The 55521-nt window shown below is 38.8% G+C and overlaps 2 protein-coding genes across 2 annotated transcripts; one reads left to right on the top strand and one right to left on the bottom strand.

Annotated features, from left to right (window-relative positions):
- Nucleotides 1-3052: 3052 nt before the first annotated feature.
- On the top strand, nucleotides 3053-4809 carry LOC5576562. Its single transcript, XM_021856313.1, has 2 exons — nucleotides 3053-3347; nucleotides 4244-4809. Exons 1-2 carry the CDS (start codon nucleotides 3092-3094, stop codon nucleotides 4807-4809), a joined length of 822 nt encoding a protein of 273 aa, XP_021712005.1. The 5' UTR covers nucleotides 3053-3091.
- Nucleotides 4810-13650: 8841 nt separating this feature from the next.
- On the bottom strand, nucleotides 13651-24007 carry LOC5576561 (isocitrate dehydrogenase [NADP], mitochondrial). The gene is made up of 5 exons (XM_021856314.1): nucleotides 23655-24007; nucleotides 15051-15163; nucleotides 14409-14992; nucleotides 14098-14349; nucleotides 13651-14033 (listed from the first exon to the last, which is right to left on the bottom strand). Exons 1-5 carry the CDS (start codon nucleotides 23749-23751, stop codon nucleotides 13748-13750), a joined length of 1332 nt encoding a protein of 443 aa, XP_021712006.1. The 5' UTR covers nucleotides 23752-24007; the 3' UTR covers nucleotides 13651-13747.
- Nucleotides 24008-55521: the final 31514 nt, after the last annotated feature.

Below are 55521 nucleotides of genomic sequence, written 5' to 3' on the forward strand. Positions count from 1 at the left end.
TCGCGCGAGTTGAGGCGCGTCGCGAGTCTCACTGGCGCGATCCGGTTTGGTGGCGGTGCGACAATATGAAATTTGTGAACAAACCTTTTCCCAAGTTTTTATAATGACAGTTTACTGATCTAAGCAGTCAGTGGGTGCGCGGTGTCGTTGGCTGCGGGGAAGGTGGAAGTGACAGCTGGAGAGCTGGCCAGCTGGCGGGTTTGTGTAAACTGTTTTCACGTTACCGTTTCTATGGGGTTGTTAGGTAATGTTTACTCTAATAAACATAAATACAGTGAAGTAAAAATTTTTCTCCTGCATTCATAGAGCTTTTCGTCGCGACTGGAACTCTCGTCATTAATGTAATAAATATTTCAGTGTTGTGAATCGCAGACGATGTTCTGATTGAGAACCATATCTGTTGAAATTCGGAAAGACAAATCCTGGACTGTTCGGTCACAGACAAACAGACGTCACACTCTCATTATTGTCTATCGACCAACGGTCGATTTAAAATTATAGTAGGTGACCAATCCATCACCCGCAGCGCTCGCATCGTTTTTGTTTGTGTTTGACATTTACACACTACCGCCATCTGTTGGCCCGTCGGCCAAACACCCCGATTTTAGCATTGGGCGTGTAAGTCCTCGTGACTATGATTTTAATACAGATTTGTTTTAAGTGTTACGTCTGTTTGTCTGTGGTTCGGTGTTACAACAAATTTTAAAAGTTGGTGAGGAATTGCCTGTAATGTGTACCCTGTGAGAATTCGCAAAAAACGAGTTTAGTGAAATTAAACCAAAAACAATTCAAAGTATGTGCTTGATAAGGGGCTGTTCATTTATTACGTAAGACATTTTTCGGGTTTTTTCAAACCCCCCTCCCCCATAGTAAGATTTTTTGTATGAAAATTAAAAATAATTTGTATGGCGCGTAAGAAATCTCAGACCCCCCCTCCCCCCATAAACCCTTACGTAATTAATGGACCGCCCCTAAGGCCCAAGTAAAAATGGTGCAAAAGTCAAAACTGAAAAAAAGCAGTTTTCTCTTTTTAAATAGAAAAATCGAAGAAAATAAAAACACACAGCTCTTTTATTTTCCAAATATTGAGCTTCTCGAGAATTTTTAGCATTTCGATCACTTCCTCTTTGATTCGAATGTTACGCGCCATGATCTGGTACTAGTTGCACACTTTGCGAATCTTTTCTCAAAATCGCAGACCACCACATAAGTTGCGCGCCGATCGATTATGCGCCGAGTTGTAGGTCGGTCAAAACGATTTCAATCGCTTGCAACTTGAACACAAGAGGGTACGAACAATTTTTGTTCCATATGTTTTGTATTGCTAAAACAATTATGATTGCTCTCCATTTTAGGACTCGAGCCCTAAACTTGATTCACTTCCTCGGCAAGATATTTTGATATTTCTTTATTTACTTTTTGGCTGGCGCACAACTCGGCGCATGGGCCACCGGCGCGCAACTTGTTGGACAGTCTGTGGATTTAAGTAAAGATTCACAATAAAAGGCCGTGTGTTTTTTTCATCAATTTGTTGTTTTAAAAGGAGAAAACAGCTTTTTCAGTTCTGACTTTTGTGCCATTTTCTCTTGCGCCATAAGCGAACTTTGTCGAACAATATTTCTTATGATACGTTGTTTCAATGTAGTTCACAATCAAAACATACTTGCCAGCTGTCATTTAGTATTTCAAACTGGCGGAATGGAAAATCTGACACATTGGACTACCTCCTTCTAGATACCTTGCCCTTTCCAAATGTGGGTGAAGGTGAAGTGCACTGAACCAAGAAATATCATAAAAAGTATTAAAAACGTCACATACATTTAGAATTATGGTAATCATATCAATCTTATATGTATCCATTGCAATTCATTTAAAAGTACATAACACTTATTATAATACCTCATCCTATTTATGGGTTCATACTGTAAATTGTATATGAACCAAAGCCATGTAGGTTATCCGATAATGGTCATGTGATTCGCAGATGTGAAAATTATTAGGATTTCAAGATGGCGTATTCAGTTTATTGGTGCATTTAGCAAGTTTTAGAGTTCAGTTTTCAGTGGGAATATGAATCGGAAAGCCCCAAAGGCTCAAATTTTCAAGAGCACGGATCTGGAGAACCAAACACCCGTTTGAGCTGAAAACCTTATCGATTGGTCACCACCAGCTAGTGACCAATCGATTAAGTTTTCAGCTTAAACGAAGTTTTGGTTCTCCAGATCCGTGCTCTTGAAAATTTGAACTTTGGCTTCATTTCATCTTCACCTTCAATGTGTTTCTCCACAGTTATTGGACTGGGAACGACAACGGGTTGGGTAATTTGAATTGATTTATACACAAAACAATCAAGTATAAAGCGCTATTTCTATTTAAAAATTACAGAAAGATGAAGGAAATTCCCTAAGGATACCAACGGACTTAAGCCGCAGACGATGGTTTATGGCAGAAAACTGACTTGATGCGATTCAAATGATTCCAATTATTTTAAATCAATATATGTATAACATAATTTTGAATAATAATTGAATAAATAATTTAGAACGCAAATTATGTGTTTCGGACTAATTCAGTAGAATTAATCCCAAAAATAGGAAACAAAACTTTGAAAATGTGTTTAAACGATCATATAAGAATCACGAACAAACCAATAATTTTTCATCTTAATCATCCATTAAAATTATTAGAAGATCTATTAACTCATATATATCTTTCTGATCAAATGTATGTGTTTTATCTGATGAATGCAATCAGAATGAAATCGCAAACGTTCATGTTGTAAACCGATGAACCTTATGTGAAAAACTACATGGAAAAAAACTATATGTGTTTTCAGATAAATATGATATGATTACTTGGTTCAGTGTGGGTGCGCTATTAACTTCCCTCCATTTTGAGACACCTTGTCAATGTTTGTTTTTATTTGATTCTGTCAGTCAGTCTGGGGTTGTGTGTAAACACTCTTGTTTTTTAAAAAGTAGGTGATTTTTTCAATAGTAACATCTATGTCAATTAATTTCGTTTCTTTTGGTTAATAGGTGTTTGAATTTGGAGAACGGAACGTGCCTGAAAGAAAGAAAATTGCTACACCATGGATGCAGCGGTTTCTTCCAGCACCGATCGCAGCCTGCAGCAGAATCCGGCCGTTCGGCGTCGTCAAATGCGGCAGAAGGTTTTGAATCGCATCCGGAAGGTCAACATCAAGAACAAGGGAGCGAAAAGCTTCTATTACTTCACGTACGAAACTGTGGCGGCGGACGGCAAGAGCAAAACCTCCGGATCTACCGCTTCGACCTACTTTTTCAATGGGGAACCCTGCGAAGGAGACGAACAGTTCCTGAAGCAAAGTGAGTAGGGATGCCAGGTTCAGGGCTGGTAGCGAGTCACAGGGTTGTTACGACTAACACGGATTTAATTTTAATCACCGAAATCATACATGCTTCAAGCGTATTTTCCAAGATAACTAAAGCTATGGCATAATTTTCCAACTTTCTGGCATAAACAACAAGTTGTTGACACCTTCCGCTCTCTGATTATACTATTTTTTATATTATTATCTTTATTTAAGTTGGTTTTTGCTCTTGGCGAGTTTCGCCACTAAAGCACTTTTTATATATACGACGCAACACTATCCAGATTATCCAGCCATTCTCGATTACTTTTTCAAATCGACGTAAGTAACTTCCATACAGTTTTAAGAAAATTAATTCAGAAGAATCACAACCTGTCTTCTAAAACTGTTTTAAAATGAATCATCTTTTTCACATTTTTTCGCCGTGTACGTTGCTTAAATTTTGCATACAAATAAGCTCGCATTCAAAAACTAGGGAGTTCCTGTTATTTCCCACAAAAAAATTATTACAAAATGATAAGCCGATTTATTCAGTTACTTTCGACGTTTTTGTACCAGTGTAAAATCGGCTCAAGTAGTGTTTTGGTTTTGATTCGTGGTTTAAGTCACTTTGTCTCTCCATACAGCGGAGCGCCGAAAGTAGTGGTTAGGTAGCGAAAGTTGAAAATCTTACTTTCGTCGTTTTGTAATTCCGGAAAGTAAACGTTCTAAAAGTGAAAAATCGAGTTGGTTTAGAGCAAAATGTGTAGAATTTCGTCTGCGAAACACGTAGAATCGATAAAGTAAGTTTGTAAACTTTTTTGACTTGAGTCTGTTTGAATAATTTTTCGAGGCATTATTTCTTATTTCAAAGACATTCAATTCGATGATTTTGGCTTTCTATACCCTCAGTGAAACGCAGCGTGTTCGTAACTAATGTAGCCGCCGGAACAAGAAAATCGGAAATCAAGGAACTGTTTGACCGGTATGGTAAAATAGAGAGTATCCAACTGAAGGCCAGAAACGGCGAAACCATCGTTGGACAACAGCACATTTCTCCGTACAGTCCAATCGTTGCCATCGTGAAGTTCAGCAAAAAGGAAGAGGCTGAACACGCATGCGAGACGAAGGATGGGAAATATCAGGCAAAGTTGGTCGATTTGCGGTCCAATTATGGTAAGATTATTTGCTGCGACTTGTTTGAGTGCTTCTTTTCAGAATTGGAATCCCTTTTCAGAAAAGAGAACTGCATTCGCGTCGACAATGTAGATCCTAAGGCAACAAAAACGGAATTGCGAGAGTACTACAACCATTTTGGAACGATTCTCGGTGTTTCGCTGGAGACAAATGACGGCTCTTTGATACTGACCGACAAGGAATATCAAAAACTGAGTTACGTTTGCTGGCTACATTCGCTCAGTCGCAGAAGTGAGGCCAAGGCTGCGCGAGAGATGCATGAGTACATTTTTCGGGGATAGGAAGCTTAGGGTGGAACTGGGCCTATCAGAAACATTGCGATCCCAACAGTAAGGAGTCGAGGGGCAAGGTGTCGTATCTTCTAATGAAACTATTCTCGTTGTTTCCTTCTAGAATTGAGCAACAACGTTTTACGAATGTTTTTCCAAAACGTCGGCAATGTTGGTTGCCCTTGACAGATTCCCCACCAGCACATGGGCTATGTGTGCTACAAGCATCCTCTGGCACCGGAAACGATCAAAAGACTGAATCAGCGGGTTTACCGCAACAAGAAAATCCACTTCGAAAAGCTAGACATCGGCAACTTGGTCAAGAAGCAGACCAAGTCCGGTGGCGATGCCATGGACATTGGCACCAGCAGTATTCAGGACACATCTAGCGCTTCAGTCTCAAATCTGGCAGCGTCGATGGCGTCGTCGGGAGCAGGACCTACCGCCAAGAAACGAAAATGAAGAACCTGCAGAAGAAAATGGCCAACGCCAGCGGATCGGTGGCATCGCCTGCGGGAGCGCCGAAAAAGAAAATACCCAGGAAGAGTGTCGGAGCAGGGGCCAAGACCAAGGCAGCGATAAAGCCGCCAAGGCCACAAAAGACGAGATGGCGTAATGATAACAGTTTGAATCTTGTATGAATTTAATACGATTTAAGTTTTTTGAACAATAGAATTCCGTTTTACGTCAGTGTACAATAGCCGTAGATAGTTTCCTACTCAGTTATTGAGTAATGATGACACGATTCCGAGTGGAAATTTGGTTAAAAATCAGTCGATGCTTCTTAGATAGAATATTAAATATTTCAGACCAATTGACTAGATTCTTACTTCTAGATATTTCAAGAGAGTCCGACATCGAGCTCAACGAAATAGAGTTCTCATTTCTCGTGATAGTGGAGCCATGGATGGAAATCTAGGGATCATGACAAAATCAATGATGTATCGCGGTTGTTCTTCATCCTGCGATCTTTTTGTCGTTAAGTTATCACAACAAACTATTTCCGCGAATAATGCATCGTTCTGCATGTGGACTAGCGATTAATCGTTGGCCAGTCAAAATTTTATTATTTTGAAGATTTATTCGTGTTACTTGATGATTTACGTTTGAATAAGCTTTTATGATTCTAAAATCATTTTTGCATACACGGCGCAAAAATAACAACGAACGAATAACGCGAAGGTGATTCGAGTTGATCGCTACATGTAACAACATCCGATAAACTCTTTCTCCCACGACCAACAGTGCATCGGATGCTTCATATGAGGTGTTCAAATTATGTTGCTGCGAGAGCGACGGCCCTCTTAGACCGTTTGAATACCATGTCGCTAGAGACGATTTTTTTCCATCCTTGAGTGGGATCGATCTTCTTCTTTCTGGCGTTACGTCCCAACTGGGACCAAAGCCTGCTTCTCAGATTGGTGTTCTTATGAGCACTTTAGCTACATTAGCATAATAAACTACCGCTGCCCAAACCACGACGTCAAGACTATCATAGGACATTTAAACGATCAGGATAGCCAGGAGAAGGAGTTCAGACCGACTGTTCCGTACGAAAAAGGCGCAATCGACGATTCGTTCGCAAACCCAATCAAAATGTACTGAAACACTCACCGAATACAGCCCCCAGCGTGACCCAGTCTGCCTACGTCGCTAAGATCGCGAGTTACCTCGATTGACGTAAGTTCTACTCGTGAGTGCCTGTGAGAGATTCCCGCCATCATTGTCATCGTCATCAAGGTACTCCCCGGAACTCACCATTACAGCAGCGAAACGATGAGTGCAGACCGTGCAGACGCGTCGCGAATGTTTCACGCACGTCTGAAACACGTGTCCGCGCTAAGACGCGAACATTCTGGAACGCGTGAGTGAATATTGTCGCATCGCCACCAAACCGGATCGCGCCAGTGAGACTCGCGACGAGTCTCAACTCGACGCATTTTGAAATCAGTTTTTAGTGTGGCGCTCCATTCTTACGATTTTTAAGAACACAGCGCACTATTCACATATTAGCTGCGACGCACTGGGCCCGAGAAAACAATAATTATAAATAAATTTTGGTCTTGATTTCTACCGGATACATAATATAAATACGCGACCGTTCCGCCAGTGAGATCAGTATTGTTTAAACTTCCGCACCCGTCTAATCAAGTGATTCAAGTAAATAGTGAAGTGTAAATAGGAAGTGCAGAGTAATAAAGTAGTTAGTGTGTACTAATTGAAAAGTGTGGTGTATCCTTTCATCCGAAATCCGACCCACGATATACAGTCCACCCGACCCGACCGGAGTTGGCCACGGTGAGCAGCGCCGGCTGACGAACGAGAACGGCGACTGATAGATTTCGCCGCCTCCAAGAATATGGCCATCCATAACACCCAATTTCCAGCACAGCCTCCCGTATCAGTACACCTACCACCTCAGCAGACAAAATCACAAATTTAGGTTTAAAAAAAATAGACTCGGAAACGTTAATACTAGCTGTGGGAATTTTGCTTTTTGAAGGAAGCACCTCTTTAGACAACGGACTAGCATGCATTGCCAAGTGGCCCAGTTGGTAAACATTCCTGACGAATGTTGCACGATGCGGTTAAATGATGACATAAATCGCACGGATTTATGTATATCTATAGATATTCGTTTGATGATACATATTTATAGTCCTCAAGTCGTTGAGTGTTTTCCTCTAATGACGTACGTCGAGACCTTCATATTATTTTTAAATAAAAAAAAAGAAAAACCATTTAAAATAAAATTTAAAAACATATTTTATTGTAAAAATAAAAAAAAGTAAGGAAATTGGGAAGATAATGAGCGAACACGAAAAATATCAATGGACTCAAAGAAAAGATGGTGCCCTCAGGTCATCTGCCAACCACCAAGGAAGTACTGAACGATCAACATGTGAACGAAATAATCCAACTTTAAAGAACGTTGGGAATCAGCGAACCGATGGACCTATCAATAGCAAGAATACGCGAACCGTGTCCGTTTTGCGAATTCATTCGGTTTAAGGAAAATAAGGATAATTTAAAACGTTGATTTCTTTGCAATGATTAAAGACGAAAACACTAAGAATAACTCGAATGATGTGGGGGGTTTAGCGTTGGACAAATTTGACTGGAACAATGGGGCCTTCCTTAGCCGTGTGGTTAGAGTCCGCGGCTACAAAGCAAAGCCATGCTGAAGGTGTCTGGGTTCGATTCCCGGTCGGTCCAGGACCTTTTCGTAATGGAAATTTCCTTGACATCCCTGGGTATAGAGTATAATCGTACCTGCCACACGATATACGAATGCGAAAATGGCAACTTAGGCAAAGAAAGCTCTTAGTTAATAACTGTGGAAGTGCTCATAAGAACACTAAGCTGAGGAGCAGGCTCTGCCCCCAGTGAGGACGTTAATGCCAAGAAGAAGCAGAATGATGATACAGGTCGGACTCGATTATCCGGAGTATCGATTTTTATTTCACTCCGGATAATCAAATCCCCCGGATAATCGAATCACTAAGAAAAGCACTGAAATCTTTGATAAAAGATTTAAATATTATCTATTTTCGTTGTTTTATTTATATGATGCGGACGTGAAGCCAGAAATTATTTATAGGAACAGTAGGGGAAAAAATTGACCAGCATACACAAAATAACACTTTTTCAAACCCCCCTATTCTTAAATACGTTCAAAACTGCAAAACCATTCATATTGTATAGTGCAGTACCAAATTATCTCCGATTCATGCATAAAAATCAAAAAACAAATTCCGGATAATCGAGTCTAAAATTCCGGATAATCGAATCCCGGATAATCGAGTCCGACCTGTACTGAAGCTTTAAATTTGACCCGTCAAATCGATTAAATCAAACGGTCTGAATCGATTCGATTTTCGAGTTTGTTCAAAAACGGTTAGAGGTTTGCTTATATGCATATGCATTTCCCTTCCGATGTTTAATAAAATTGTTCTTTTAATAATTTTTGAACCAAATCATCTAAAATTTCAAATTAAATTGAAATTCGAATTGATTTTTTTTTTCAAATTCGGTGGAAATATTAATTAAATATTAATTTATGAAAAGAATGAATAAAAAAACGAATGCAGGAAATCTATTCTTTTTAGTTTTTTGTGCCTATAACATCGATTCAAAAAACCGATTAGTCTAAACAAAAACATCAGTATGAAACATCGACTCAAAATCGTCCATCGCTAGTTATAATACCTCTGTAGTTAATAACATCCCGTTTCTCACCGTCTTTATGATAAGAAACAAGATGTTTACTAGTACAAGGTTTAGGGGAGAAAGGGAACGAGTTAAAGTACACGGGTGGTATAGGGTGTTTTATGTATTTTGGACAGAGCGTTACGCGTATATAATTTGGCCACTTCCATTTGATTTTGCCGTAAATGGCCAAATTATATACGCGTAACGGTCTGTCCAAATTACTTTGATTACCCTATATAATAGAATTCAAATTTTCATGGCCTACTGCCATAGCCTATTTAAAATTGGTCTACTAATTTATTCTAGTTTTTAACACCTCCTCTTGAACCCAGTGTGGATCGATGTTTCAGGAGAGCAGCAGCAGACGGGATCTTCGTAAAGATATCCGCCAGTTGTTCTCCAGTTGGGAAACACTTCACATTGATGACGTTGTTCTGGACACATTCTCTGATGCAGTTGTAATGAATGTCCAGATGCTTTATCGGTTTCTGGTCGCGAGGCTCTTCGGCGATGTGTGGGCAGAACTGGTTGTCCTCGTGTCCACTACCCCAATCAGCGTCTGCATATCCAATGAATGGATCGGCACAAGCGTCACGTCGATAATCCAATGAAAGGTGGCTGGAGATACCGTAACACGCGTTTCACATTGCTCCAATGCACATTGGTTGCACAACTTTGGAACTGACTCATGGTGTTAACCGAAATGCTAATATGTATCGAGGCGAGTTGATAGCATCAAATAGATCAAACAACCCACTAGCTCCCGGCAAGGGTGATGGGTCGCTTCGTCGCCATCCTTTTTCCTCTTCAACTTCAAATTAGCGCCCAAAGGAGATGACGCCGGCTTACAGCCGTCCATGCTGAAACGCTTCAGCAGAGCAGAAAAAGTACTGAATCCGCAAGGCCCAGGAAATTTTTCATCTTCTGCATGTCGTCCATCTCGAACTTGCTTGCCTAACGTTGCTTAATGTTTCGAATTTCTTCCAGGGAACTTGAAGCCAAAACAATTTTGAAATCCGAGCTTCAGGATGAAGCTGTTGATTGTTGCTTGTTTCCCCATCATACACAGTTCGCAAACATCTGCATCCGGTTTCAAATTTCCGCCGACATTCAACCATGCTACTTCGGACGAGCTTCAGTATTCCCAATGTGGCCGTACCTGCGATGCCATAACATCAACTTACTCTCTGGATCAGCAGCCATGGCAGACTCAATCCTCGGTACATCCACGTCCAATTCGTACAGTCGGCCTTTCCGACTCGCAGTGCACACCACTTTCGTGCCACGTGTGATTCGCGCACCATCCTTGCTGAATGTCACTTCCATGTCACGGTCTGCAACTCGCTCCACGGAGAACAAATTTGCATACAATCCTGGCACGTAAAGCACGTCGTGAACCGTGCAAGTCATCTGCTTACCTTCCACGTTGGCAATCATTTACTTTTCGCCAGTAACACGGCTGGTTAGCGACACTCCAGACTTGGCGACGTTAATGACGATAGGCGTATCCGTATTTTGCAATAAACTTTTGTCGCTTAAGCTAGGTATGCTATTCCGCTCAAGAAAAGTAAAAATTTCTGCTCAAGAAATGGTCAAGAAATTTCCTACAGTGAGCTCCATTTGAAATGACATTTATTTTCAACTGCGTACTGCGATCAAAGAAAAATGCTTTTCTTGAGCATTTCTTGCAAGAAATTTCCCACGCATCGAGATAGGCGATTACTTTTCTGTTGAAGTGCATACTTCGCTTTACCATGTGCTCGGGCGCGCCACTGTTCAACATCCAGCAAAATTTCCTCTGGGTGGGTCGCCGTCAACCGTCATGAAGGCCACGTCACCACCAGATTCTGCCACGTGCGCTTTACTCTTCTTCTCTGTATTTTCCGGTTTCGATGCAGGGCGTTCATTTTTCACGTTTTTTGGGCTATTCACTCGCTTGTGTCCGGGCTTTCCACAAGCGTGGCACTTGAACACAAACTTACCGCTTCGTCCAGCGAGAGCTGTGAACGAGTCCGGTCTGTTCCCGTTGTGCTGCCGTTCTGTGTCCTCGCCGAGCAGGCTCGACTTTACAAATTCCACTACCACCGACTTGTCGAATTTAACTTCCGCCGATTCTAGCTCTCGAATCTTTTTTTCGAACGCTAGGATGTGCTCCTCCATTGTTCGTCTCTTGTCGTGCTTCATTCCGGCAAGTTGTTTCAGAAGGTATTGACTTCGCAGCACCAATCTGGAGTTCGCCGGTTGAACTTCCGAAGCGAAGTTTTGAACGAACTAACTGTCATTGCTCTGCCGGCTCGGCTTTTATCTCGACTGTTTTTGAAAACAGTCCAACATCACGTCGACGGAAGAAGTTTCACTACAACATAGAATTTGTCAGTTCGAGCGCGCCAAAATCCTTCCGATTGAAAATGTGTTGGCGGTGCTTAAGGTGCAACTGTTTGCTATCCATAAATGATTATCAATTTTGCAGTTTTCGGAGTGTGATATCGGTTCTACAAGACAGAAATGAACGGAGAGTGTATTATCATGCCTGTTGCTAGCAAGCATATGATCCGATAGATCACCGAATGACCGATATGATATAAAACAGAAATATTTTCTTTTCAACGATAGTTTGAACATAGATTGTTCATGGATGCCACGATGAGTCTATCGTATGTTACCTTAAGTTCGTTGATAAAGAAGAGGAAAATGAGCGAAGTTCTCTCTCTGAATTTTATCGGGATGCACAATAACGAAACTGATTTCCGTTCGAACGTTTGATGCAGCGTGGTCCAAATCGCTCTGGCGGCCGTTTTTTCCGTGAATGTAGTTGAAACTGGGATCGGTCTTTTGAGCGTTTGTACATGTTATATTTGGTGCAGGGGCGAATCTTTTTCGCCCGCAGCTTCTTGTGGAGGGTATCGTACGCTCGACTTCCCCTGATGATGCGCCTACCTTGGATCCTTGCTGACGGCTGATAATAACGTTAGCCGTGAAACATGGCTCACGTTATTATCAGCCGTCAGCAAGGATCCAAGGTAGACGAACTCGTCGACCACCTCGAAAGTATCCCCGTCTATCGTAACATAGCATCCTAGATGAGCCCTGTCGCGCTCAGCTCTACTTACTAGCATGTACTTTGTCTTGGACGCATTCACCAGTCCAATTAGCTTTTGCTGCCTTGTGTTTCGGTCCGTTTTAAATGTTCGTACACACCGTTCGGTAAACCGTTTCAAATGCTCGGCCGACAATGTCCACATCATCCGCGAAGCAAACAAATTAACAGGATCTCGTTAAAAACGTACCCCAGCTCTCCGCATAACACCAGTGCAATATTGAACAGCAGGCACGAAAGTCCATCATCTTGTCGTAGTCCCCGGCGGGATTCAAACGAACTGAAACCTTTTGCACACCTACCATCGTTGCTCTTATCAGTCTTGTGAGCTTCCCGGGAAAGCTGTTCTCGTCCATGATTTTCCATACCTCTACGCGGCCGATACTATCGAAAGCTTGCGAAACCATGGCGAGCATAATATGAAAAATATCCAAATCTAAACGGTCCCTAGAAACATGTGGAACAGCAGGATCCACCTTAGATGAGAATTGAGCGGAAAAGAAGTTCGTATTTCTCTAAAGGATTCTTGTCTAAGGTTCTTATTCAGGAAACCACTCATCGGGATGGTCGAGCTTTTCCTCTTAGAATTTATGTAGTTCTAATTCTAGTTCTAGTGTTTTTGAAATCGCTGAAGGTTGGATTGCACTCGTAGCACATACGACTTGTGAAGCGACGAATTAAGCTCATGATACTCATCACATGCGCGATGTAAGCTACGAATCTATGACAAAAGGTCGAAAGACAAAAGGTCGAAAGACAAAAGGTCGAAAGGACAAAAGGTCGAAGAACAAAAAAAAAAGGGACAAAAGGTCGAAAATCTTTTTTCAAAGAAGGAAAAATTTCCCACCATGCAAATTTCGACCTTTTGTCCTTTCGACCTTTTGTCTTTCGACCTTTTGTCCTTTCGACCTTTTGTCTTTCGACCTTTTGTCCATAAACCGTAAGCTACGTATGTTTTCAAGCGATGAGTGTCGACGGAGTCTACGGTGAAGAGCATTTCGACGTCGTTTCAAGATTCTCAAAAGCGAGGTGCCCACACGTATGTCAAGTCAATTTAAAAAAAATATCTGGAAGATTTTGAAAATTTGTCTGGAATAGTCTGGATTTCCTATTACGTATATGGAGAACCTTACAAATTAATTACAAAACCTTACAAATTAGTTACAAATTTTATCTGTATCTTCCAGATTTTTGTAAAATGGGGCCTCAAAAATCTGGAATATTCCAGACAAATCTGGAAGATTGGCAACGCTGGGTGCCCAAGCGGTGGAGACAATAGGATGACGGGTTGGAACATTAAATGTTAGATTTTGCGTTCAACCAAATCGCTATGACAGATGCTCAAATTCATCACCCAATTAGAAATCAGTGACTAATCGTCTATAAGATTAGCCTATGAAATGAGGTAGAAAGGGTAAGGATTCAGACTTCCGTTTCGTGAGGTAATTGGAGGACTCCAGACCATCGTACAGTGAACGAGAACAGATCAGCTTTATGCTGTAAGCGCAATCAGTTTAAACAGTGATCAAGAAAACTAGAACCAATATTGGCATTTTTTCACTTTATTTTATCACCGTTTCTTAAATTCTAACGCAAATCTTTCCGCACTTGTGTAAACCTAATGGCACTCACACATACATCCTACTTCTTCCACGAACGTTCCAGCTGCTCAGAGATCGCCTCCAAAAAGTCTTGGGTATTCAAGTACATGCCTTCCTTCGTGTTCTTGGCTCCATGGATACAGATGGCCAAATCCTTGGTCATCTTACCGGACTCGATACAATCGACGCAGGCTTTCTCCAGGGCGGTGGCGAAACGGCCCAGATCCGGGTTGTTGTCCAACTTGGCGCGGTGTTCCAGACCACGAGTCCATGCGAAGATCGATGCCACCGGGTTGGTCGACGTTGGGCGTCCCTTTTGATGTTCCCTGTTTGAGTAGTAAGTCGTCGACGGTTATTCATCTGCAATCATTGTAAAGCAGTTGTTGTTACCTGTAATGCCGAGTAACGGTTCCATGAGCAGCTTCCGATTCAATGGTCTTTCCGTCAGGGCAAATCAATACGGACGTCATGAGGCCTAGAGAACCGTAACCCTGTGCGACAATATCGGACTGCACATCTCCGTCGTAGTTCTTGCACGACCACACGAAGGCACCATCGGATTTGAGAGCCTGGGCAACCATATCATCGATCAAACGGTGTTCGTACCAAATCTTGGCATCTTCGAACTGCTTCTGGTAGTTCCTGTAAAAGGCGATTCAGTTAATTTAAGCGTGAGCATTGATTTGGATAAAATGACATACTTTTCATAAATTTCTTGGAAGATGTCCTTAAAGCGGCCATCATAACGCTTCAAGATTGTGTTCTTGGTCGACAGGTATAGCGGCCATTTCTTGCCGAGAGCGATCTGGAATGAAGAGTGGGCGAATGCGGCGATGGACTCATCGGTGTTGTACATTCCCATGGCAACACCTCCATCCTTGTACTTGTACAGTTGGAACTCCTGCGTAGTTCCATCGTCGGCAGTGTAAACCATTTTCACCGTACCCGGCTTGGGTATGACGAAGTCCTGGGCTTTGTACTGATCTCCGTGCGCGTGACGGCCAATGATGATGGGCCTGGTCCAACCCGGTACCAGCCGTGGAATGTTGGAGCACAGAATCGGCTCACGGAACACCGTTCCTCCGAGAATGTTACGGATGGTTCCATTCGGGCTGAGCCACATCTTTTTTAACTTGAATTCCTCCACGCGAGCCTCATCCGGGGTAATGGTAGCGCACTTGATGCCTACGTTGTGCTTCAGGATAGCATGCGCGGCATCGATCGTCACTTGATCGTTGGTCTGATCGCGATAGGGCAGTCCTAGATCGTAGTACAGGCATTCGACCTGTGGAAAAAACGTTTTGTCTATTGAATGGCAAGATGAAGATATGGACGGATCATACCTTAATGTAGGGGAAAATCAACTTTTCCTTGATGAATTGCCAGATGATTCGGGTCATCTCATCACCGTCCATCTCCACGACCGGCTTAGCCACTTGAATGCGAGCATCGGACGCTGTGGAAAAGAAAATTTATTTTAATTATGCCATACATAGCTGGAATGTGAGAACTTGGGCGATCACTGTTGGCATTTATGCCTACAACGTGTTATCTCAGATCATCGTTTGTCACCAATAGCAAACAACTTCGTGGGAAGTTATCATGCCGGCTCCGTGGACAGCCGCTCGATGACAGACCAGTTCTTTGATTTTAAAGCATCATACGGCAGTTTTGACCACATATGCTTGGAGGACAATCGTGGACGAGGGCAGCTTCCTGGGAAACTCTTAAGACTGACTATGGCGAGGATAGACGAAAAACAAAATTGCTCTTGGGTCTTGGGCGAACTCTCTAGTTTGTTCGAATTCTACCGGGAGGATGAGACAAGGTGAAGTGCCTGAATCGCAAAGCAACACAGGTGGGTTGGTGGTGAATGCGTCAAAAACAAACTACATACATGCTGGTGGGAGGAACTGAATGCGACACGACTCGTCTAGGAACCAGCGATTGACGAGAATATCTTTTGGAGAGTAGGTGTATGATGTACCCTACAGTGAAAATGTCTTTGGGTAAGAATTGTAGAGTTAGCGCTATGAGCGAAATAGATTGTAAATATAGGGGGGTCCCGCAGCCTCGAGGTTACACTTTCACTTTATTAGCGGAAGGTCATGGGTTCGATTTCCGGATAACCCACAAAAACCCTCATCTAGCCACTAGAAGACGCTCCACGGAGGATCGTACATTGGGGACCACATTCATCCTTCGTCAGCATCGGATGGCGAACGAGACACACTTACCCTCTCCGTCGGCAATAAGCCTCACAACGACATGGAAGCACGGCAAAAGACCCAAGCGATCTAGAGGTATCTTGGACGAGATACCCAAGCGTCGTGGTCCAAGATGCTTAGAACTAAGCTGAACAGGTGCGGACGCTGGCAGATTGGAGGACGAGCTCAGGGCTGGAGGAACTCGAAAGTCAGGTGGAGCTTCGAGGACGGCGCAGTTAACCAAGAGGAGGATGGTGTAGCTGACCAAGAGAAGCTCGAAGCTATGAGAAGCTCGTTGCTAGAAGGAATTTAGAGGACAGAAGGAGCTCGGTTGCAGATGTGTGGTTCGGAGGTTGTGTGATGAGGAGGAGTGTTGGAGAGCAGGTATTGTGCATCCGAGTAATCGCTGCAACGTCGCTCAATTGTCGCGTCGCTGGAATATTGAACGCTTTGCAGTTTAGTGCTCCAGCGACGCATTGAAATAGCCCGTTTCGCTCAAGCACTAACGTTAAAAGGTCGCCAGCGACGTTTTGGTCGCGCGAAGTAGTTGAGCGAAGTTTGTGTTCATTCTTAATTTTGTCTGCACTGAGAATACGTAACACACCCGGCAGTGGAGATGTTTATGGGTAAGAATTGTAGAGGTAGCGCTATGAGCGAAATACATTGTAAATATGTATACCCAGGCAGTAGCCTGCAGGGGTTCGTGTAGTTAGTTCATATCAACAATATCTTAGAGGTGATGCATGAGCTCGCACATATAAAATGTAGTCATTACAACGGTAGCCATGCTGAAGGTATCTGGGTTCGATCCCCGATCGGTCCAGGATCTTTTCGTAATGGAAATTTCCTTAACTTCCCTGGGCATAGAGTATCATCGTACCTGCCACACGATATGATAATGCAAAAATGGCAACTATGGCAAAGAAAGCTCTTAGCTAATAACTGTGAAAGTGCTCAATGAACACTAAGCTGAAAGGTAGACTCTGTCCCAGTGAAGACATAATGCCAAGAAGAAGCAGAGGAAGAACCATCTGAAGAAAACCATCTTCAGAGTCAACGTTGTTAAGTTTCGAAGTATTACAGACAATCACCATCACACAATGTTAATCGGCTAAGAGATTATTCTATGAATTGCTTCATATTTCAAATTACGCTGACGTTGAATGGGAGTCCCTCGTAGTATTTAAAAATAGAACTACACATTTTTTTTGCATGCCTGTAAACATTATCGTTATCGTCCAATTTTACACCATGAATAACGTCACCAGCAGAATGCAGAGCAAGTTCAATTGTTGAACTTCGACGGCCAAGTTCAAATGGCTGGGAAAGCTTATCAGCTGAGTGTCTAACGCACTGTGGTTTTCTGATGTGAGCCAACGAATTAGGACAAGAGTATTCTGAAGATGATGGGTACCTCCCATTGTGTTTCATGATAACACGTGTCATTGTAGTTAACACAGGCAAACTCATTTCTCCATGTAGTATAAGTTCATGTCGTGAAGTGATCGTATGTGTTTTTTATTTTCTATGTTATTGAAATTAGTCAAAACACGGTTTGAAAATTGCAGGATGTAGGTCATGCAAATATTCCCCGTTATCAGCAACTTTGAAGCTCATAATATTTATGATCCGCTGGAAGTGTACTTTGATTCACCTCAAATTTAATATAGAAATCAAGTCACTTCCAGATCATCCGGTAGTAATTACGAAAAGAACACTTCAGATGGACTTCGCATTTGGGTTTCTTTCTATCATCAATTGAATCTGCCATACCTGGATAGACAACAGGATGTCTAGCTCAATAGACGAATTAGAAAACCTATTTCGAAATTTGTGAACCTTAAACTGTTTCAATGGTGAGTATAATTACATGATTCTTTACGGAGATGAACCAGCCAAGGGCTGAAAATCTCCCTAATAAAGATAAATAATAATAATACATGATTCTTTAATGCTTGGATTGGAGTTTATAAAGCAGTTTAGACCGACGATGTGAAAGTGTCTGATGAATGAACTGACAGTACGATCGACTTATTTCTGTCTAGAACATGTTTAAATGCAATACAGTCAACTCTCCCTAACTAGATATTGAAGGGACCATTAAGTTAGAGAACACATATTTTTTTCTAGTTCACTCGGATGTTTCATTTTGTTATGCGTTAAAACATAAATCTAAATCATGACTAACTACATGGAGTCCCCGCTTATACAAGAAATAATATCACTTAATTTTAACTTATCTCGCTAATATCACTAGAGGTGTCTTGCCCCTACTCTCTATTTTAACCAAAATGACCGCTAAAGTCACCTTTTCTCTTATTCTGCTTGCAATGAATCTTGCTGTGAAATTTGATAGGTACTCGAGAGACCTTAAGAGACTATTACGCGACTTTTTTCACAGGTACTATTATTAAAAGAATTCTCAAAAGAACTTGTCCACATATACTCCCAGGAATTGCTCTTGAAATTCCTCCAAAATTCGTTGAAATTTATTAAATACTCTTTACGGAATCCCTCAATATTTTCGACTTGGTGTTCTTCCAGAAATTAAAATCTTCATGAACTCTTCAAGTTTACTTAAGATTTCGCACCAGCTAATACATACTACAGCAGCCATTCCAGTAGTTCCTACATTTTTTTAAACGAATTCCTGCAGGATATTATCCAGAGATTTTGTTGAGTTTTTTTTTATTATTTTAGCATTTTGTCTAGGAAATCTTCCAAGATTTCCTCAAAAATTCAGGATTTCTTTCAGAGAGCCTTGTGGGATTTAATCAAGGGTTACCTTAAAACATAACCACGTTTCATAAAATGCTACTATAGTATTTTCTTCTAAAATATCTCCTGAATTACAAATTTTTTTTTAAATACTTTGTAATGAAAATCTTGACATTTTTATAAACCTATTGATATTTTTGACATATTTTGACAAACATCTGTGGAAACATTACTGCAAAAACTATTTGAAGATTTTCCTGGGAACTTTCTCGAAGAATTCATAGAAGAAATGCAGCATAAATTTTTGTAAGAGTTTTCGAAGAAATTTCTAAAGGTACCGTAAATCCGAGGACAAATTGATCACTTTTTCACAACTTTTTGTTATTTTATCTTTTGGAACTCAAATTCATTTCCACAAAACTAGTACTTCATTGAACAACATTTTATTGCAAAATTAAATTTTGAAAATCTGTATAATACGCCTTAATGTAGGCAATTTACATTGAAATAAGCAGGTTTTTCGAGAATAAACAGTTTTATGAGCAAAAGACTACGCTTGTAGTGCTGTACGATTTCAAAAATGAGTTCAGTAGTTTACACTCAAGCTTACACAACATTTTTAACACTCAACGTTTGCATGTAGGCTTAGCACCAGCGGATTGTTCAGTACCGACATTTCTAACAGTATTGCTTATACCTTAAAAACTGTGAATATATCTGTACAAAAATGTCCTTAATAAAAATGAAATAGTTCAAAACCATCATAAGACATCTATAAACAAGAAAACATCCAATGTCTATGATTCTAAAGAAGTATTAGGTATCCTTGAAAGAAAATCCTATTTGGTATCTGATCAAATTCACCCCAGTGATCAATTTGCCCCCGGACTACGGTATTCTTAGAGAAATTTGTGATTAAAATGTTGAAGAAATCCTGAACTACAATTTTGAATAAAATCTTTGACGAAAATATTGGCATATTAGTTACAAATTTGAAGATGTTTTAAACGAGCATTTTGAAGGAAATCATAGAGCAAGCGATGGTAGAATTATTGGATAAAATCCTGCAGCACTTGGGAATTTCTTGATATTTTTGTGAAACAATCTTTGGAGGAATTCCTTAAAAGGATTTCTTAGAAAGTATGAATTGTGGGCTTCGTAGCCGTGCGGTTAGCGGCGCCAGTCGTTTAGGCGTATTGTGCTACGTAGTGTGGGTTCGATTCCCGCCCCAGTCGGAGAAAACTTTTTGTCAAACGAAAAATTCTTCACTGGTCCAATGGTCATTCCGTGTGTCCGTTGTCTAATGTTAGTTATGTTCAGTCTGTGCAGCCTATGGCTGAAGACGGTGTAAATTGTCTATAACAAAATTAAACTTGAAGAATTCCAGAAAAAAATCTTTTGAGTAATATCTGAAGGATAGTTTTGAACAAACCTGCAAGTAACACGAGCACTAATATGTGCCGTACTGTTTTACGAGAAATTAAGAACACCTGATACAGTAATACATGATAGAATCTATTCTTTTTGTACCAAACAATCTTTTGAATCAAAACGCTACTTGAGATGTTAAGTCCTTTTGATTGATTTTTTTTCATTCAGCATAAAGCATGTTTAGACAAGGAAGCAAACAATAAAGATTGCCAAATTGGTAAGTATAGTCCCCAGTTCCAGTTGAGTGTCGATCATGAGCATGTGAATCATAGGTAAAAACATTCCCATTTTTTTACAAAAATGTTTTTCGCCCATTTTACAAAAATAAAAACTTTAAAAAAGAGCAAAACGTACAACAGATACGAAAAATAGTATTGTAAATTTTGCACCCTATCGGACGCGACGATTTGTAATGAAACAAACCGTGAAACCGTCGCCAAAATCGTCGCCAGTCAAGCAACCGCTGTGAATTTGAAGTTTCACCAGTCTTACCACTACAATGGCGAATCACCTCCTTTGATTTATTTTCTAGCATTTGACATTTCACCAGTCTTGCCAACATAAAGGCAAATAACCTCCTTTGATTGGATTGCTGGCGACAATTTTTTCAGTCTGTTCAAAAGTTGGCGGCGCGTTTTGTTCCGAATGAAACAGACAATACATTTCCCAGGTAAGCAGGTCTCTTTTTAGAGTCTTGGGCACTATTAAGACATGTTCCAAAAATATCTCTATACAGTAATGACCCGATTTTGTCAGCCCCCGATTTGATCAATTTCACCCGAATTTACGGTACCGTCGAATAAAGACACGGTTTCCACTTTGGACGGAAAAAGACAATTAATTCTGGATTAAAATAATCAGTTTTTCATTTAGCACATTAATGTAACCCAGCACTTGTCAAACCTAGCACCACAATTAAGAACGTATTCTTTTCAACAGGCGAAAGCGCTAAATGGCACAATGAAATGAAACAATAATATATAACTGTTGGAATTTCTCGTCAGAATCGCACTTGTCATAAATTAAATAAAAACTATCCTGATGGCGTAGCACCGGTCAAACCACCAGCGAAATCTCGTAAAAATCACACAGAACCCGAAAAAAACGTGACAGGCAGTTGAAAACATAACCGTTCGCGGCGCCACCTACTGCGTTTTTTTCTATTCAAAAACTATCCATCTCAGGCTGTTAACCGTTTCACCGATTCGTTTATTTTTTGATTAAAATTTGACACTTCGATAGGTTAAAATATGGTTAAAATAAACTTCGCGGTCGCTCCATTTGAGTTTTGACAGTCGAATAGTATTTCAGAACAAATTTGACAGATGGATAGTTATTCTCAAATTACCGGGAGCAGAAAATAACTTTTGAACTGTCAAGTTTAACCATGCTCCAGAGCAGGGTTATTATCAACCGGAGGGGAAATAACTATCGAACTGTCAATTTTTAACTAAAAGTTAAACGATTCGGTGAAACGGTGAAACGGTTCACAGCCTCCATCCATCTTCTTTTGGTCCCAAAGTTTGTCCGAGTTGGGAAATCTGTGTTATCGTATACAGGCAGGACCGGATTTACAAATTGATGTAGAAAAGATTATAGCAATTTTTCTAACTATGTACCACAAATCAGTTCCAACTTTTTGGGCCATGAAGTAAAATAAGACTTAAAGAATGTATTGAGTAATAACATTTGAAAATGTTGGGGCCTGGACTATGCCCCCCTCTACTTCCCTATGATTGCGGCCCTATATACAGCTCTAAAATGTTTGCCTAAAGCGTGTTTATTTTTGCAGTACATAATACTAATCCCGTACCTATGTATAATTTTCGCCAGATACCAATCTTAGAATGTAATTTTCGACATTGTTCGATTGTTGAGCCGCTATTACCTGTGACCCATTTTGCAACTCAAGGAGTTCAATGAATTCGCATTTTACTCTTATTGCTTATTTTCAGAATTTACACGGAACACATGCAGCGAAGGTTCAGCTGCAGACAGCATCTGCAACCTGAAGAAGCAGGTAAGTGCCGTAAATCTCTTCTGCATTTCTTTATGACCTTGTTTCGTGCGAGCCTAATTGAAAAAGGCAATGCACTTTTGCTCGGTTCCTCTTGCATTTTGCTTTACAATGTGTCGCTCTAGAGTTTGGGCTTGTTAATGCTCGTTTTTTGCCGGAAAGTATGGCGTTTTAAACTTAACGAAGGACAAATTCAAAACGTATTTTCCAACTGGAGGCTCGGCATTAGGGCGTCCCAGTAAAGAAAAACATCAATGTATGAAATGTCGTGGTGCTTAACCTTTTCATGCTAAGATCTAACTATTTCGTTCCAGGTTTACAATCACAAAGCCAGGTCAAAAACTTCAAAGTACTCTAGTTATGTTTTCTTACGATAAAGTAATATCAAACTAACTCTGAAGATGCTTGCATACTACAGTCAACTCGCCATAACTCTATATTGAAGGGACCATCTAGTTAAGTATGATCGATTTACAAAACAAGGGACCATCGTGTTAGATGGAGATACGGAATATCGAATAAAGGAGAGTTGACTGTATATCGTTTGAATGCCGAGTGCCAATCCTTTGGACATTTTTATTTGTAAATAATGTTCATTAATATGACAAAGGCATATAGATGAGCTCTGATCTAAACTTTATAGAAATAATGGTATGCATACAAATTACTGTAATTTCCTATTTTCTCGACGAAATGATTTCATAATCAAAGAAAATATACAATGGTATCACATTTTTTGAACGCTTATTGCAAATCTAAGCATAATTTGTGATATCTCCCTAAAAGCCACTGGTACCCGAGTGTGTAGCTTGCTCTTTACGAGCAAACGAATGGATTTACACGTTATTGAACAATGTTACGATAAAGAGGAGATCCTCCTCTATCTCCCAGTTGTGATAGTTTTTATCCTGGTCCATTCATTTGCTTAAAAACGAGGAGCTACACACTCGGTTACCAATGGCTTTTAGGGCGAGATCACAAGTTATGCGAGAAATGTGATATGTTGAAGCATGTGAATAACCTAGCTATTTAAACTGAAAACCTTCAAATCACGATAATTTTCGATTCCTTCGTTAGAATATTTTCAAATTCACGGAGAAGCTGCTTGAATACTATATATTACGAATGGTAGGTGTCAAATTCTTTCGTTAATAATGGTTTTAGGCACACCGTACTCCAAAAATAATTTAAAACGTTGCAATTTGCAAATTTGTATCTATTTTCTAAAAGGGAATTGTTACAAAATTTAAAGTGAACTGCACCTACCATTCAGACATTAAATGCTTATTGATTTGATAAATTAATATAATTTTGAAGACTCATTAAATCGAAAAAAATAAATGTTCTGAAATTATTTCAAAACAAGCTTTGAAAATGTTACTATCTCAATACTTTTGAACTACAGTGCCGTCAAAACATCGTCGCGGTGCTACGTCTTAGAAGTATAACCGGAGCAACACAAGTGTGGACAAGTAGGCTGAGGGTACAACGTGACAAAAAACCTACGACGGCGGGATTGAGAATTCTCCGAGACATACTTTGATAAATAAAACTTCGCAAATAAAAATACTTACACCTGTTCCGGACGGATGTCACCGAAAGGGAGGGCGCTGCGGTGGCAGTGTAATTTTGGCCGAGATATTTGCCGAAGCGCATCAACGAACGAGCCATTTTCGACACGATAAACTTTGAATTGAACACAGGACAATATCAAACTTCACACTTTTGAATAGACAAAATCAGCTGGCCGTGGAACAATGGATGGACCGCGATATTTTTTAGAAGAAGTAAAAGTAGCAGTGACTTAGAGCAGCTGATAACGGGTTGAAAGAAACGATGTACGCGTCGCCTCAAAGGCAAGCGACCAGAGCTAACAAGTATGTGCGGCAATGGACACCGGCAAGCCGAGACTGAACTCCTAGGGTTCCGAAATGCTTACTGGTCGCGAAAAAGCAACGGATGTAGTGGTGCTTTGGACGGTCGTGTACGTATACGCTTCGACGACGCGCCGGATTCTCTGAAGAGAGATAGGCAGCAAGTTAGGGAACGGAGAGTGTAAACAAGAATGCCGGCTTTTTTATGAATATTTTGCACATACACGACCCATAGAGTTGTATATATATCACACAGTGTTGTTGTTTATGAAAAATATGCCAACTCGGTGCTTGTAGTGGGTGGAATTTGCACTAGAATTAAGTCGCGAAATGATAGCAAAATAATCTGCATGTTAAAAATACTATAATTAAGTTCGGAAAGATTAATCGGTTACCCGGTCAAATTAACATGCCTCATAGAGGGCTGGGTTTGGGTTACGCGTGAAAATGTGTTCACAAAGCAGGCGCTGCGAAACGCAAGACGCAACAGGAAGCCATGCATGCGAGCGCGGGATGCAAGATTAATTAAAACCACTCCAAGCGAGACATGTAAAGTAGATAGGTACCTATTCTCGAGCCATGAACAATGAGAGTGTCTGGTGGGTTTTTGCATTGTAAGACACTTATACGTTGGACGCTGTATGATTAGGCATAGCGTTTTATGCACATGGCCGCGCATTTCCTGTGGGAGCGTCGCGTCAGTTTATTGATAGTGCGCTGTATTCACATTGCTGTGGCCTGCTGTGGCTAATGACTGATACGATAATTTGTTCGGTCATCGTCGCAAAGCAGTTTATCTTTTTATCTCTTAAGTTCAACAATTTAGAATCTGTTATCGCGATGCAAGCGAAAAAGCACCAAGCAAGTTTTTTTTAAATACTACTAGCACGCTCTGACTGATCTTTGCTCGCCATCGTGAAATGGAAATGTTTGTATTTAAAGCAAGATTCCGAACCGATACAGAATATTACTTCAAAGGCTTCCGTCTGGTATTGGTTATGGAAGGGTAATATAGTCCTCAATAGTTCGAACGGTTTACAATTTCACTTAATGATGATCAGTATGTGCTTTGAGCATGAGCATAGATAACCGCCATTGGCATAGCTAGGATTTTTTTTCTGGAGGGAGCCTAGGTGGGACAGCAAATTCTTATTTTAAAGAAGTAATATTGGTCGCAATAATCACGATTTTCAAATAATTTCGTAGTTAACATTTTGCCACGGAAAACACGGAAAAAATCCTTCAAGAGATTATTCCAAAGAAATCACGATCAATATCATTTGTGATTCTTTAAAGAACTTTCCAGGTAGGTACTCAACCATGTGTTTTTAAGAGTTTTCTCTAAGAACTTCCACGCGGAATTTTTCGTAAATTATTTTCGTACTTTTTCAGTGCTTGCTTCAAGCACTACTTTACCACTTTTCACTGAGTTGCTCCTGGGAATCCGACAGAAAATTATTTTCGAGATAAGTAGTTATTATTCAAAAGATTTTTTTCTGAAAATTATTCAGGCTTTCTGAGCTTAACAAAAAAAAATCTGGAAGAATCTCCTCCGAGAATGCTTTAGAAACTCCTTTAAACACTTCTATAGGAAGGTTTTCAATTGTTAGTTTAAAATATCATTCAGTTGTTCAATAATAATTTGTTAGGGGTTCTCAGGAATTTCTTAGGATTTCTCCAAGAAATTCTTAGAATTTCACCACAATTATCTTAAAAACTACCAAGCAAGGGTTCTTTCCTCAAATTCTTCAAAGAGTTCTTCTAATGTTTCTCTTCAGATTCTGAAACAAAAGTTTCAGAAAATCTCTCTGAAATTCTTAATTGATTGCTTGAAAAATGCTGAAAACCAAGACTTCTGCAAAGAAGCATTAAATTATTCTTTCAGGTGTTATTTTTGGGATTTCTTCCAATATTCTACAAGATTTTCAAAAAAAAAAAAAAAAATCATTTAATTGGGGAAAAGTCCATAGAGATTTTTCAGAGATGTTCTGCGTTTCTTTTCGCAGAGAATTCTTCAAGTGTTTGTTTAGATTTCTCCAAAAATCAATTTCATGTTGCTTCCCGCATCCATTCAAGACTCCCTCGAAAATAATATTTTTAATTTCTTCTAAATTGTCTAAATTGAAACATTCCTGTACAGTTTCTAGCGAAACACGTTAAAAAGATCTTTCAACAATTCTTCCGTGAAAATACTCATGAGTTATCCAAGATGATCAGGATTTCTGCATAAACTTATATTTGTTTCCTTTGAGATTTTCCCTTCACCAGAGATTCAACCAATTATTTTCCAAAGAATTCTTTCTTTAAACAGCAATAGTGATTCTCTTGGGGATTTTCCTAAGGAAATTTTTCAATAGATTTACTTAAGTATTTTGTAATTCATTTTTGTACTTCTCAAAAAATCTTCAGGAATTCCATCAGTATTCTTTCAGGTTCTAGAAACTACCCTGTAATTTTTCCTGAATGTTTATCCCACGATTCTTCTATGAATAACATCTAGAAATCTATCCACTTTCCATACATTCCAGGAATACCACAGTTTAATTTTTAGAGATGTCTTTACAAATTGCTTCACGAATCTCTCAATATCTTATTTATATCAGATTTCTAGAGTGACACACACAGAAAAAATATTGAATAATAATTGAAAATACAATTACAATTGTTTTTGATTAAATCCTGTTGGAAATTTTAGGGTTTTTTTTTTAAGAATTTACTACAACAATTCTTGTTTCTTTTCCATAGTTTTTAAAATCAATTTTCACTGAAGGTATTTGTATTGAACATCTTAGAAAATGTTTTGCATGATCTTCGAAGTTTAGTGATACTTTGGCGAACAGGTTGAAGTAGAAATAATTTTTTTCCTACTTGCAGAAATTCTCAACATTTTTTTTTTTCGGGAACTATTTTAAATTATTGTGGTAGAACTGTAGAAGTTTATCCCGAAAAAAATGGTGGTATTTTTTTACCAACAATCCTTTATGGAAAAATTCATAATGTAAGATTTCACTGAATTTAAGGTGAAGATGAATCAAAGCCAAACCTCAAATTTTCAAGAGCACAAATCTGGAGAACCGAACACTCGTTTGAGCTGAAAACTTAATCGATTGGTGACCACCAGCGAGTGACCACTCTATTAAGTTTTCAGCTCAAATGGATGCTTGGTTCTCCAGATCAGTGCTCTTGAAAATTTGAGGTTTGGCTTTGATTTATCTTCACCTTAAATATTGGAAGGAAATTTGCATTACTTGAAATTTGTTGAGGAATTTCTGATGGACCTTCTCCAGGGCTTAGTAGACTTTCTGGAACCATAAGTATTCGAATAGTGCAAATTTTTAAAACTTCTAGAATAAACCTTTTATACTTAGATTCTTAAAAGTGTTGCTTTATTGGAATATGAAAAGATTTTTAAACTAATCTCCTCAAGGAAGCGTCATGCGAAGCAAACAGAAAAAAAATTGAAACTGGAAGAAACAATAGATGGACAAGGAAACCACGAAAAATAAGTGATTATCGTGCACCCCCGCTAATTTTAACGGTACCTTATGCAAACCATCGGGGTTCATTTTTAATTTGAACATCTAGTCACCCTAGAACCGTATTTCTGGTTACCTCTTTCACTTTTTTGTTTTGATTCTGCGGTTCGTTCCACAGCGTTCCATTTAACTTTACTCCGTTCCATGAGCTAAATGATGTTTGAACCATTTTTAATCTGAACGATGGGCAAATTAGCGGGGTACAAATAAAAAAGTGTTCAGAATAAATGAGGTCAAACCAACGGGGGTACCCGGTATTTATAATCTTTTCAGTAGAGGTGAATGATTACAGGATAAATGTACCCACTCTAACGAATTGAAAAAAAAAACAAATTTCTCAAGAAGTTACATTAAAATCTTCTTTAGAAATTATCCTTGGAATCTAACAGAATTCCTTCCTTAAGGTGAAGATGAATCGAAGCCAAACCTCAAATTTTCAAGACCACAAATCTGGAGAACCGAACATCCGTTAGAGCTGAAAACTTAATCGATTGGTCACTAGTTGTTGGTGACTAATCGATTAAGTTTTCAGCTCAAACGGATGTTCGGTTCTCAAGATTTGTGCTCTTGAAAATTTGAGGTTTGGCTTCGATGTATCTTAACCTTAACCTCTATGACAGCGATGAACTCTGCCAGAAACCTCTAGGAACTCCGCTCTGGAATTACACAATAATTGATAAAACTATTTCTAAAGAAAAGTTCTAAGGAAGCTTCTTACAAATTTCTTAAGGTATATCTTAATAAACTCTTTTGCCCTTGCCAGTCATTACTTTTTTTGTACGGTACGCATCCCCCGTGCAAAAACAGAATCTGGTGTAATCCGGGGATTTAAGGCGGAATTAAAAAAATAGAAGAATTGCTGACGCAATTTTTTATGCATTTTGGAAATATTGCTTTTAATAAACTTTGCGAAAGAATGTGTACATATTTTTGGAAAACTTTTTGACGGAATTCACAGAGAAACTTATAGTAGAGCTTTCAGTGAAATATCTCAGTTAAAGATTTGACGAAGTTAATGAATTTTTGGAAGAAACGGGAGGGAAAAGTTTGAAATTTTGAGAGGCTAATTATTTTCAAGTCGAACCTGAAACATATTTCAGAATCAATTTAATGGAATAGAAAGAAATTGTGATCAAATCTCGTAATATATTTCGCCTAATTTTCATGAGAATTGTAGCAAAAGCTTTGAAGCCACCGTTCGGTATTCCTTGAGGAATTTAATTATACTAAAGTCTAGCCAGGAAACTCGAATAGTGGCTTTAAACATATTGCTGCAAACCTGTAGGAAATTAGTCAAATAGTTTTTGGAATTTGTTATGAATTTAAAACATAATAAGTGTTCTTGTTAAAATGAAGTTAAGAGTTCAAAATCATTCATGAGAAATGACTCCAAAGAATGGAGAAAAACCTGCTACTCCGTTATTGTAAGACCAGCTGTACTTACACAGAGAATCAACTGACACTACTCGGAATCACGAGCATCCTCAATGTGTAAGTACTTGTGCTCTCATTATTATAACAAACAATAACGGCCCTGGCTGCGTCCGAATGCAGGTCAATTTAGGGATGGGAGGGAAATGTTGACGTGTTACATGCTTTATGGAAGCCGAGGAGTCCTCTGTCCTTCCACAAGTAGTTTGGATGTTTGGATATGGGAAAGGTTTGGATAACGGATTCGCTTTGGTAAACGATAAATATATAATTTCTAATGAATGCACCTAACTGGACTCGCGGTATTACTCGATAAAAGCATTGAACTCCGAACAAGTGTTCGTCACTCGCCCTACAGGAGCAAGCGATAAGATCAAAGGATCAAACACTACTAACGCGAGCCGATACTATTCCACCGTGCTACGCGAACGACGTGCGACATGTTTGATCCTGCCCTCATCGCCCGCCCCCACAGGAACAAGCGTCCAGGTGGAAGGATCAAACAAAACTCACACCGAGAATCTGCTACATCTGAAAAAAGTCCTTTTAGAGACCCTTACTTTGACAACCTGTAGTTTCGTATCTAAACAAGTAGTCTGAACCGTCCTCATATTGTTGAATAGGTATTCAAGTGGACTTTGAATAGATATTCTGAAAAGGCTAATTGTGATCACCCAAGAATGATCCCGAAGAGCCAAAGTGCCCATTCAGCTATAATTGAACTAGAATAGTGTCAGGTATTCAAAATCATAAAGAATGAACTGTCGCATGCCTAGTTTTGGTACAAAACTGAAATGTCGCACAATACAGATATCTCCGGTGGCATGAATGACCAATGCACAGTGGCGGTCATTCATACAAAGGTCGGACAAAACCTCAAATACGTCTTAAAATGCTTGATAATGGTAATCTAATAATTATCTTGCATACCTGATATCATCCCGTTGGAAATAACAGTCAAATTGAAAATTCGATTTTATTGTGAAATTGGTCCAAATAAAGTTTTTTCATCTAATCGTATAAAAAGGCTATTACTATTAAACCCAAACTAAAGATACAAATTTAACTTCCTTTTAGTAATTCCACTAAAGTTTCAAACGAATTATGACAAATAATATAGATTTGAATGATGAAATCGATAAATTATAATATAAAATGAAAATGGAATTTTCACCTCTAGGGGCAAAGAGGGGCAAGAAAAACTATTGCACGTTTGAAAGTATGGATGATTAGCTGCTTCATAGTGAGTGACTCATTTTTCCGAAACACTTCACATAATACGTACGAAGTTTTGAAAATTTAACAAAATTTTGGAAAAACAACTTGATATGTTAAAATTTATATTATTAAAGCTAAAACTAAGGCTTATAACTACGCTTTCAAATGAAACCTATTGAGCCTCAATCGGTTATGATTTCGTTGAGATACAGCTGTTTGAAGTTTGCTAGGTGAATCATAGTTGATGAATTTCGAGCAGTCCAACTTAGCTGACTTTCCCACACTAACGATGCTGCCAAAATCGAAAACAGAACAGATCAATCTCAAATTTTGAGAAATTGTCGCTCAATAGTATAGAAGTCTATAAAAAATATTGACGAGTGATTTTGAGAACATGAATTTTTGAGGTTTTGTCCGGCCATGCGCCACTGTGTAATGGTTTATCGGTAGTCCAGAAGAACCGAAGGGGTCATTTATCTATAATTGAACTAGCAGAGTCACAGGGGCTCAAAATCATGAAGATTGAGCCTTCGCATGCTTACTTTTGGTGCTAAAACGTTATGGTCCCATATTACAGGTTTCCCGGTGGCCATTCCGGTTATAATATGTTGTTAATTATAATAATATAGTAGCATATTCCAATAATACTAGACTATGACTTAGGATAATCATTGACATTCTACTGACCAGACATCATTCCCGAATAAACTCTGAAACTGATAATAAGTGTTTTACTACAGATATCAGAAGTGGGATGCGAAAAATGTTCCTGCGAAGCCGTTTGAGGTCGGAAAATGAAGCACCAGAGGATCTCGGAAGTGGTCTTCCCTCTCAAGATGCCATCAATAAATGCGATACGATGATCGTTGAGTACAGCTTTCCCGGGTAGCTCTTAAGACTAATAAGAGCAACGATGAACGATGTGCAGAATAGCGTGAAGATTTCGGGCGAACATTCCAGTTCGTTCGAATCTCGCCGGGGACTTCGACAGGGTGATGGACTTTCGTGCCTGCTGTTCAACATCGCGCTAGAAGGTGTCATGCGGAGAGTCGGGTTCAATAACCGAGGTACGATTTTCACAAGATCTAGTCAATTTGTTTGCTTCGTGGATGATATGGATATTGTCGGCAGAACATTTGGAACGGTGGCAGACCTGTACACCCGCCTGTAACGTGAAGCGACAAAAGTAGGCCTGGTGGTGAATGCGTCAAAAACAAAGTACATGCTGTTAGGCGGAACCGAGCGCAACGGAGCCCGCATGGGAAGCAGTGTTACGATAGACGGGAATACTTTTGAGGTGGTTGATGAGTTTGTCTACCTTAAATCCTTGTCAATGGCTGATAACAACGTTAGCCGTGAAATACGGAGACGCATCATCAGTGGAAGTCGCGCCTACTATGGGCTCCAGAAGAAACTGCGGTCGAGAAAGATTCACCTCCGCACCAAATGTACCATGTACAAAACGCTAATAAGACCAGTGGTCCTCTATGGGCAGGAAGCATGGACGTGAATTCTTTCATCAATACCGTAGAGCAGATATCACAAATTAGAGGTTCATGCAACCTACCTTAACCTCAGGGGCTGCCTACTCTGCCACTCGTGAGCGATTTACGTACGCCGCTCCGCTCGTAGCGATGTCACCGCCGCCGTTGGATGAATAGGCGTCGGGTACGGGCACCGGGACGCGGTCTCAGCGACCAACACACACTAAGGGCACTCGCGGAAATTCAAGGCGCGAATCGTGGGTCACTCGCGTCACAGTTGAAGGGGCGGAGTTATGGCTGTTTTAACACACCACTTCGTATCTCAGTTTCGGAGGTAGTTTTAAATTAACGACTCCTCTGAAGGATTATTGCACTCGGGGGACACAGTCTGCTCCCGATTATCGACCGCACACCCGATACTTTGTCACGAACACGATTTATAACACTTTGACTGATTTTATGTGATCCGACTTCAATAGGACATTGACAAATGTTACACAGACTAGAAAAACGTTCAAGGTTGAAGAAGAAGTTATGAAACTTATAATTGTCAAACACCTGCAGAAAAACGCAAAGCTTTGGCTATCGCCACAAACAAATTTGTTCAACAAGACCTACTCAGAAGTACTCAATCTTATTCAAACGACCTTCACTGTTACAGTTAGTACATTTGAAGTAAACAGAAAACTTGAACTGCAAAAATGGAGAATGGAGGAGACATTTCTGGAATATTTTGTTGAAAAAAGAAGTCTAGCCATGCCGTTGAAAATGGATGAAGATGAGCTCATTGACTATGTGATTGAAGGTATTCCTGATCGTCGTTTGAAGAACCAAGCCAAAATGGGTGGATTTTCATCAATTTCAAGTCTTCTGAAACCTTTTCAAACGATTCATCTGTCCAAAAAACTCTTGTCAAATGCTCCTGTTTGCTTCAATTGTAATTTACCTGGCCATATATCTGCGAAATGTATTATGGATCTGACAGAAATAAGGACACACATTTTTTTAAATATATTTTTTCTCAATCTCCAAGCGTTGCGACTTATATTTGAATAGTGCGCTGTGTTCATAAACATCGTAAGAATGCAGCGCCACATGGCATTATGACAGTTATGTCGGGAATATGTCACATGTCGCGTGTCCCACACGCGGGTTCCGATTTAGTGGGCGCGTGACAATACGAGGCCGCGAAACCATTACTGCAGATCAACATTCAGTGGAACTGCTGGAGTCCTAATGACAGGAGGAAACTTGGATATGACAAACCGTCAAGGATTGCAGTTGTCCAGAACCAAGACATTGAATACACGACAGATGACTTAGAGCACGACGGATTGGTAGATATTACGTTGACTGAATTTAAAATTGGTTTAAAAACATTGTTTGATACAGGAAGTCCAGTTTGTTTAATACGTCTTGGTTTAGCGAAACGTGGAAAAATTTTACCTTATATTAGTAAAAACTTTTACAAGGGTATTGGAGGAGCTGGACTAAAGATTGTGGGTAGATTAGTTACTAATGTAAGCATTCAAAATTTATTTTTCAGAACTTCCTTCCTGACTCGGTTATACATTCCTATGACGTAATAATTGGAAGAGATGTTATTCTTGATCCCATAATGAACACTATTATTGAACAGAGCAAAATTCACGTATTTAAAAAAGAAATGAAATATGCTACAAACGAAGCTGAAACAAAGGCAAAAACACAAACATCGTTCGCAATATTGAATCTGTCGAGCATGTAGGTGATATAGGTAAAGATTATTTGGCAAGATAATCATGTTTTAAAATATATTATTTTAATTTTCAACGTTCTGTTTCTCCTGAAGTAGATTATGAAATGAAAACAGTGCTTAAATCTGCTGCAGCATTTCATTTTAAGCCAGGAAGACTTTCTCAAAATGATGAAGTAATAAAAAGTTGATGAACTACTCAATATGGGAATCGTTTAGGAAAGTGATCTTTTATTTGCTAGTCCAATTGTGGTTATTCCTAAGAACAGTGATGCATTTGAACGAGTTCAGTTCGCGTTCCAGTTCAGTTTATTGAACGGGGGATCAAGTAGGCTTGCTCATTGTTCAGTTCAAAAATTTGAACCCTCGAGAGCAGAAAAGTGAACGCAGATTGTTTTGATACATTTCACGCCATCTCACCATGCTAATGTTGATTTTAAGGTGCTCAAAGTAAGAAAAAACACATTGATTTATGATAAAATTGAATGTATCATCAATTCAAGAAATGTTTCCCAGGTAAAACATTAAATTCATGCTTCAATTACAATTGTAATGATTTGGGATCAGAACGGGCCGTTCGAGAGCAGCAGCATGCTCTGGCTCGAGAGTTCAAAGTTTACTGCGTTCTCGTGCAAAAATTGAACTTGCTCCGTTCATTTTTGGCTCGCGTTCAGTTCAAAATGCATCACTGCCTAAGAAAGATGATGAAAAACGATTGTGCGTAGATTATAGAAAATTAAATAAAGATACATATAGCGATAATTACCCTGTACTATTGATAGAAGATATTTTTGTCAAGCTTAAATGTAAATCAGATTATACAATTTTGAATCTAAAATCAGGTTTCATTTTTCATTTATATAGTTAACATCTAAACAGATAACACTGAATCAACAATTTCACGCCACAATACTCGGTTCGTGGCCGCATCTCTCCATCCTCGGTTCCGCCCCACGCTCGCCAAATCGATACGCACTTGATCCGCCCACCTAGCTCGCTGCGCTCCACGCCTTCTTGTACCAACCGGATGCGACGCGAACACCATCTTTGCAGGGTTGCTGTCCGGCATTCTGGCAACATGCCCTGCCCATCGTATCCTTCCAGCTTTGGCCACCTTCTGGATACTGGGTTCGCCGTAGAGTTGGTTGAGCTCGTGGTTCATCCTTCGCCGTCACACACCGTTTTCTTGCACACCGCCAAAGATTGTCCTAAGCACCCGACGTTCGAAGACTCCAAGTGCTTGCAAGTCCTCCTCGAGCATCTTCCACGTTTCATGCCCGTAGAGGACTACCGGCCTTATGGGAATTTTGTACAAATCAGGTTTCAATCACATTAAATACACCTCTCTTGTTACTTCGAATGAACATTATGAATATTTGAAAGTTCGTTTTGGCCTATGTAAAGCACCTGCTGTATTTTAAAGATTTATAAACAACATTTTTAAACCACTCATTAATGAAGGGAAAATAGTTGTATATATTGATGAAGTATTGATTGCTTCCGAAACAATAGAAGAGCACTTTGAAACATTAAGAATGGGTTTAGGGCCCTATTTTATAAGTCGAGTCGATCAAAAACGACTCGACTGGAGTCACTGTCGACCAAAAATTTCGCTCGACTCGGCTTTGTCACTCGAGTTTATCAACAGTTGTCACTCTATGTGACTAGATTACTATGGAAGTCGACAGGTGACATCTGAAATATGCATGCTTACTTTGATCGACAATGACTCCAGATGAGTCACATAAAACCGCTCGATGTACAAAATAGACCCCTTAAAAATTTTAAGTTGAAATTTATTAGAACTAAATCTTGGAAATGTAAGTTTTGTTTCAATGAAATTGATTATTTAGGCTTTACTATAAATAAATATGAAAAAAAAACAAGTAAATCTCACATTGAATATATTTCCAATTTTCTTTTACTAGTTGTGCCTAAAACAATGATTGACAGCATTATACGAATGTGTCATGATCAGTTAAGGCATAGGTTGGCATAGAGAAAACATTGATAGAGATTAAAAACATTTATTGGTTTTCAAGCATATTGTATATTTTATAGTCCATCAGATACGAAAAAGAAGGATTTCTCAAAATTATTGATAAAGGACAGATTTCATTTCACACTTTTCATTTAGACCATTATGGTCCAATTAACCTACGATCATCTAAACATTTTAAATACATTCTTGTATTAGTAGATGCATTCACAAAATATGTTAAATTTTATCCTACTAAAATGACTAACACCAAAAATGTTATTGATAATTTACAATTATACATCAACCATGTTTTCAAATATCAAATTTACCATTCAGCTCAGTTTGTTCACCTAATAATATGCGAAAATAGCTCTCAGATACCAATTTAAATTCTAATTATGACGTCGTCATTCAGGATGACCGAATATAGTATGTTCTATTGTTAGTTATAATAATTAGATACTAAGCTACTCCCAATCATAGTAGACTATGACTTAGGATAATCATTGACATTCTACTGACCAGACATCATTCCCGAATAAACTCTGAAACTGATAAGAAGTGTTTTACTACACCGGTGCTCCGAAAGGACTAGAATAACCATCCATTCAACCATTTGGTAAAATACATCCAAACATAAAATTTCGTAATAGTAGTTTACAGAAAAAAAAAATGCAGAATGATGATTTTTACAGCACGAGTAGTAAATTTATCATATGAGGCTTGCCGAGTAGGATAATTACGACGAGTGCTGTAAAAATCGAGTTCTGCAACTACATGTTTTGCAATTTCGTAGAAGACCACTTGAGGGTATCAGAAATTGTATCAGAATGCATTCACCATCATTTTACAATTTCTGAAAAATTGTTGCGTAATGATTCATTACGCAACTCAAAACAGTTGCTTAATGAGATAGCGTTGCGTAATGAATCATTACAGCACTGTTTTCAGTTGCGTAATAACTATTCCCGCAATGCATACACTGTGCAGGAAAGTATGCCGTTACATGACAGATTGGCGTGATGAAAGACAGCCTATTACGATGGAAAATTGCAAAAAGAATTGGACACAATTCATTTGGTTTTGGGGCTTAAATCCGAGTAATTTAATCGAATTGTTACAAAATTTTCAGGGGATGTTCACCGGTAATTGGATCCTTATTACACAAAATTGTTGTGCAAAAATATCCATCAATCGAATAATACCGGTGTGAATTACATATACAAAACTGCGATGGAAACTTACTTTTCGGATGTTCCGGGTTTCCGGTACCGGGTATGAATAACTAAGTGCACGTGAATACCTATTCAACAATATGAGGACGGTTCAGATTACTTGTTTAGTTACGAAACATCAGGCTGTCAAAGTAAGGGTCTCTAAAAGGGCTTTTTTTAGATGTAGCAGGTCATAGTGTTTGCCCATGTGCTCTTGGGGATTAGAGCGACTTGATACTGTGAGATACATTCATCAGCTACAACTTTGCCGAAGACCGTTTTCAAATCGGACGCCTTAGTAATTAGTTATTGATTTATATCCAGTCACCAATTCTTCAGCAGTGCTCAAGAATTACTAGCAATTCCGTCCTAGAATTCCACAAGAATTGTCAAAAATTTTGCTGTATATTTCTCCACAGATTTCTTTACCGCTATGCTAGTTTCAAGCATATTTTTCAACAATTTCCCTCATGATTTTCTACTGAATATTAGTAGGAAAATATTTTGGAGGAGAGTCGAAACGTGTTTCGTTGGAATTCCTTGTATGATTCGGGATTTTAAGCAGAATTTGCAGAGAAAACCATAGATGAATTTATTTAGATTTCTAAAGCCACCTTTCGATATTCTTTGAGAGATATTAGTAGACGTTGTTTTTTTCAATTCATAAGAATTTAAAACATAATAAGGTTTCTCGGAAATATGTAGGTTAAAATTCAAACAATTCATTAATTCATGCGGAATTACTTGAAAACATTTAAGTGAGGAAAGTATGAATTGATCGCTGGAATAAAAAATAAGTTGATCGATTTTGTTGGACTTTTTCACACCAGGATAAATTTTTGCCATCTGTCTGAAGAAAACTCAGCGAGGTTGAAATTCCTTGAAAAGATCGGTTATGAATTAAGTATAAATTTTAGCTTCAAATCACAGCTATCTAATGTGCTGGATGATTCTGGAGGGGATCTGAAAGCCCCTCTCAGTGCAAAAGCAGGAGAGCGGACTCTGTTTCAGTTAGGACATAGCACCAGAGCAAATAAGAATTAGAAGTATAAGAAAAACGATAAATCCAGATCTCTTGTAGAGTGTACGAACCGTATAAAAATCATGGTCATACACCAACTTTCCAGAGGCAATCGAATTCATCATAGATTTGGGTCCTAAAAGCAATGTGGAATGAAGAAAATCGCACCAATCTGTTTCGTCCATTAGTCCATCCTAGATCAAAGCAAGAGCATCACATAGTGCGTTAGTTTCGTCGAAATAGCGAAAGTATTAATTGTTCATTCAACACACGATTTGTATTTCGAATATTTCATATGACTGTCAGTAGTATTGGTTAGTCGAAAATAAAAATCTAAAATTTTCTACATGTTTGCCAAACACATGAGACACAATCGATGTGAAGATAACATTGTATGCGAACATTTTTATTTCCTCTGACTGCAGTTACTAATGTGGTCTTTCTTTACGAAAAAAAAACGGTCAGTGGCCACGAACGCACGTGTTGTGTCGAATACATGGCTGCTTCTCATCGAGATCCTACAACTACAGGATCATTCCAGGCCACAGTCTTGGTGATTCGGGGTTCAAAAATAAAGAAAAATAAAAGTGATACGAATATTGATGTCCTATGTTTTTGAGTTTTGCCTCCCAATGCATTAAGCCGGTTCGCAGGATAAAAATAACCCATTAGCTGAAAGACCCGGCAGCACATTCTGCGTCACGACGGGAACAAGCTCAACGACCTAAACCACAAAATGCAGACGTAAGACGACGATATTAAAGCCAAAGCGCATAAGAAAGGAAAGCGAATAAAATTCTGCGGGCGTTGATTTGTTCCGTTGGTTGGGTTGATCGGATGGATGTCTGGTGGCATTGAGAATATGTATTAACATCATGCATCTCAACTCTTATCTGGCATTGTTTCGTCACATTGGAAGCTGCACTGCCTACCCGCGATAACCGGTATTACCGGGACAACTTTTTGATGCATTACATTGCAAGGATCACGGTCAGATTCGCTGACCATGAAAGCGAGCTGTGTTGATTGTGGCGTTTTGTGAAATTACTACAATCATGATGGGTATATCGATCAATGTATCCACAAGCTGTTAATTATCGTTTACTGGCATCTACAGGCATGATTTAATGCAATGTAGTCTTAAGGTGGGTCCAATTCTAGCCAGATTAAAAGTTCGATTTAGCTGCATGGTCTATTCCTGTGTTTCACATGCCAAGAAACATTTTCCTTTTTGATCTTCAATGCGAAGTACATATTTTTTTTATCTTTTTGTGAAAACTATTCAAGGATACCTGCAAATCATTACAACTCGATAAACTTTGCTGACACCGTTTAATGTGTGAAAAATCCAGAAACGTTGATTACCACAATGTGTGGCAGTGAGGGATTTCAACAATGTGAACCTGAACTGAAACCAATCGTAATTGAACAAGGATATCTGTGAAAGCTTCATTTGAAGCCATATAAGTTTGATCCAATTGTTTAAGGACTAATCAATGCAGATGAAAAACGGCGTGACCATCAATAATTTGGATTTTACCAACCCGCACCAGCTCAAAGTCAGAGTCCTTTCGTTGATAAGGAAAACATTCAAATGCTCAAATATTCTGCCTGCATCATGGGTAACGGGTCATGTGGTGTGGTCGATTGTGTCCGTTTGTTATCTGACCACGTCAAGTTGACACAGTTGGTCTGTATATGGTATGCATTATATCACTTCACACCCATCAACGAACTCGGGCGGTAGAGTTTGAACTGTTGCGTAACATTCTGCGCAGCTAGGAAATGTCGTTCTATTTTGCGCTTTTCACCCCATATTTTCCTCTCACCTTTTGGCTTGTTATCACATCTGGCTCGCTTGATAAGTTTGTCAAAAATAATATTACCTAACAAACAGGTCATTAGCACTTGCTTATCAGAGAACTCGAGCTTCCACAGCGAAAGCAAAATATTATCGTTAACGGCTGCATTGCCCTGTTGTGAGACGATATCTTTATTTAATAGAGGTGAATTAACTCAGGTTGATTGACTGATCACCCTGCAGTTAGTACTACTTGATTGACATGAAGCAATCAAAGCGCCACAGTAAAACTGCCATTAGTTGATATTCAAGAGATCATCGACTCATGGAAATATCGGGTTAGCGTTTTCCTATGAAATGTAGTAATGCATATTCATGGGAAAATATCGAATTCTCATTTATCATGCTTGCGATTCTTAATGTCTTATCATTTTAATAATTTTTATTGCAATATTTTCCTAGGCACTTTAAATGTAGTGTACACAATTATCATGATATAACAACCACGTTTGGCACGGTAAATGGCTGGGCATGGCGTACCATTGGTGCCTCGCGTACCTGCAGGAATAAAATAGACCCCTTTGTATGGTCCTTAGCCTCTTGCCCAGCAACTCCTATCCCTACCTCCTCGTGGTACTGCCCGGGGTACGAGTAACCTTAGGGAAGACCGGGTAACCAACCCCGGTGGGAACTCTGGTCGAATGCTGACAGGGAAGGGGGAAGGGGTTTGCTTTTGCTTTTGCTTCTGCTAAAACCGGAAGCCTCTGTAATCCATGTTAGCAGCGGCTCACAACAGCGTCCGTTCTCCATGTCCGAGTGCCAGAGAAGGACTATAAGCTAAACTGCGCACTACCCAGACAACCAGTGGCGTAGCTAGAGTTTTGGGGGCTCGGTGCGGAGGTAGATTTGGGGGCCCCTCGAAAAGAAGTTTGCAAGATATTTCTTTTATTAGCGAGTTCACACGTACCTTAATTAACCCCTCTATCGGCAGCCTAATTTTTTACCGCTAAAAAATATTCAAATCGCGATACCTTTTTTGTTTCTTGGTATTTTTGCACCATTTTTCACAAGATCTCAAAAAAAAACTCTTCTAATTTAAGAATCCGTATCGATAATAATCATTGGTGATCTGGTTTTGAAGATATTCCGTGTTCCTTGGAGGACCGACATGCTCCATATAAAATGTCGTTGGTGGCCGTTTTGTTTCAGGTCAATTTATCAAACAAAAAAATGTGTACTATAAAAAGCCAGGGCATAGGGATCTACTCTGAAAAAAATCATACAAATCGGTTCAATATTCTTGGAAAAATCTGGGAATTACGGTATGAGGTTTTTTGAGTTTTCAAGATCTTTATTTATCCAGCGTTGTACCAGAAACAGAAATGCTTATTACTCAAAGACAGCTGCACCAAATTGCTTCATTTTTTCACAACATACTCGCATTAATGTATCATTCCGTGGAATGACTATCCAAATACTATATAAATTCTGTATCCTGTGTTATTCACGTGGGTTATGGCTACTCGTTGGTTCTCAAGGAATTTTAATCTTAATTTAAAAGATTTTTTGAGATCTTGTGAAAAAATAGTGCAAAAATTTGAGAATCAAATAGTTATCATAATTTGAATATTTTCAGCGGTAAAAAAATGAAGCTGCCGGTAGAGGGGTTAAAGGTTCAAAAAATAATCTGCCGGTAAAAATTACGTTTTCGTTTCAACTTCTTGTGGAACCTAAAAAAATATATATACACACTTCCAACAGCTGATATGTCGGATTTTTTTTTACCGAGATCTCGACAAACGTATACCGAATGTCGATAGCGATTGCCGAAATCTCGATAAAAAACTTGGATTGCGGAAATCTCGGTAAACTAATAACCGATATTCGGTATTGAAAAGTACCGAATTCTCAGCTGTTGGATTCTTGGCTATTCGTTTTGCTGAGGTCGACGAAATAATATAAGTGTATATAAAGATTCTATCTATTTTTATTTAAAAAGATCTTTAAAGATACTCTTGGATACATTACTGTATGTTGTACGGTATTTAGTAGTATGCTTACAGTTATTTATATTTGATATCTTTGAAAACTCGTGAAAAACATTTGGAACAGTTCATCGGTAAATATCTGGTGCAATCATTGGACAAATTCGTTGTTGTGTTTTTTTGTGCAGATCTAGGAGAAAATCAAGATAATATCCTTGATTTTTTATGTTTTTTTTTATGAGGAACTCCCAGCAAAATTCATAGAGGTACCCTAAGAAACAAAACATGAACAGATTCTTCTGAAGTAAAATTTTGGAACTACTAGAACTCTATCGAAACTTCTTGTAATAGAAGTCTTGGAAAACATTTTGCAGGAATATTTGAAAGAATTCTTGATAAAAAAACTGGTAGGAGTTCCTGGGGGAATTTCTGCTTTTATCGCCTGAAGAACTTCTCGTAAAGGGTATCCGCATATTATCCGTAATAAATTTGAAGACATGCCTCTATGCAACCGAAATAGATACATTGAGCATTCTTACATGGTTTAATATTATATTCTCAAGCAACAAATTTGACCCATTTCTGATGTCAAATATTTGTAAAATCCTACCCAATCGTGTTGGGCTGTTTAACGAACGCTGTTTTTCGTGCTTTATGATGGAAGAGAAAAGCCCTTCGATCTCAATAGATTTAAACTGAAAAATTTTCTGTTTCCAGTCTATCCTACAGCCAAGATTCTGTAGAAAATTTCAATCATAAAAATAATATTTGAACTCATCTTATAGAAATTATATCTAATATGGCTAGCACCCCTCAAAAAAATGTCTCCAATAAATTTCAATTTGATTATCTCAGTAAAAAGCAATAATTTTGAAATTACCCATCATTGTATTTTTCGATATCTCATAGATGTATCACCCTCTGAAACCCAAATTTTTATTTTCGATCTAAATATCTAAAATCGGTTTTGGGCAATAATTTATTTTTTTTTTCGCAAATTTATGAATTTTGGTTTTTGATTTTAATAATTTTTATTCTTGAACATCTTTATCCTTTTTCATTTTTATTAAAATCTCTTCTAGTTACTTATTTTTGGCAATTATAAAATTCTAATTTTTATGGTAAAATAATAAATTTTAAATATTTTTCTGATTTTTTTTATTTTCCGTGTAATTAACGGAAAAACAGATTGGAAATTATTTTAATACCACCAAGCTCTTCTTCTGTTATAGGATAATAGTATAAAAATATAAAAGATAATATTTTTTATATTTCACGTTAAATACACCCAGGCATTTGTAGGTTACATAAGAATACAATTTTTCAAACAATTTTCAAATATACAAAAAAGTTTCAAAAGTCATAAAAAACTTTCCTCATATGCGTGTTATGAGTCAAGGTTTAAGCCAAAAATAAAATCATTTTGATTTCCGAGCTACGAAAAAATACACAAAATTCCAAAGTGTACCCCGTCTAAAGGCGGGGTTGGGTATTAGAGGGTTAACATACATACATCGACATAGATGGGGTAACTTTGATAGTGCGTAACCCACCACAAACTAAACGAAATATCATAATTTCTGTTAATCAGTTAAGCAAAACGAATGCAAAACTAAAGAATATTAGTATGACACTTCATGAAAGAGCTATTTTCATTTGAATCAAGAACATATTAGCCTTTTTATGCGAATTTTAAAAATTACACAATTTTAGCATTTTCGAAACGCTTACAAACAATCTGTTCTACGATCACTATTTGATGTAGTTTTGAATAGTTGGCCACTTATTTTTGACAGCCTAGTTATCATAGAACTTGCAATCGGTCTCAAATCTCTTAGTGAAAAGCATTTTCACAAACTGGGACCATTTTTGTAATCTAAGTCACAAATTTCCATATAACGTTAAACGCCTAGAGGTATGCAATGCCCTACAAATGTTCGTTATCCATTCAATTTTGTTCGAATCTTACTCCATTATCAAAGTTACCCCAAAACAGAAATCCGACTTTCGATTTTATGAAAAATTATATATCCATTCATAATAAATCTTTTGCCAATCTATCGACTGTAATCGATAGCTAGGATGCCAGTACTTGTTTTAAAAATATAAATTGTACATCTTTGAAACAGCATGCATAAATATTCAAGTTTTCTTCGAAAAATCTATCAAAGTTACCCCGTTTTACGCATAGCATAGCATAGCATAGCATAGACTGTCTGTACATGTCAATGGTTGCTACTCCGTGATTGATCGGAACTGGTAAGAATTGCACTACGATCCAAATGAATAAGGGATGGGAGTTTCCGCTTACTCTCGAAGTGCAATTTTAGCAGATCTAATATTATTGATCAATAACGGCGCTGGCCAAGTCCTTACAGTCAGTTGGGATGGGGAAGGAATGTTAGGGTGTAATGATTGTTGCTTCTAGAGACCGAGAATACCTCTGCATCTCCACAATCACCACGGGAAGGGTGTTTATTAGTGAGGGAGGAAAAGATCTGGGAGTCACCTCTGGTCGGTGATGCGATCCATGGACAAGGGGGAAATATACGACTTATATTTAAAGCTAGTTTTGTATTTTTGTCTCGAGAAGTTTTTGGTAGAAGCTTTTAAAAATAGGTCAACATCTATAATGTCGAACAATTCAAAAGACGTTTTTATTAATGTCGAAAACTGAAAATTACATGTATATATTTTAAATTATATGAAACAGGAATAATGCCGACACTTGTAGTGACGAACCATACATAGTTTGTTTGAAAATGACATATGAGTATTACTGTGCATTTTGTCTCGATATGGTAGAAGTTTTAAAAAATACGTCAACATTCACAATGTCGAACAATTCAAAAGATAATTTTTAATAATGTCAAAAAGAAAAAAATATATGTATATTGGAATTGTATAAGAAAATAGCATAATGCCGACACTTATAGTGACGAACCATACAAAGTTTGTTTTAATATTACATAAAAGTTACGCTTTCAAGAAAAAATGTGTTATCATAAGCATGAAATGAACTCACCAGTTGGTAATCCATTCTCGACTGAACACAAAACTGACACTGACAGCAAAACTTCTTGGCGTTCCGAAAACAAACCGTCTTGCTTGGGCCTTCCCAAATACCTACCCAGCAAGACGCTCCAGAACAGGGAAAAAAAATTCTCAGGCGACGAAAACACGCGCGAAACCGTGAGCAAAATCTATCGGACGACGCAAAACCGAACTGTCCTGCTTGGGCTTCACGAAGCACTACCCAGCAAGACGCTCCAAACAGGAAAAAAAAAATCTCCGGCGACGAAAACGCGCGAAATTGTGAGCAAAATCTAACGGACGACGCAAAACCGAACTGTCCTGCTTGGGCCTCACGCAGCACTACCCAGCAAGACGCTCCAAAACAGGGAAAAAAAAAAATTCTCCGGCGACGAAAACGCGCGAAATCGTGAGCAAAATATATCGGACGACACAAAACCGAACCGTCCTGCTTGGGCCTTACGAAGCACTCCTCTATCAAAGTTACCCCGTTTTACGGTACATTTAATTTAAAATCAAAATTCATGAAGTAAATATTTATAAATCCAAAGTCGTAATTAGACTCGACATTTAAAAAAGGTATCTGAGTGCTTTCATGCGCCCAATCGATTTAACAACAACAAATATTTGTGGAGGCCCCTAGAATGGGGGGCCCGAAGCGACGATCCCTCTGGGCCCCTCTGCTGGTTCTAAATCTAGCCATTAAGTATTTAAAATAAGGGATAATGAAGGCGCCCCTGTACACAGCTAATCCAAATCTCCTTCAAAACCTATGCTTATTATACTAATTTTTAGTTTGAGAACGTACAAATTGTCAAGCTAGGTCGAACTTCCAATGCTATGAGAAATCCGCACTGCAATTTTGGGGCCCCTATGATCTCGGGGCCCGGTGCGGACCGCACCCACCGCACCCCCCTAGCTACGCTACTGCAGACAACCAAAATGTACGTAAAACGAAATCACCTGGAGGCTTTGAACGTGCAACGTTTCACTTATAAAATGTCGTGAAAAGGCCTTCTACGTATAAAAGTGGAAGCAATATACGTGCATATATTATGTGATGAGTAATAGCATACAATGCGAGTGTATAAATTTCCTACCGAACTAACCTGGGATCTTATGCGACTTAACTTATGATAATAAATGTTGATTTGACAGCTGCTGCGAATTGATTCGACTTACTTTTTACGAATGTACGGGACAAATCAAAATGTACAAATGAACTCAGAAAAAAGCGTTTTATGCGAGGAAACTCATCAATCTGGCGATTATATCCACCGTGTTTTGCGGGTTTGATATTATTTGTATGAATAAACGAGTTATTACATGTACTTTGATGCAACTTCTGGTTGTCTGGGTATGGTCCTCCGAACATTTAGGGGGATTGGTCCTCCGGAAATCTAAGCGGTTGGTGCAAGCCAGCCGTAAAAAAATCAAGCAACGAATAATCAATGAGAGAATCCGTGACAATCGGCGAAGGCCACAGTGACGTAGAGCGACTAGCGATTGGAAGCTTGGTACGTGGAACTGTGAATCTCTCAATTTCATCGGGAGCACACGCATACTAGCCGATGTACTGAAGGACCGTGGATTCAGCAACGTAGCGTTGCAGGAAGTGTGTTGGAAGTTTAGAGGCAACCATACCATCTACCAGCGCTGCGGCAACACACACGAGCTGGGAACAGCTTTTATAGTGATGGGTGATATGCAAAGGCGCGTAATCGGATGGTGGCCGATCAATGAGAGAATGTTCAAGTTGAGGCTCTAAAGCAGGTTCTTCAACTTCAGCATAATCAACGTGCTGCACAGCCCTCAATCCGGAAGCACTGATGATGATAAAGATGCTATTTTGCGCAGCTTGAACGCGAGTACGACAGCTGCCCAAGCCACGACGTCAAAATCGTCATAGGAGATTTAAACGCTCAGGTTGGCTAGGAGGAGGAATTTAGACCGACTATTGGATAGCTCAGCGCCCACCGGCTGACGAACGAAAACAGGTACGACTAATTGATTTCGCTGCCTCCAAAAATATGGCCATTCGCCACCTACTTCCAGCATAACCTTCCATACCGATACACCTGGAGATCACCACAGCAGACAGAATCACAAATCGACCACGTTTTGATTGATGGACGGCACTTCTCCGACATTGTCGACGTCAGGACCTATCGTGGCGCTAACATCGACTCTAACCACTATCTGGTGATGGTGAAACTGCGCCCAAAACTCTCCGTCGTTAACAACGTACGGTACCGACGGCCTAGAGCGGCTCAAGCAACCGGATTTCGCAACTGTGTCGGCGCAGCACCTGGAGGCTGCATTACCGTAAGAGGATGAGCTGGATGAAGCCCCTGTTGAGAACTGCTGGAGAACAGTAAAGCAGCCTAAAACAATGCAGCTGAGAGCAACGTCGGGTACGTGGACCGTAGTCGACGGAACGATTGGTTCGACGAGGAATGTAAGCAGTTTCTGGAGGAGAAGAATGTAACGCAGGCGGTCATGCTGCAGCAAGGGACCCGACAGAACGTGGAACGTTATAGACGGAGACGGCAACAACAGACCCGCCTCTTTCGGGAGAAAAAACGACGCCTGGAGGAGACGGATTGCGAGGAAATGGAACAGCCGTGCCGGTCTCAACAATCTAAGTAAGTAAGTTCTATTCGAAGTTTAATGCATCCCGCAACGGCTTCGTGCCGCGGGCCGAGATGTGCAGGGATAAGGATGAGAGCATTTTGACGGACGAGCGTGAGGTGATCGAAAAGTAGAAGCAGCACTTAGACGAGCACCTGATTGGCGCTGAGAGTACAGGCAATGGAGGACGGGACAACGGAGGAAATGCCTTCGTCAGTACTGTGGGCGATGGAAACCAACCAGCCCCCACTATGAGGGAGGTTAATGATGCCATTCACCAGCTCAAGAACAATAAAGCTGCTGGTGAGGATGGTATCGGAGCTGAACTTATAAAGATGAGCCCGGAGAGGCTGATCTTTTTTCTGCATCGACTGATTGGCACAATCATGGAAACAAAACAGCTATCGGAGGAGTGGAAGGAAGAGATAATATGCCCCATCTGAAAGAAATGCGACAAGTTAGATTGTGAGAACTTCCGAGCGATCACCATTCTAAATGCAGCCTACAAAGTATTATCTAAGATCATCTTCCGTCGTCTGTCACCTGTAGTAAACGATTTCATGGGAAGTTATCAAGCCGACTTCGTTGACGGCCGGTCGATAAGGGACCAGATCTTTACTGTACGTCAAATTCTTTAAAAATGTTATTTATGTCATGGCGGCATACGATAGTTTCGACCGCGTAGAGCTGGAAAATCATGGACGAGGACAGCTTTCCCGGCAAGCTCACGAGACGGATAAGAGCGACGATGGAAGGTGTGCTAAATTGTGAGAAGGTTTCAGGCGTACACTGCAGTTCGTTTGGATCCCGCCGGGGACTACGACAAGGTGATGGACTCTCGTGCCTTTTGTTCAATATTGCGCTAGAAGGTGCCATGTGGAGAGCTAGGCTTTACAGCCGGGGTACGATTTTTACCAGATTCCGTCAATTTGTTTGCTTCGCGGATGATATGGACATTGTCGGCCGAACATTTGAAAAGGTGGCAGACCTGTGCACCCACCTGAAACGCGAGGCAGCAAAAGTTGGACTGTTAGCAGTGTTACGATATACGGGGATACGTTCGAGGTGGTCGACGAATTTGTCTACCTTGGATCCTTGCTGACGGCTGACAATAACGTTAGCCGTGAAATACGTAGGTGCATGATCAGTGGAACTCGGGCCTACTATGGCCTCCACAAGCAGCTGTGGTTAAAAAAGATTCACACCCGCACCAAATGTACCATGTACAAAACGCGCATAAGGCCGGTAGTCCTCTACGGGCATGAAACGTGGACGATGCTCGAGGAGGACTTGCAAGCATTTGGAGTCTTCGAACGTCGGGTGCTTAGGACGATCTTTGGCGGTGTGCAGGAAAACGGTGTGTTAACCACGAGCTCGCCCAACTCTACGATGAACCCAGTACCCAGAAGGTGGCCAAAGCTGGAAAGATACGATGAACATGGCATTGAAATTTCATTGAAAGAATGTCGGACAGCAACCATGCAAAGATGGTGTTCGCGTTCGATGCGTCGGTGGGTACAAGAAGGCTTAAATATTATTAATATTATTACTTAATATTATTTACTTTTGCCATTCGCTTTGCTTAACTTATTAACATGTATCTGTTATTATCTTATTTCGTTTAGTATGTGATGGGTCCCGCACTATCAAAGCTACCCGCATTATCAAAGATACCCCGTTTTACGGTACAAACATTTTATTCATACCACCCAATATCTCAGCAGATTTTGATAGGATGAAGCTATGTTTTGGATTGTGGATACTATGAGCTTATTGTTTGCAGAATCGATCGGACGACTGCTGCGGAATTGCGGTGGGCGTGAAGTGGCTGGTAGCGTCAAATAGGATCCTGACTGCATGCCGCACCATCTCGCACCATCTCATGAAAAATGAACATGGAACGACTAGCCTGTCCAAATTATATACCTGTCCAAGTTACAGTTGTGTTTAGAATAATAGTAATTGGAAGCCGATTTTCATGCGGAATCCTCAACTTTGGCATGCTGTAACTTTGTTTTCCTTTGAGCAATCGGCATGAAATTTTGGCAGAGAACTACAAACACCGTCAATTTTATTCATATTTTGTTGAAAATTCATATTTACGTCCCACAATTGTAACGATTAAATGTGCAGTCATACATATTTTATAGATTAGAAATAGTAGCATGAAACGAGGTCACCAATTGATCCTTTATCCTTCACTGTGCAGCCACAATCCATTCTCAGCCTCACTCGTTTGCTCGGCTATATAAAAGCACTCAGAAAAAAAAGGTGCGCGACCCGAAAAGGAAAAAAAACTTGGCTTTCTTGACGCACTGCCCAGCAGCAAGCGTCAAGGTCAAAGGATCAAAAAAAACTCTCAAAAATAAAACTTTAATTTTAAACTGCGCAAAAACCCCATTTTTCAATATTTTTTAAATTTCCACCATAGAATTTTGATAGTAATCAAATGTTTGGGACAAAGATTCATGATGGAGAAATTTTTAATAAAAAAATGTTTTTCTAAGAACAACTTTTGGCCGATTTTCAAAATTTTAATTTTTGTCACAATAAATACGTTCTGATGATACAATAAAAATTTTGAAATTATTCTGAACCATAATGATTACCGTGCACCCCCGTTAATTTGAACGGTACCTCATGCAAACCATCGGGGTTCATTTTTAATTTCAACATCTAGTCACCCTAGAAACGTGTTTCGGGTTACCTCTTTCACTATTTTGTTTTGATTCTGCGTTCCGTTCCACCGCGTTTCTTCTCACTTCACTCCGTTCCATGAGGTAAATGATGTTTGAACCATTTTTAATCTGAACGATGTGCAAATTGGGTCCTAAAATTTTTAATGAAATCTTGTTTTTATTTAATAACACGAAAAAGCATGTCACTGTAACTACTTTAGCATTTTTTCCCGCTCAAATAATGGCTATATCATGTTTAAACTTTAATTTAAAAATTTGGTCCATAAATGAACCTTGACACTTTTGATCATGTTTGACGTTCGCTTAGTCGACAAAAACACCACAGGGGTTTTGGATCGACCACTGGGGTTGTTCCTATCTGACATTTCGTAAGGGACACGGAAAACAAAATACGCCCAAAATTTGAGTTTAAGCCAAAGGATGTGACAAAATCTAAAAAAATGTTTTTTGGGCTTAAACCAACGGAAAACATTAGAAAATTGAGTAAACATGTGTTTTTGGCCTAAATTTAAGCGTTTGGCACTAAAATCGGGACAGGGCTTTAGGACCCTATTAGCGGGGTACAAAGTGTTCAGATTTAGTGTGGTCAAACCAACGGGGGTACCCGGTATATGAATAATTTCTGTAGAAGTAACCATTTTCGAGTTTAATGCGAAAAATATTTTTTTCATATTAAAATTGGCCATTTTTATTAGTTATTCGCGATTCTCCATCAAGGATAAAAAGTAAATGGAAATATTTATGATCTCTACTCTCGAAAACGTATTATTATTGATGGGGAATCGCGAATAACTAATAAAAATGGCCAATTTTAATATTTAAATAATATTGTTTACATTAAACTCGATATAATTCATAAATAGCTACTCCTAGAGAAATTATTCATTTGATCATTATGGTTTAGAATTATTTCAAGATTCTTATTGTATCATTAAAACGTATTTATTTTACAAAAAAACAAAATTTTGAAAAAGTTGACCAGAAGTTGTTTTAAGGAAAACTTTTTTATTTAAAACTAGTGGTCCCGGCAAACTTCGTCTTGCCATCAAGTAGGCTGTTGGAAGATGTCAATGATACCTCCCATACAAAATGGCATATTAGTACTCTCCCGTTTTACCAAATCTGCCGAAAACTTCTCTAAACTTTTGCGTAGCACGAACACGTCGGAACCCTGCAAGAAAACAACAGTGAAAGAATTGTGTAAATTGGTTGTCCCGTTCTCAAGCCATTTCGTGACATACAAACACCACTCCATTTTTATTTATATAGATTTCTCCATCATGAAACTTTGTCCCAAGCTTCTGTTTACTATTAAGATTCTATGGAGAAAATTTGAAAAATATTAAAAATGGGTTTTTGTGTAATTTACAATTTAAGTTTTATTTTTGAATTTTTCATGAAAAAACATAAAATATTTTTGAGTGTGCATTTTTTACTTGTAGGTCAAATGGTTCACTACAATTCTTCTTGGACAATTTTTCTCTAAAATGAACAGTTTCGGAGTTAGAATTAAGATGCATTCAAAAATTCATAGGCTATTTTCAAAAGTTATTCTCGAGTAAAAATGATCGATTTTTCTATGGAAAACACTTATAATACCATACCAAAAACATGTGCAAATTTACTGCAAATCGAAGATGGTCGAGTTCTGCGACTGACCGATTTGACATGGAATTCGTCGGTTGACAAAATCAGGAAAGAGCTTAAATCGGGAAAAAAAATTGACTGGTTTCATGTTTAATTGTAATTTAAGGCCTTGGTTTTATGATTTCGCAAGTATAAACGTTGTTTTTTAGTTTCATTTTCTATGTACCGTCATTCGAGGTAACATTGATGAGTTTCTTGGATAATTATTAAATATTTTAAATTTCAAAATTTCGGGCGTTAGATGATTGTATAGACGTGGCCAAGGTCGTAATTGACGTAATGCATTCAATATTTGTAGTATTGACGTGCTTATTCTGATTAAAATAAATATCAATTTTAGGCTGACAAAATTTGGCAAAAAGATTGATGAAATCGGGTCAAAAAGGGTGCTAAATTAGGGGTAGATAAAATCGGGTCATTACTGTATCACAAAATATGAAATTTTCTTATGTTCAACAACAATTTGGTGAACAATTGTCTTGTTTATACATTTAAAGCTTAGGTGCAAATAGCTGAAACTGCTGTTATAGTGTTCCATTATTAAGCATTTCTTGAAGAGCAATACTGTTGCAGTACAAAAAAATTCTACAAAATTTATTGGTGATTGTAGTGTTCGCAAATTTAACAGCTTTTGTAGTGTTTCTTCTTCTGTAAAATAATTCACGTTAAACATATCAAAGCTTTACTGGTAGTGATTGAGTGAGTGAATGAGTGAGTGAGTTAGTGAGTGAGTGAGTGAGTGAGCTAATGATTGATTTGTACAAAATCGAGCTCAGATGCTTCGACAATATGAAGCATCTCAATGTGACATGAAACTGATTAAAGATGAATTACTTTCAACCCGATTACAAAATTCAAAATCTCGTTTTACAAATCAATTCCCTTGTTTTACGAACTTATTCAATTTATGGACCTTTTAAATTTACTAATCCAATTTAAAGTTGTAGTGATTACGGCACTAAATTTATATTTTTTAATATATGGAAAAAATGATAACCAGTTAAAAATCCATTAGTAACAAATAAGAAAATGCCTCAAACCAGAAATATGTCAACAATGTCAATCATTTCCCCCAACCATCAGGTTATCAGCGTCGATAAAAACAACAATAAAAAAGCTGACCGATTTGGAACTGTCCCCCGTGTTGAAGATTTTGAAATTAAACAATCTGCATTGATAAGAGTGCTTATCGTCAATAGACTTATGTTTGCACTTTGCTGTCTTATCGAAAACCCCCCTTGTATTTTCGTTTACGGATTTCCCCCTCTCAGTTAACCTACATGGATTAATGGCAGATGAAGAGATTTTGGAAAGTGACAATAATTAGATTAACAAACCAAGAACCATTAAGCTGCTTCCGTGCACAGGACTAAGTGAATGCACGTACGCCTCGCAAAAAAATGACCTGGCTGAAAATATCACATGAGCATCCTAAAAAAAAAGAATGACAGCATGTACGACAGTCAACGGATTGTGTAAATAGCAGAGGCGGTCCAACCCAACAGCAACTGTTATCTAACGATTTTCTGTACCTAGTCTGGTTATTGTCCAAAACTGAAAACTCCGAATTTGCGTCAATGCACGTCTGCTGCACAGGTATGTGTTTTGAAATATAAGGTTGTCCGTTCGTTGATGTTATATAAATAAATAAATTAAACTTATGAGAGCTGAATGAAATTATCCTGGCCATTGTTTTAGATTATATTATATGTATGAGTAAATCATTAATTCAAATTCAGCATTGCATCAATGACGAAATAAAAACATAGTAGTCTGAACCAAATGTGCAAATATTTGGCTAAGTATACACAGTTCGAACGAAACGTGTAAATTTCTGAGAAATGTAATGCACATAATTGGAGCGTGGAATATCATGGATATTTACATGATGTATCATCTAAACTTCAATTATACGTCATGTAAACCAGCAGGATCCTGAGTGATTACATGACATATAACATATTTTTACATGATTCAGACTTAAATTTACATGACGTCATGTTTACATCGCATGAATGAAGTTTGCATGACGTGTAATCTTCATAATTTTTAACAGTGTAAATCAACATACAAACATCGGTTTCAACTTTGACAATGTCAAACATTTGTTTGTCTCTGTATCAATCCAAACCAAATATTTCCTATAGTGTACTGATAGCTTAAGTTTTGTTAATCTATTTTCTATATAAATAAAAATGGAACGGTGTTTGTATGTCACGAAATAGTTTACGAACGGGCTACTAGATTCTGAAAACTCCTTCACTATTGTGTTCGTTATGTGTTCCGACATGTTTGAGTTCATAAAAGGAATAGATATTCAACGAGAAAATACAGAAAATGGGGCTAAAAGAAACTGTCAGTTTGTATGGCAGTTTTGTATAGAATCATCATACAGATTACCACGGTATACCCACCAAGGTAGGCTGTTCCCGCGTGTAAACAGCAATTTTGAATCAAAACATGTGTCGTCATTCCTATCGTAAAGCATGAGGCTTGAATGATAGTAAAGGAGAGCAGGCCTTGCCTTCTCTTGTACTCGTTCGAGTTAACGATAGGAATGACGTCACTACCAAATGTCATTTTTCGGAATATAATACCTTGTATATTTTTATCGTGACAGATTACTACAATGCAAAACAAACGTTTGCTGGGACCACTAGTTTGTAAATAAAAATTGTAAAGCCATAACGGCCGTCTAAACAAATGAAGGGCTACTTTAGACTTACCCAAATAACCATGAAGCATTAAATCGTTGCATATATGATGCAGCTACATTGCCGTAAGCCTACCATTAAAGTAGTTAAAAAGTGGAAATGGGCACTTATACAGTACGACCATCGATAAGGTGTTTATAAAACGAAGCCAAACTTGAATTTTCAAATACACAAATCTTGAGAACCTGACAATCGTTCGTGTTGAAAATCGATCAAATTGCTTGCTTGCTGGTGGTGACCAATCGGATAAATTTTCAAAAGCGGAGCACTTTTTTGTTCTCAAAGACTTGAACTCTTAAAAAATCGAGATGTGGCTTCGTTCTATAATCATCATAAAGCAATCAAGCAATTTTTAAAGTAATATTAGTGCAGCAGTGGAGTTTATTAAGTGATATTGTGCATTGATACATTTGTAATGCAGTGTTAATGATTTATTGCCTGACAGCTCATGAAATTTGTCGGATAAAAGCAATGTTGTATCAATGTTGTTGTTATGCAGTAGAATACGTGCAATGTTATAATGCTTGTGGTTACTTGGGAATGTTACTCCATTGACATAGAAAGCTATATATTAATTCATTTTTCAACTCCATACTTCAATAATATTATTTGTATAACGAGAAAATTATAGACACGATGAAAATCTTTCTCTCAAGCTCAATAATATAATTTTGAGTGGCCATCTATCTCAGACCTGTGCAGTTAAATTATTTATATTTTGAAAATGAGTTCATCCAACTGCTGCGTAGAAAACAAACAACATCTACGCAACTCTAAGTCAAGGGCAAGGAAAGCAGAACTGTCCATCAGTAGTGCCTACTACGATTGACCATCGGCGATGGCGCGGTGTATGTAAACATGCGATTTTTTCTCCGCTGTATTTTTAGTTTCGAGTGGAAAGCCACCGCGCGAATTTTTTTATACGCATTCTTCGTGCGTCACTTCTATCATAATTGCCCTAGAATTGGAATATTTACTAACAGAAAAAATAAGCGTTCGAATGGCTGTTGGATTCGGGGTGGAGGTGTGTTCAGAAAACCGAGGAATATGGTTTGGATGGTTTCAGGGGTAAACGCGCGTGTAACAAGATAAGACGTTGAAATAGTAAAAGATAGAGAAACGTTCTGAATGGTTTGTAGTTTTGTTTTAAAGTATTTGTTGGCTCGTGATTCAAACACTTAAATATTAGAGTTCTTTCCTATTCTAATTTCTCTGATCATTGGCATCAAACCAAATAGAAGTGAACATTACACTGCGGAACACGTTTTGTCTCAAGCACCAAATACCGCTATTCACGTCAATTAAGGTTGCTGAAGCCATTGCCGTTTATAAAAATATCATACCACGTCTAGTTTTTGAGATATATTTTGTTGTTGAAAATGCAAATTGACTATTTAAGCCAACTTGCATGCAAGTATCCAGCTTGTAAGGCTATTT

Source organism: Aedes aegypti, unplaced genomic scaffold (assembly GCF_002204515.2).
Source record: "Aedes aegypti strain LVP_AGWG unplaced genomic scaffold, AaegL5.0 Primary Assembly AGWG_AaegL5_hic_scaff_1529_PBJ_arrow, whole genome shotgun sequence".
NCBI lineage: Eukaryota > Metazoa > Arthropoda > Insecta > Diptera > Culicidae > Aedes > Aedes aegypti.

Bases quoted from the DNA above. Each gene is read 5' to 3' on its own strand.
- LOC5576561 (XM_021856314.1), bottom strand. From the start codon at position 23,751: ATGGCTCGTTCGTTGATGCGCTTCGGCAAATATCTCGGCCAAAATTAC. The intron at 14,350-14,408 runs GTATGTCATTTT...CGCCTTTTACAG, and splicing joins TTCCAAGAAATTTATGAAAA to GAACTACCAGAAGCAGTTCG. The intron at 14,034-14,097 runs GTAACAACAACT...CTACTCAAACAG, and splicing joins ACCGTTACTCGGCATTACAG to GGAACATCAAAAGGGACGCC.
- LOC5576562 (XM_021856313.1), top strand. From the start codon at position 3,092: ATGGATGCAGCGGTTTCTTCCAGCACCGATCGCAGCCTGCAGCAGAAT. The intron at 3,348-4,243 runs GTGAGTAGGGAT...CTATACCCTCAG, and splicing joins CGAACAGTTCCTGAAGCAAA to TGAAACGCAGCGTGTTCGTA.